Consider the following 71,024-nt stretch of genomic DNA (forward strand, 5'->3'; position numbering starts at 1 on the left):
TGTCTCCAAACACACTTGGCCAATAAAGAATTCTGTTCTGTTCTGTTCTATTCTATTCTATTCTATTCTATTCTATTCTATTCTACTCTATTTTATTCTATTCTATAACTGAGATTGAAAGAACAGAAATAATTAACTTGACATATGAACATGAAAATGAGTATACTGATGATCTCATTAGAAGCAATTTTATCTTGCTATATCAGCACAAAGCCAGTTAGGTGACCCTTGGTCAGTCACTCTCTCTCAGTCATAGGTAGAGGTAAAGATAAAGGTTTCCCCTGTCCGGTCATGTCAAACTCTAGGGGATAGTGTTCATTTCCGTTTCTTAGCTGAGGGAGCCAGTATTGTCTGAATAGCAATACCACTTAGACTTATATACCACTTCACAGTGCTTTACAGCCCACTCTAAGTGTTTTACAGAGTAAGCATATGGCCCCCAACAATCTGGGCCCTCATTTTACTTGGATGGAAGGCTGAGTCAATCTTGAGCCTGTGAGGATCGAACCCCTGGCAGTCAGCAGAATTAGCTTCCAATACTGCATTCTAACCACTGCACCTCTTATGGTTTGAAACGTCCACGTTCATGTGGCCAGCATCACTATATGCTGAGGTACACAGAACACTGTTAACTTCCCACCAAAGTGGTACCTATTTATCTACTTACATTTGCATGCTTTCAAACTGCTAGGTGAGCAGGAGCTGGGGCAAATAATGGGAGCTCACCCCGTCACATGATGCTTGGGTCTCAAACCCAGGCTGTCAACTTTCCAGGCTCGAACCCAGGCTGACAAATTCAGTGTCTTTTAACCCCTGAGTCATTGTACCTGTCATTTCTAGGAAGTAGAAAACGGTAAGCTATGTTTAAAAAAAAAGAAAGAAAGAAACTGAAGGACTTGTCCAGGCAGTCATCAGAAGTCAACACTGATGCCAGGGGTGGTATTCATTTACCATCGCTACCAGTTTGCAAATGTGAGCGTGCACCTCCTCCATGCATGCACAGAGCCTTATGTGCATGCACAGAGGGTCAAAAATGGGACATGATGACGTTCGGGCAGGTGGGTGGAGCCTCCTGCCGCTGGCGCTACCGGATTGCACAATCCGGATAGAAACAGCTGAATTTCATCATTGACTGACGCCAAAGCAGATACATACAAACCAGGATCAACCCAGATTTGATCATTTCACATTACTCATTTGCTCAATAGGTTTTGCTAAGAGTTAAAGAGTTTGCCATTTTTCTTTGCACACAGGTACAGCCGCGTTCTTTGTGTAATGAATTCTGTCAAAAAGGTTACAGCAGAACCAAAAAGGAAGGGGAACCATTTTGTTGTTATGATTGCCTTCCATGCCCAAGTGGAAAAGTTTCAAACCAAATGGGTAAGGTACAATGCCCACTCAGCCTTAATTTATTGATGATAGTGTTGGAATTAGAATCCTTTATGTAAAAATCAGGTTGAATTGAAATAGGTCTGTGCTGCCCCATTGTGATGCAAGCTCTTGCCTTTCTTATGTTCTGGCAATGTCACTCCATGCATACAATGGGTTAGTTTGCATCCCATCAATCCATTGTTCCTTTCATCACTTGCTGTCCTTGGTGGATTCCTCTGGGGCCAAGTATTTGACCAAATCTTTAACCCACATTAAAGACATGTGAAAACTGAGATTCATATTTTTCATTAATATGGAAAGTGTTTTTAGTTGCAAAGTCATGTCCAACCCATCGTGACCCCATGGACAATGTTTCTCCAGGCCTTCCTGTCCTCTACCATCTCCCAGAATCCATTTAAGCTCACACTGACTGCTTCAGTGACTCCATCCAGCCACCTCTTTCTCTGCTGTCCCCTTCTTCTTTTGCCCTCAATCTTTCCCAGAATTAGGTTCTTCTCCAGTGAGTCCTTCCTTCTCATTAGGTGGCCAAATTATTTGAATTTCATCTTCAGGATCTGGCCTTCTAAAGAGCAGTCAGGGTTGATCTCCTGTAAGACTGACCAGTTTGATCGCCTGCAGTCCAAGGGACTCGCAGGAGTCTTCTCCAGCACCAGAGTTCAAAGGCCTCAATTCTTTGGCTCTCAGCCTTCCTTAGGGTCCAACTTTCACAACCATACATTGCAACTAGGAAAACCATAGCCTTGACTATATGCACTTTTGTTGGCATGGTGATGCTTTTTAGTATGCTGTCTAACTTTGCCATAGCTTTCCTTCCCAGGAGTAAGCGTCTTTTAATTTCTTGGCTGATATCCCCATCTGTGGTGATCTTGGAGTCCAGGAAAATAAAATCTGCCACCACCTCCATTTCTTCCCCATTTATTTGCCAAGAATTGAGAGGGCCGGGAGCCATGATCTTAGTAATATGGAAAGTAGTTGACCTTTATTCCCAAAAGAATTTTATAAAATACACAACTTATGAAGTGCAAAAGGAAGACAACATGGTTAAGCTTCAGAAGTTCCAACCAATGTTAAGCCTGGACTTGTTTAGCATGTTGTGTGAATGAAATCATTAGGTCTTTCTCTGATCTGACTTTGTGAAGGCAAGGTATAATTTTCTCTGGGTGAGGAGTCTTTGTTGCTGAGTTTCAAGAAAAGAAAAACCTGTCACAGCTAGTCCCTAAACCCAGAAATGCTTGGAATGCACAGTCCACAAACGAAGTACTGATGAAGCAAAAAATCCCAATTTATGGCCAAGAAAATTGGCTGGATAGTTCTGAATATTTCCTCTTCCTGTGCACCATGTTATTTTTTGTATGTAGGGCAGGCGGATTACTGATGTTCATCTTAATTCATCTCTCCAGAGCATCAAATAGAAAGGAGAAGCTAAATATAGAATAAAGACATCTATTATGTGGAAATGAAACTGTGTTTCAGCTCTCCATGTTCTACAAAAAATCATTGTTTGGCCTGAAATGGATGCACATCTCTAAGTAACAATGTTTGATGTTTCTGAAATGTTTGTAAAGTTGTTCAAAACTCAGATGTAGTCAAGGATCTGGATTGATCAGTTTCCACTTTCTATCACGTGAAGAAGTGGACTGGTTAAGATGATGGACAAGGAAGAGAGAAATCAGGTTCAGGTTTACCATGAAAATTCAATGTTGACTTTGGCCCTGCCCTTTCTCTCAATTCATTATATCCCACAAAATTTGTTTTTTTGTATTGAAAGCACGCCAACAGAGGGCTAGGTGTGTGGCCTAGAGCTTCTGAATGAAAGCTGGGATATAAAAGTAATGAATTAATAGCAAATAAAAAATAAATGAGTGATAAATTCTGGATTACGACTCTTGAAAACACCATTGTTTGGGGATCATGTACTTTTATTTGGCACTAGTACAAAACTCTTTTCATCTTAATTCTAAAGACCAACTTCTAAATAGACTTGGTTTTTTCTTTTCAGATATGGACTTTTGTTACCAGTGTCCAGAGGATCACTATCCCAGCAAAGCCCAGGATCAGTGCATTCCAAAAGAGACCAGCTTCCTATCTTTCCAAGAGCCTTTGGGAATCACCTTGGCCACTGTTGCTCTTTTATTTTCCTCCATCACATCTCTGGTCCTCACGGTTTTCATTCATAACAAGGATACTCCCATTGTCAAGGCCAACAACCGGGGTCTCAGCTACGCCCTCCTGGTCTCCCTCCTGCTTTCCTTTCTTTGCCCTTTGCTTTTCATTGGGCGGCCCCAGAGGGTGACCTGTCTTCTTCGCCAAACTGCTTTTGGAATCATCTTCTCTGTGGCAGTTTCTTGTGTGGTGGCCAAAACCCTCACTGTGGTTTTAGCTTTCATGGCCACCAGGCCAGGTTCTAAGATGAGGTCATGGGTAGGGAACAGGCTAGCCATCTTTATCGTGTTTTCCTGCTCCTTCATTCAAACCACTTTTTGTACAATGTGGTTGGTGAACTCTGCTCCTTTTCCAGATCTTGACATGCATTCCCTACCTACAGAAATTGTCCTGGAGTGCAACGAAGGCTCCCCTGCCATGTTCTACAGTGTCCTGGGTTTCATTGGCCTCTTGGCCATGATCAGCTTTACAGTGGCTTTCCTTGGCAGGAACCTTCCAGACAGTTTCAATGAAGCTAAATTTATCACCCTCAGCATGCTTCTCTTTTGCAGTGTCTGGATCTCTTTTGTTCCAGCCTACCAAAGCACCAAAGGGAAATACACGGTGGCTGTCGAGATCTTCTCCATTTTAGCCTCAAGTGCTGGATTACTGACCCTCATTTTCTCTCCCAAAGTTTACATCATCTTGATAAGACCTGAGCTGAATAACAGACAACAACTCATGAGAAAAAAACCCTCATAAAGTGAGATATAGGAATTAGTCACATTACAGCATACACCCCAGAATTTAGATTAGTGAAAAAGCCAACGTGTGGTTTCAAGGAATAACAACTGTCTTGAGCTTTTAGTAAAACAGAACGATTGAGTATAAATGTAACAATAAAAAAAATAATAAAATGGGTATTCCTCCGGGTTCAATATGTCCTTAAACAATATTAATTCTATGGATGCCCAGGTAGCCCTTTATGGCTACCTGGGCATCAAACGCAGGGGTGAAATGCTCCCGGTTCAGACCAGAATCACCCAAACTGGTAGAGATGGTGGCAGGTGGTTCAGAGAACCAGTAGCAAAAATCCCTGCCTCCCCCCACCCCATGCCCAGTTGAGTCACATGATCAGTTATAGAAAAAAATGCTTTTAAAAGTTTTTTTAAAAAGTCTGTGATGATCGCACGGCTCAGCTGGGATCGTCAGAGCCTTTTAAAAGCATTTTTTCTACAATCTTTTTGGCCAAAGAGGTTGTAGAAAAAATGCTTTTAAAAGTTAAAAAAAAAAAGTTGGCCATGCCCACCCAGTCACATTACCACCCCCCCACCAAGCCACACCCACAGAGCCAGTAGTAACAAATTTTACATTTCACCACTGATCAAACATTAATGTCAAACATCATGGTGATGTTTGTTTTAACTTTTTTTTATTATATTGAAGTTTGATTACGGTTTACTAAGGGCAAAATAGAATGAAAATAAAAATTAAACCATGAAAAGAGGAAGAGTGCATGATGGACAAGAAAGAAAAAGGGAGACAAATGTTGATTGATTTCCAACTTTTCTTGACACAATAAAATATCAATGCAATTGTGACTTCATGTTTTTACACTACCTATATTTATTGCAAGCCAATTCTATAACTACACAATTATTAAATCTTCAAACTAAATTCCAAACTTCTTTTTTTTCTACTTCAAGCCTAAAAACCAGAAGCAATATCCCAACCAAAACAAGACCACATAAAATCTTTGTTTAAAACAACTTACCCTGACATTTTTAAAAGGTCCCTTTTTTTCTCCCCCCTCCCCATTGTAGGAAGTGAGATATATTTCTATTTACACTAATTGATCTTTGTAAAGTATCATTTTTTATTTTTTATTTTTTTAAATTTGATTTATATGCCACCCTTCTCCGGAGACTCAGAGCTTACAATGCGTTAAGCAATAGCCTTCATCCTTTTGTATATTTATACAAAGTCAGCTTATTGCCCCCACAAACTGGGTCCTCATTTCACCTACCTTAGAAAGGATGGAAGGCTGAGTCAACCTTGAGCCTTGGAGAGATTCGAACCTGCAGAAATTGCAGGCAGCTGTATTAATAACAGGGTGCATTAAACCATTGTACTACCAAGGCTCCATTTTATCATGATTCATGTTAATTAAAAATCAATTTATTGTTTCAAATTCCTTAACTCTAAAGGGAAAATCCTCTTGTATTGCTTTTTAAATCTGCAAACACTTCATTAAAACTTTCATCTATATAACTAAAAATCAATTAATTCTAATGCATCTTTTTAATATTAATTAAATATTTAATTATCTTTTTTAGATCTAATTAAATTATCCTTTTAATAGGCATACATTCAGATTTGCTTCCAATTATATTTTGCAAACTTGAGAAATAGAAAGAAAGAAAGAAAGAAAGAAAGAAAGAAAGAAAGAAAGAAAGAAAGAAAGAAAGAAAGGATATGTAAAAGTATAAAAAATAGGAAATAGATACGAATGTGAGAAATATATTGTATATATAGTAATTAAAATGTCGGGGACAAGTAGTAAATCGGAATAATATAAAGAGAAAGAAGGGGAAATTGTGAATAACAAAGATCACCATGCAATAGCTATAAAGAGAGCGCATTTATAAATGTTGTATGTCTTGTATTGTTATATTGTGTTATAAAAATAATAAAAAAAAATTTAAAAAAAAAGAAAGAAAGAATCCAACCGATTTTCATACCCACTTTATACACACACAGAACGCATTAGCACTTTCTTTTAATTACATATGTTTCCTTTAAGACCACTGCTCTATAGAGGATATCATGGGGTGATTCTGGGACCCTCCATAACCCAGGAAAGTTATAGCTAATTTAGGGAACTCAGTTCTCTTGTTTGTATACTAATACACTTTCAGAGAGCCCCTTTCTTCTTTATGAGTTACTCTTTTACACAGGGGTGGGCTTCAGATCCTTTAGCAATGGGTTCAGTGCCCCGTTGCTGGGTGGGTGTGGCCATGGTGGGCATAGCCTAGTTATCCGCCTTCACCAAAGCAGGGGGTGCGTTTTTCACCCTCCCCAGGCTCCAGAGGCTTTCCTTGAGCCTCCAGGAGGGCAAACACTGTTCCAAGGCTCCAGAGGCTCTCTGGAGGCCAGAAACAGGCCCTAACCTCTGGTAGGCCCGTTTTCTGCCCTCCGAGACCCTCCGTGTGGCTCCTGCACTTACCTGGAATGATGAACGGGCTGTGTGGAGACTCCTGGAAGGGGTGGGACAGGGTGGGAGGGGTGTGGCAGGGTGGGTGTGGCCAGAGGTTCACTGAACCCCAGTGATCCTTGGCTACAGGATCGCCCAAACCCTGCCGAATCCCCAGGAGCCCACCCCTGCTTTTACATCTTTGAAACATTAGGCATCAAGAGCATGGCATGGCAACTTTCTTAAATGTTAAAGTTAATGTTAATGTTAATTTTATTTATATACCGCCCTTCTCCCGAAGGATTCGGGGTGGTGTACAGCCAATTTAAAAACATAAATATACAGACATCATCATTAAAAAGTAATTAAAATCAATTAAACAGTTTCGGCCAAAATTTAAAACCCCAAGTTAAAACTCCAATTTAAAAACCACTTAAATAGACAGCCCCACCTATCAGAACAGTAGGATCTTAAGGGCACAGCGAAAAACCCGGAGGTCAGAGATTGTACGTATTTCCGGGGGCAGTTTGTTCCAAAGGACAGCAACTCCCACTGAGAAGGCTCTCCTCCTGGGTGTCACCAGCTGGCATAATTTGGCCGACGGCACCCTGAGAAGTCCCTCTCTGTGGGAGCGGACTGGTTGGTGGGAGGCTATCGGTGGCAGAAGGCGGTCCCGTAAATACCCTGGTCCTATGCCATGGAGCACTTTAAAGGTGGTAACCAACACTTTGAATTGCACCCAGAAGACCACTGGGAGCCAGTGCAGCTCGCGCAGGGGGGGTGTTACATGGGCACAACCAGTTGCGCTCATAACCACCCATGCGGCTGCATTCTGGATCAGTTGGAGCCTCCGAGTGCTCTTCAAGGGGAGCCCCATGTAGAGAGCATTATAGTAGTCCAGCCGGGAGGTGACAAGGGTGTGAGTGACCGTGCGTAGGGCATCCCGGTCTAGAAAGGGTTGCAACTGGCGGATCAGGCGAACCTGATAAAAGACCTCCTTGGCCACGGCCATCATGTGCTCTTCTAAAGACAGCCGTGCATCCAGGAGGACACCCAGATTGTGAGCCCTCTCTGTGGGGGGCAAAAATTCACCCCCAATAGTCAGCGATGATACCAGCTGACTGTACCGGGACGCCGAAAACTACAGCAACTCGGTCTTGGAAGGGTTGAGTCTGAGCCTGTTTCTCCCCATCCAGACACGCACGGCCTCCAGGCAGCAGGACATCACATCAAGGGCATCATTGGGGTGGTCTGGGGTGGAGATGTACAACTGAGTGTCATCAGCGTACTGGTGGACTCTCACCCCAAAACCACGGATAATCTCACCCAGCGGCTTCACATAAATGTTGAACAGAAGGGGTGAGAGGACCGACCCCTGCAGCACCCCCCAAGCAAGGTGCCTCGAGGTCGACCTCTGCCTCCCTGCCAACACAAACTGCGAACAGTCGGAGAGGAAGGAGGAGAACCACCGTAACATGGTGCCTCCTATTCCTAACCCCCCCAACCTCTGCAGCATGATACCATGGTCGATGGTATCAAAAGCCCGCTGAGAGGTCTAATAGGACCAGGACAGAGGAACAACCCCTGTCCCTAGCCCTCCAGAGATCATCAACCAACGTGACCAATGCCGTTTCCGTGCTGTACCCCTGCCTGAAGCCCGACTGGTATGGGTCTAGATAGACAGCTTCGTCCAGGTACTGGATTAAATAACTTTAATCACCCAAACTGAGTCTTAACCCTACGTAATTTTTGAGATAACCAAGGTCAGTAAGGGTCAACAGCTGAGGTATTCTGGCCAAATGACATGTTCACACTGTTCTAGCTAGGTGATGGAGACTTCACATCTTTTTTACATGTCTTTGCCCTGAAACCTGGGGATTTTTTTTCACTAATTAATTTAAATGTCCTTCCCTCTGTCTGAACTTTTGAACCTGGTGCTCCTAAGCCTTTTTTAAAAAAATTAAATTAGCATTTGAGGAAGAGAAGAAACTTGTAAGGAAGACTGATCTCTGATCTTTCAAAAGGAGTGGGAAATCACCCAGAAGAAGGAAATTTAAGAGGTTGGGAAAATATAAAAAGTTATGAATTATAGGGAACACATATAGAAGAAAGAAGTTAATCTAGACGGGCCCATTGAAAAGGCAACAGACTAAACTTTTCTGGACATCTTTTCTAAGTGACAAAATTTGATTGATTTAGAGGAACAGCTGGAGAAGATTAAGAAACCAGTTATTCAAAGAGAGGCTGAAATTTGGGGGAGGAAAGTGGGGAGAAAAGAAGAAACTTCAAAAGACTAGAGAGAATTTGGAAGATTTTCCTCCCTATTCTGCTATGTGTCCTGTTGGCTGGTTTACCTTTAATTTTGGTTCAAGGTAGGTAGATTTTTGCAAATTTAAATCACAAGTCTACCTGTTATGTAAAAAAATAAATAAATACCCCAGCTGTACCAAAGAGGTGGCATATACTCAGTGGTGGCATTCAGCCGGTTCTATCCGGTCCAGGTGGGAGGCTCCACCCACTCACCACATCCCATTTTTGACACACTGCGCATGCTCAGAGGTGGCACGTGCTCATATTTGTGAACCGGTAGTGAAGGTAAGTGAATACCGTCCCTGGCTATGCTCATATTTGGATGAAGTCTGAAATTATTGCACAGATTACAGCTTTAAAAAGGGGAAAACATTAGTAACATTTGGGGGTGAAGATGAAAGATTTTGATTGATTTTCACATCAGTGAAGATTCAGTCCTTAGCTCAGACCATTTTTCCTGGTCCCTAAATTCAAACTCCTCTGGAAGAATGGAAAGAATTTCAAATAAAGGAAATCCAGTGGTGAGGGGAAACAAATAATAGTTGAGATAGTGTCAATTGAAGGCCTATGTCTTCTTTTGTGTGTTTGTGTAGACGGCAAGCACAGAAATGGTTGCAGTATCACATTGACTTTTTGGACCTTGGAGACAGTGGGAGGGAGAATGAAAAGGAGGGAGGGAGAGAATGCCTCTCTTGATAACTTATTCATGAGAAAGAGGAATAGCTCGCTGAAATATGCAATTAAGTTGTTTTCTTCCACGATATTGCAAAGAACTTGCAATTTTGCAAAGGCAATAATCTCTCCTGTATCAACATGACAAGGGTAACTTCTATTTCACTTCCCAAAGGACAACCAATACATCTTGGCAACAAAGAACCGAGATCAAAGTATGTTACAAAATGATATTTTGCGATTCAAGAAAGATACCCAGTGCAGACTGGTTGGGGACCTTCCTCTGATCATTCCTAGTGCAAAAAAACAAAAAACAAAAAACAGTGTTAGATGGCACTGAAGTCAACCAGAACTCCTGAAGGACATTTTAGACCAGAACTGATGTCCAGAAGTAGTTGTCTCCACCTGATGCCATTCTTTGGATTCTATCTGATATTTCTGTTACTACCTGAGACTGTGTACAATGTCCCAGTTGGTACATGTAAGATCTGTTCCCCTCTGCCAATACATCACCAGTATTATCAGCCAGGGGACCTCATTATTGCTGGCATTATTTCTCAAGCCTACATATTTTCTGACCCTGTGACTTTCAATCAGCATCCATCTCGCAACCTCCTGGATGAGATTGGGTAAGCCCAGGTTCTGGTTAATTGTACATTTTTCCATAAGAAGTTTTCTTACAATACATTGCAATTTTTATTTTAAGCAGGCAAGAGAGGAAGATTGGGAACACGAGCTAACATAACTGCCAGGGACTATTTACCTTATTCATAGCTAAAGGTAAAGGTTCCCCTTGCACATATGTGCTAGTCGTTCCTGACTCTAGGGGGTGGTGCTCATCTCCATTTCAAAGCCAAAAAGCCAGCGCTGTCTGAAGACGTCTCCATGATCAGCGTGACTAAATGCCAAAGGCGGACAGAACACTCTTACCTTCCCACCAAAGGTGGTCCCTATTTTTCTACTTGCATTTTTTACATGCTTTCGAACTGCTAGGTTGGCAGAAGCTGGGACAAGTAACAGGAGTTCACCCTGTTACACAGCACTAGGGATTCAAACCACTGAACTGCCAACCTTTCTACTGACAAGCTCAGTGTCTTAGCCACTGAGTCACCACGTTCCTCACTTTATTCATACTAATTCTAACCTTATTTGTACTAATAGTCTATTTAGCTGCTATTTTCATGACTGTAAATAAACATTCCTGTTGCGATATTCAGCCCCCATCCACTCCACATAATGTTTCACAATACCAAGTGCCAGATATGTCTCACATCAAAATCTTCTGTCTCCTAGATTCAGGATGTTGGCTATTTAAAAGCTTTCTTAAAAGAAATACATAAGATAGTACACATATATCATATGGAAGTCTACCATCAGTTTTGGTAATCCTTCCTGTGAATATGAGTGAGTTTCATAAACAAATAGGTATTTTAAGATATCTCTGATTGTATAACCTTGGATGTTTGCCTTGGATGAATCCTATTTACTCCTATCAACAACTGCACTCATTCCACATGTAAACCAAACTGCAGATTTGTGACTCAGATTTATCAACATATCTTGGCCTTTGTGTTTGCCATCATGGAGATCAATGGAAATCCTCAAATATTATCCAATGTCTCCCTGGGCTTCCACATCTATAACAGCCAATTTGGTGCAAGTTGGACTTATCTCGCCTCACTGGAGCTTCTCTCCACATGGAGCAACTTCTTCCCTAATTACAAGTGTGATAGTAAAGATGACACTATCACAGTCATTGGGGGACCTAATTCAGATGTGAATGTCTTTATGGCAACTCTTCTGAGCTTTTACAAGGTACCACAGGTGAGATGTTCGCATAACGCTTAGTGCCTGAAAAAAATAAAAGTGTGTCATTTCAGCCTTGATAAAGTTTGTTTATTTGTTTTTAAATTTTCTATTGTTTACATTTATTAGTGCTTAATAAAGATTGTGTTATCTGGATATTTAATTTGCTTAACAATAGAGATTACTTTCTTAATCTCCACCTCTTTTTTCCAACCATTGGTAAAATAAATTGACAATATTCTGTGTCTTCTTTCTGTTTAATTTTCAATGTTAAGTCTATCCATTTCTGCACAATCTATTATCTTCCCTTTTTTAAAAGGTTTTTTATTTAATAAACATTAAAAACATTGGACACAGTGTGACCATTATGGTCTTAACATATCCATACATATTCTTTCCATAACAACAAATATAATTGCTATTTAACAAATTGCTACTTTGTTCTTATATACATATCCCTTGTCTTCATTTACTATCTATTTACTATTTGTTTACTATTTACATTTATTAATACTAGCCAGTATTAATTCTACAAACCTTAAATCTTTTTTGTTCCAACTCCTTTTCTCCTTTCCAACCAATAATACACTTTATTCCAGATTTTATAGTATTCTGTCTCTTTCTTTCTTTCTTTCTTTCTTTCTTTCTTTCTTTCTTTCTTTCTTTCTTTCTTTTTTTTTTTTTGAGTTCTAGTGTCAGCCTGTCCATTTCTGCACACGTCAAAATCTTCCTTCAAGGGGGATTTCTTCCTTTTTCCAGTATTGTGCATACACCAACCTTGTTGCTGTTATCACATGAAGCATTAAGTATATTGATTCTTTGCTATGATTCCCTTTTATGATTCCTAGTAGTAATAATTCTGGTTTTAGGTCTACGTTTTAGTATCTTCCTAATTATCTCTTCATCTTGCAGTGTTTCTTCATTTCTCCAATATTGCATGAATATAATCCTCGCTGCTGTTAAAACATGCAGTATTAAATATATACTTTGCTTATCAAGTTTTTCTGGTATTATGTCTAATAAAAACAGTTCAGGTTTAAAATCTATATGTTTCCCTATCATCATTTCTATCCACCTATGTATTTTTGCCCGGTTTCTTTCTTTCTTTCTTTCTTTCTTTCTTTCTTTCTTTCTTTCTTTCTTTCTTTCTTTCTTTCTTTTTTTCTTTCTTTTTTGCTTTTATACAAGTCCACCACATTTGATGATATATGCCCGTTTTTTTGGTTACATTTCCAACATTTGCTAGACATATTTTTAAACATTTTAGCTAACCCAGCAGGTGGTAAGTACCATCTATAAATCTATAAATGTGATAAAGTTTGTTGTGTGGATAAACAATGGATCAATGGATAATTTGGAACAGAATGTAAAAAATACTAGCAGCTAAAAAGTGATACCTGTTATGTTTTTCATATGTTTCCCAATTCATCCTACCTACTTAGTTTCCCCCCCCCTTTTCTTTATAGCTTGGATATAGTTCTTCTCCTTTGATTAATGACCCATCCCAGCAAGCCTTCTTGCAATGGATGTTCCCTAGTAGGAACCAACAGTATGTGGGGATACTTCAGCTGCTTTTGCTTTTCAAGTGGACCTGGATTGGTGTCATTTTTATGGACGATGACAATAGCCTCTGGTTTGTACAGAACGAACTTCCCAAGTTTTCCCAGGGAGGCATCTGCTTTGATTTCATAGAACAATTTCCACCATTATATTTGAAAACTGGCATCCATGAAATGATAGAATACTGGCTGCTTGTATACCGACTGATCATTAATAGCCTGGCCAGTGTTGTGTTCATACATGGTGAATTTCACATTATAATCTTTTTGAGGATGTTTCCCAGAATTTCAGAATTTGAAGACATACCAATGGAGAGAGGCAAAGTCTGGGTGATGACTGCACAGATGGAGTTCGCTTCAGTTTCTTTTCAACGATCTTGGGATCTAGATATCCTTCACGGTTCCTTAGCTTTTGCAACTCAGTCAAAAGAGGTGGTGGGTTTCCAAAATTTCCTTCGGATGAGAAACCCTAATGTGGAAACCAGAGATGGTTTTATTAAGGAGTTTTGGAAACAGGCATTTGATTGTTCCTTCCCAACAAACTTGGAGGACAATGCTTGGAATCACTGCAGTGGGGAGGAAAAGCTAGAGGTTCTTCCTAGGTCTGTCTTTGACATGAGCATAACTCCCCATAGCTACAATGTCTACAATGCGGTTTATGCTGTGGCCTATGCTTTGCAGTCCATGATGACATTAAAGTTCAAACGCAGATCTATGTCAGAGGAAGGACAAAATAATCCAGTGCTGTGGCAGGTAATATTGTGAATACGTAAAACACAAGAAAGGTTGCCCTATCTTCCTCCTCAAAGCTGATTCCCAATTAAGTTTAGAGTTTTCTAGATTTTTCTAGACTCATTGGTGAAGAGCCTAATGCTGGGAATGATTGAGGGCAAAAGAAGAATGGGACAGCAGAGAATGAGGTGGCTGGATGGAGTCACTGAAGCAATCATTGTGGGCTTAAATGGGCTCTGGGGGATGGTAGAAGACAGGAAGGCCTGGAGGAATGTTGTCCATGGGGTCACGATGGGTCGGACACAACTTCGCAATTAACATCAACAACAAGATTTTAAAACTGGCATAGATGGCTTCCTGCATTGCTAATTTGCTCTTCTTGGTTTTTTTTTTTTTTAAACAACTTTGGTCAATTTAAGGAGTTTGACTTTGTTGTGAACAATTGAAATCCATGGCAATCTTCAGCGTTTTGTGACCTAGTCACCACAAAGAGACTGTTGGAGGAAATAAAGATTTAAAGATCAATAATAGATCATGATAATGAATGTCTTTTTATACTTTTACTCTGCTTACTCTCCAGTTTATGAGACTGTTGTGTTAATCTCAGATTATCCCCTTTTACGTTCCTAGGCATATAACTTGTAAATTCTCAGCCTCTTAAATTGCAGATAAACAGTGATAAGATTTCCTTGCCCCTATAGTATATTTCCACTAAATAAACGTTCTTTCTGTTGTGCAAATCAGTAGTGGGTTCCACTCACCTTTGCTGCAACTGTGAGCATACATGTACAGGCGCTCACTTCGCTTGCATGCGGCACTTCTGCACATGTGCATAACCTTCTGTGGTAGAACAAAGTGTCCACCGTGATGGTGGACACTTTGTTCGCAGAGTGTCCGTGATGATGTCCGGGCAGGTGGGCAGGTGGAGCCTCCCGCCACCTCCACTACCAGTTCAACTGAACCGGGACAAACCGGTAGAAATCCACCACTGGTGCAGAAGCTCTTTGACTCTACTCCTGGACGATATAGCTGGCTAAAGGTCCTAGGCTTTTATTACCATGTATTTAATTATACTGTACTCATCATTGATCAGGGTAGAGTCTAGCTTTGAGAAATGTTCTTCAGTTTCCAATCTTGGCTACGTATTAATTTTATTAGTTAACTGTCTATGTAACCAGATTCAGAGGCATAGCTTTTTCCTATTTAAACACAATTAGAGGAAAGACCATAGGAAATTAATTTAATTTTATGGGAAGGCTAACTGGGTTATAGGGACTCCCAACTAGGGGGAAAGAAAATATTTTGGTCTTCAGTGGTATAGACTGCATCTGAGGATGTCCATGATTTGACTCTATTCTACTTATATTTTTCATCATATTATAAGTACATTATTATTGCCAGACCAGGTCAATTGTGGTTTTGAATTGTGATTAGTGTCAAGTGTCAAATATCCCTCGACACTACGTTACCACATCAGCATGGAAGACCAGGAAGGGGGGGGAATCCCTCCAGATGACCCATAACGAAATCCAGAGACAGAGCACGGTGGAAGGGAGGTGTTGCGATTAGGACTGTATGCCCGGTTGATAGCATGTGATGGACGGAACACAAAGAAGAGGGGGTGGGATACACGAAGAAGGAAAGGAGGGGGGTTGTGTAGCAGATTGTAAATGAAGCTGAGGATGATGTCAGAGATCTGCGCCCAAAGACAGGAGAACCAAGCAGCAGATTTGATTCCAGCAGCTGTTGCAGATTATCTGATGATAATTAAACACTCCCACTCCCTATAAAACTGTGCGGGAGGAGAGCACAAGCGTCTCCGTCTTTGTTTCTGATTAACCAGTTCAGTGCCTACTGTAAGTCGCTGTGTAGCTATCATTAAACCGGGTTTTGGCTCCACTTACTCGTGCATGTGTGTGTGTGCTGCATCACCCAGCAAAGCACTGGCATTTCCAGAGGGGCTGAGAATTAGTTTACATAGACATTGCTAATTTTGGCTTCTCAAATATCTTTTAACTTATTATGGTAGTTGAATGGTTTTGGTATAACTATATCGCTTATATTTTTTGTTCCACTATGACATTAGTTCCACCACTATCTACGGAAAGTCTCATTTAACAACAGTGTTGGGGAAATGATTTCCTTCGATCACAATGGGAATTTGGAAGCAGGATTTGATATTATCAACTGGGTCACATTCCCAAATCTAAGCCTACATCGAGTCAAAGTGGGAAAGTTTGATTTCAGAGCTCACAAAGAACAAGCATTCAGGGTTTATGTTGATACCATTAGGTGGCCAAGGAAATTTAACCAGGTATTTTCCTTATAAAGTTGGGGTCCATCTCTTTGGTCCTGGATGCAAGTAATGAAAGTAGCTATATAGCCATATTAAGGCAATTAGTTGAACTCACTTCTAAGTTTTTACATGTCCCAGATGGTATCCAGCCATAGCAGGGTGATTTGAAGAGAGAGAGAGAGTGAGAGAGAGCGATGATAGAGATAGAGATGATAGAGATAGATAGCTAGATAGAGATAAATAGACATTAGATAGAGATAGAGATAGATAGAGATAATAGACAGACAGATAGACAGATAAATAGAGATAGATAGAGATAGTGACAGCGATACAGCAATATAGCGATATAGAGATGAGATAGAGATGAGATAGAGATAGAGATAGTTAGATATTAGATATAGATGTGTGTGTGAGAGAGAGAGAGAGAGAGAAGTATTAGATAGATATAGAGATATAGATATAGATGAGATAGATAGGTAGGTAGACAGACAGAGAGAGAGAGATAGAGAGAGATATAGTGATATAGCGATATAGCGATCGAGATTGAGATCGATCGATCAATCGATAGATGATATATAGTTATAGTTGATATAGATAGATATAGATATAGATATAGATATAGATATAGATATAGATATAGGTATAGATAGATATAGATATTCATTTAGTTATCTGCAAGATTGCAGTAATGGCTTTTGAGTGACATGGAAAGAATAAATGTATCGATTTGGAGACTTACACTGTGTACATGCCTTTATCAAACTACTGCATGATTCCAATCGTTTAATAAGAACCAATATTATGTGGCTCTCCCAACTCAACATTTAGGCATTCTATTTTGTCTGCTTCTCTTTGTGCCTAGGCTCAGCCTCTGTCTTTGTGCAATGAACCCTGCCATAAAGGTCACAGCAAAACCAAGAAGGAAGGGGAGCCATTTTGTTGTTACAATTGCCTTCCATGCCCAAGAGGAAAAGTTTCAAACCAGATGGGTAAGGATATCATGGATTGAGTTTGAATTTGGAAGTAGGTGGAGGCATTTATAAATCTTCACATAAAAATCAAGTTGGGTAGAAATGGGTCCTTTTCTTTGTGCAGATGCCAGAAGCATCTTCAAGATTCAGTGCATTGCTCAGTCAGATAGTTAAAGAAGTAGAGTTTCTATTGCAAAGGTACATTGTGGTTTTCATAAATTACTTCATCCCTTTGGGTGCCTTTTTGGATAGAGACTTGATCCTATTGCTTATCCAGCTCTCAGATAGAAATCTGAAAACAAAGATCCATGTTTCCAATATTATGGGAAATAATTTGACTTTTTTTCTTGCTGTAGAATGGCATAAACTACACACACAAATACATACATTATAATGAAAACAAAGCTAGGATTTTCTACTAAAGTCTGACTTCGTATTTATGTATAAAATCCTTTATCTTTTCCATACAAATTTTCATAACTTTTATTCTTGCCATATAAATCCATATTTATACATTAGATCCTTCCTGCTCACCATGATATCTTTTACACATACGGTAATTGGAAGGAGTGTTATCCTTTTCTCTAAATCAACAAATAGAAAGGAAAGAGTTCAGTATTTGAAACAAAATACATGTCAAATGTGTCTGTTTTGAAAAATAAAATAAATGGAATTGTGTTTGGTGTCCTCAGCTTCCATCTAGGATCGGTATTCTATGGAATAGATTTGTGTGTCTAAGGAATAAATTGTGAACTTTTTCCCAAATGTTTCAAACTGTAGTGGTAGCTGAAAAAAATGAAATTTTACCAGCTTCTGCAGTGATGAACTAACAGTGATATACAGGTTTTAGTCTTGCTTAATTTATAAGACATCATAGCCACTTTGACCTGTTATGGTTTGTTGACTGCCAGCGGAGATGGCAGTTGAGTCAGATGAGTAAGAGGAGATGGAGGGGTGCCTGAGTTACCAGAGGAGCCAGCTGAAGGCTCTGAGGAGCAGGAGGTCTCAGAGCCAGATGCAGAGCAGAGGCCATCAACTCACGCTCAGATGGAGAGAGAGCTGTTTTAGGGTCCTGAGTTGAGCAAGGGGGAGGAACACCTGTCCCAGATGCGCGTTTGTGCAGAGAAGTGCGGAGATGGGAGCAATGCAGGACTGCTATCCAGGAAAAGGAGGAGACATTAACAATGGTTGGGATATAAGGAGGAGGGGTGTGGGAGGTGAGGCTGTCGGAGACATCCGTTCATGATCCAGAAGAGTTTCCTTTGGCGGATTCCTTGCCAGGATTTCCTTGCCTCTAACCTGGTTGGCCAGGACTCTGTGTTGGGATTGAAATGTTAATTGAAACTCCCTGTGGGGAACTCAGAGACTGCTATGGCTTGTGAATCACCTACGGACACCCAAGTTGTCCCTTTTGCTTTAGCTGCTCTTGCCTTCTGGCAGCTCTGCTCATGCGTGCACTAGAAACAGGCTCCTCCTGTTCCTCTGCCTCTCTACTGTCTGACTCTGGGGGCTCCGGAGTCCACACATCACTCCCAGATGGCCCTGGCCCCATCTCTGCCTCCAATGCAGAGCCCTCATCTGGGCCTTCCCCAGACTCCAGGAGCAGCCCATGTTCCTCCTCAGCCTCTTCACTGTCTGACTCTGCTGCCAGCTCCGCAGGCTGCTGGCGGACCACAACAGAAAGCAGGACAACAGAGGGCTAGATGTGTTGCCTAGAGCTTCTGAAGGGTGCATATAAACTGAATGCATGAACAACAAACCAATTGATGTTAAGTCCTGCAATATAGTTAATGAAAACACAGTTACTTCAGAATCAGGCATTTGTTGTGCCTGAGGTCTTATGTTTATCTTAATTCTGTACACCATCTTCTAAATAAGGAAAGTTGTATTTTTTTTCTTTTCTTTTCAGACATGGATTCTTGTTACCAGTGTCCAGAAGATAGTTATCCCACCACAGTCCAGGATCAGTGCATTCCAAAAGATATCAGCTTCCTATCTTCTCATGAGCCTTTGGGGATAACCTTGGCCATTGTTGCTCTTTTATTTTCCTCCATTACAGCTCTGGTCCTCACAGTCTTCATTCGGCACAAGGACACTCCCATTGTCAAGGCCAACAACCGAGGCCTCAGCTACACCCTCCTGGCCTCCCTTTTGCTTTGCTTTCTCTGTCCTTTGCTTTTCATTGGTCGGCCTCAGAGGGCAACCTGTCTCCTTCGCCAAACTGCTTTTGGTATCATCTTCTCTCTGGCAGTTTCTTGTGTGGTGGCCAAAACACTCACTGTGGTCCTAGCTTTCATGGCCAACAGGCCAGGTTCTCAGATGAGGTCATGGGTTGGAAAAAGGCTGGCACTTTTTATAGTGCTTTCCTGCTCTTTCATTCAAGCCACTCTCTGTACTGTTTGGCTTGTGAGCTCTGCTCCCTTCCCAGATATTGACATGCACTCTCTGCCTACAGAAATGGTCCTGGAGTGCAATGAAGGCTCCACTGCCATGTTTTATTGCATCCTGGGTTTCATTGGCTTCTTGGCCATGATCAGCTTTACAGTGGCTTTCCTTGGCAGGAATCTCCCAGACAGTTTTAACGAAGCCAAATTTATCACCCTCAGCATGCTGCTTTTTTGCAGTGTCTGGATCTCTTTTGTTCCAGCCTACCAGAGCACCAAAGGGAAATACATGGTGGCTGTGGAGATCTTCTCCATTTTAGCCTCAGGTGCTGGATTATTGGTTCTCATTTTCTCCCCCAAAGTTTACATCATCTTGATAAGACCTGAGTTGAATAATCGGCAACAAGTCATGCGAAAAACCCTCATAAAGTGAGTTATAGCAATCAGTTTTCTATACACAGTGGGATTTAGATTTGTGACCAAACTCTGCAGTTATAACCAATGACAAGTGACTTAAGTGCTCATTAAAAAAAAAGTCTGGGCATCAGTGTATTCATAAAATATTTAATGTTGTCTTTCTCCCCATTCCATCGTGCCTCTGCTGTAGTACTCATTAATAATTGTAAGATATGAACCATCTTGTTCCCTGAAGCTGTAACATTTCATGAGTCACAATATGTAAACATTGCAGTTCCTAAACAAAATAACTTCCAAACAAAATTTTGAGGATTGTAAACAGGAACAATTATTAAATTATATGTGTTTGTGGTCAACCAAGGGTAACAGCTCCATTTGAGAGGATTAGTCTCTTCAGTGATGGGTGCAGAAGTCCAAGACAACCAAAGTATAAATGAAACTCAAGCCTGCTCAAATTGTGAAGTTGTCTGACAGCTGTTAGTTGAAAAACTCTCTTCTGGCTGCAGAAATCTAAACCTTGATGTCCTAGGCCTTCTAATTGCCTTCCTCTGCAGACCTGGGGATTTTTCAAATTAGGATATGAAGGAGAGAGAGATTGCAATCAAAACTTTCATGGAGGAAAATTGAGGAACTGAATAGTTGCTATATATTGCGGGGTGTTACTGAGTGAAATAAATGATTTGGGTGCTAGGAGCTATCTAAATTTCTAGCAACTCCAGGAAACAATGGAGGATGGGGGAGCTGGTGTGCTGTGGTCCATGGGGTCGCAAAGAGTCAGACATGACTTAGCAACTGAACAAGAAAGTTCTAAATATGTTCCCAACCACCCCTGTGTGATTACTAGCTATCTTGTATTAGATGAAATAAACCACCCATTCTTGGCCATCAATCTGCAGATTGCATCTGCAATCTGCAATCTACAGGTAAGGGTAGGCCCTTAGCTGAGTCCACTTTTTCTGGTTCCTATCTTCAATCTCCTTGGGAAGAAAATGGAGATAATTATTGGTATATCATTTTTTACCAAGTTGATTTCTGAACTGGGATCTGGGAAACAGCAGACAGTTGCATGAAATTAGGTTCTTTATTCTTTCCTGAAGAGCGGTAACAGCAAACTATTAAGTGGGTGACTGTGTAGTCCCTACTAGTGTGGCTGCAAAATCAATATTCTGACTCAGCTCCAGTCCTACAGATACCATTGATGTGTTTCTCTCTCTCTCTCTCCTCCCCCCCCTGCTCTCTCTCTCTCTGTGTAGATATATACAGTATATAGATAATAGGAGGGAGGGAGAGAGACATAGACATAGTGGTAGACATAGACATGAAAGAGAGATATATGCAGATGATATAGGTAGATAGGGATGTAGATATAGATTATAGAGATAGATAATATAGAGATAGATAAATAAAGAGAGAGAGATAGAGAGATAGAGATAGACTGATAAATAGAGATAGAAAGAAAGAGAAAGAGAAAGAGAGAAAGAGATGAGAGAGAGGGAGGGAGAGGGAGAGGGAAATAGAGTTATATGCTTTGCAACTCCCAGTGATTCTGAGTGCTCTACAACAAGAAGAAAACACAAAACAAAACAAAAATAGCAAAATATGGTAGAGATAACAAACCCAGATGGGAACAAATCATGATCCAAATAGATGTCATTGTTTGATTGAAAGAACTCTAACTGGCTGGGCAGTTACTATGGGTAATCCCTCAACTAACCAGGACCTATGCCATTTCTATAGGTAGAAACCAGCACCTCAAATCACGTCCTGAAGCAAACTGACAGCTAGTGCAACTCATGAGGCATTCTGAGGGATGTTCATCACTGCCTACACTGCTGCATTCCGGACCAGTTAAAGCTTCCTGATTATCTTCAGGGGCAGTCCCAAATACAGCACATGGCAGTAGTCAAGCTTGGCCTCCTGCACCCCCCTGGGAGCAAAAATGGGACCTAGGAAGCCTCCCTGCACTTACCTGGGAGCCAAAATGGGGCGTGTGGGGACTCCTGGAAAGGGCGGGGCAGGAAGGGTCAGGGCAAGCCAGCAATTTAACTACTAGTTCGCCTAAACCAGCCTGAACCGGCTGAATCCCACTACTGGTTTAGGATGCATTGCATGGGAATGTGATGACAATCTGACTGTAACATCTGTACCATTGTTTGCTTGATCTGACACAGCACCTTCCTCCTCTACTGGTCCATGTTGTTACTACTAAGCTTGGTGGAAAAGAAGAACTCCAATGTTGGATATACATTCTCTTTATGTTTCAAAAACAATGCCCATGTGAATAGTAGTTTCTGAGAATGGGATATTTGTATGGAGCTAGTTTAGTTTTATTTGGTTGTAGATAAATGTATTTATCATTCAAACTTACAGCAGTCTTTGTCATCATCCAGAAGAACAAAAACAAAACACAAGGTTGTCAGGAACACAGGAATATCAAGAGGCAAACTAAGCAGTATATAGCAATAGCACTTAGACTTATATACCACTTCACAGTGTTTACAGCCCTCTCTAAGTGGTTTACAGAGTCAGCCTATTGCCCCCCAAAATCTGGCTCCTCATTTTACCCACCTCAGAAGAATGGAAGGCTGAGTCTGGTGAGATTCGATCTGCCAAACTGCTGGCAGCCTGTGATCAGCAGAAATAGCTTGCAATACTGCACTCTAACCACTGCACCACCATGGCTCATGTATATATTATAGAACATAATATTATTCAGGCTGGTTTAGGCGAATAATATAGGGTTGCCAGTGCCACTGCTGCGAGGTGAGTCAGTAATCAGACATCCCCCCAAAATAAGACCTGATGCCTTTTTTGGTGGCAAATATATATATATATAAAACTAGGTCTTATTTTCAGGGAAATGTGGAAAAGTATCCCTGGCATACATGATACAATATATGAAAATCTTTTCTACAGAGAAATTGTCCTTTTCTTTTTTCAGACATGGATTCCTGCACTCCATGTCCAAAAGATCATTATCCAAACAAAGGCCAGGATCACTGCATCCCCAAAGATGTCAGTTTGGGGATCAGCCTGACAACTCTTGCTGTCTTCTTTTCTTGCACAACGGCTTTAGTGCTTTGGATCTTCCTTAAGTACAAGGAAACTCCCATTGTCAAAGCCAACAATCGGAACCTCACTTATATCCTGATCATTTCCCTCCTGCTCTCTTTTCTTTGCCCTTTGCTTTTCATTGGTCAGCCAGAGCAGGTGAGGTGCCTGCTTCGCCAAACAACTTTTGGTGTTATCTTTTCAGTGGCAGTTTCTTGCATTTTGGCCAAAACTCTTGTTGTAGTTCTAGCCTTTATGGCCACCAGGCCAGGCTCTAGGGTCAGGAAGTGGGTGGGGAAACCACTGGCCCAGTCCATTGTCTTCTCTTGTTCTCTTACTCAAGTCACCATTTGTACAATATGGCTGGCAACTTTTCCTCCATTCCCTGATGTTGACATGCACTCCCTGGCTGAAGAGGTTGTATTGGAATGCAATGAGGGCTCAACTATCATGTTCTACTGCATCCTGGGTTTCATGGGCTTCTTGGCCATGATTAGCTTCACTATGGCTTTCCTAGGAAGAAAGTTACCAGATAATTTCAATGAAGCCAAGTTCATCACCTTCAGCATGATGGTCTTCTGCAGCGTCTGGCTCTCCTTTGTTCCAACCTACCTCAGCACCAAGGGGAAGCATGTGGTAGCTGTGGAGGTCTTCTCCATCTTGGCTTCTAGTGCTGGTTTACTAGGCTGCATTTTCCCTCCCAAATGTTATATCATTTTGATCAGGCCTGAGCTGAATGACAGGCAGTACCTGATGAGAAGGAAATAATGGACTGAAATCTGTATAATCTTAGCCCAGTTAAATTAAACTTTAGCTGTTAATCTCGTTGTATTGTTTTGAGCGGTCACAAATGCATTGTTATTTTAAGATTCAGTGCAAGCCTACACTTTCTTATTTAGTTAATTTATATAGTTGCTTTTAATAGATTGATTTCTAAGGATTTCCTAAATTTTGGCAGTGGCTTCTGGATTTCCACTGAGAAGCTGTTGCACAGGCTTGGTGGTATTGCTGAGAAGTCAGAAATTCTTCTTCTCCTTCAGATCTCACATGTGGAGCAGGGATGGTATTCACTTACTTTCCCTACCAGTTCGCAAATGTGTGTGCACGCACATGCTTGCTTCGCTTGCACAGGCCCCATCCACACATGTGCCCGGCCTTCCATACAAGCGCTTTGCTGGTGCGCATGCCTTCCACACATGCGCCCAGCCTCAAAAACATGCCTACGTAGGATGGCATAGAGCAGGGGTGGGTGGGTGGGTGGGCCAACCCACCCACAATTTCCGCTACCGGTTCGGCTGAATCATTCCAAATCAGCTGAATGCCACTTATGATGTGGAGGAAATGTCAGCATTCCATTCTGGGGTACACAAACTGGAGTAATAACCATTTTTGGCTTAAAAAAACACTAAGAAGAGCATGTTTAATACTTGAATGTTGTAGTCTAGTCTGGGAGATAAAATTGGAAAAATGAATTGATCTTGTAAGCTGTAAAGAGGAAGTTGGTCAATTCATTTTGCCATTTTTTTTTCAATTGGTAGAAATCTAGTCTACCATAATTTCTCTATTCCTGATATTCCTGAACCTCAAATATTCCCACACTTTCACAGACATACTTATATACATTTAAAGTCCTTTTTGTTTTGTTTTGTTTTGTTTCAAGATGGATCTTTGCCTTTAGGGATTTAAGATAATTTTTTCCAGGGAATATGTCTGTTCAAATCCACAAAACCATTTATGATAATGTGATCCAATTCTTGATAGGTCAGTTGAATTCCATTCTTGGTAAGAGCTGCCAAACATCTGCCTAGATTTCTTTGTAAAGAAATTTTACAAAGAAATTATAAAGAAATTTTTTCTTTGAGTAACTGACTCAGTTGGCAATCAGAGATTTTCTATTGTTGGAATCCAAGGTCCTACTGCATAAAATGCTTCTTATATAAAGAAAATTTGTATAAAATGTTCCAGAGATGGCACTTGGCACCAGTGAGATTGGCCAAAATGTTCCCAAATCTATCACCTAATTGTTGGAGATATGGTTACAAATTAGGCACATATTACTATATGTAGTGGATGTGCCCCAAGATAAAAAAAAAATTGGTGTAAAATTAAAAATTAAAATTAAAAATTGGCTGAAGGAAATTACCAAATTAAAAATGGAATTTAAACCAGAACTCTATTTATTAGGAATAATTACCCCAAAAATAGACAAATCTTTACAATATCTAATACTTCATATATTAACGGCAGCAAGGATTACTGGAAACAAAATAATGAACCAGGAGAGGAAACAGTAATTCGGAAAATTCTACAATGTGCAGAAATGGATAAGATGACGCTGAAAATTAAGGAGAGTGAAGAGTCGGAATATTATAGAGTAAATATGGAATAAACTATATGATTGGTTAGAAAAAAGAAATCAAAATAACAATTCGGAATGTTAATTTAACCGGGTTAAAACTAGGAAGTGTAAATTGCTGAACAGTGCCAACTGGATAATGATGGTTTTGTAAATAGATACTAATGTAAATGTAAGTACGTAGATGAAAGATTGAATAAGAATAGAGAATACATATCCATGTCGATACAGTAAGCTCTAAAATAATATATGATGTAATGTTATGTTTGTTACGTGGTTTTAATGTATTTTTGTTTTTTGTTGTATTTTTCTTTACTTTGTTTTTAAAACTTAAAAACTCAATATTTTTTTTTTTAAAGTGCTTCTTGTGCTCAGAGGTGGGTTTCACATAATTTTACTACCAGTTTGCTGTGCACCAAAAATGTGAGTGTGCTCGCTTTGCTCATGCGTGCGTCTTCCGTGCATGTGCCAGGCCTTCCACGCATGCTCTATGCTCATGCGCGTGACTTGTATGCATGTGCACGGCTTGGAAAATATGGCTAAATAGGACGGCATACCACCAGAGCAGGTGGGAAGGCCCACCGGCAGGTTGCCACTACCGGTTCATTCGGTTAAATACCACCATTGCTTGTGCTATTACAGATTTCATTTTAAATGCTAATGATCATTTCTCAACATCACATTACTCCACTTCTTAATAAATGCTTAATCACTTCCCGACAGAGAAGATGGACTTAGATTATTACCTAGCTCCTTCATCAATTCATCCAGCTAGCTACAGGAATATGGCCTATATTTAGTTGTAAATATACAAAATAGCCCATACTGTTGAGTTTATGTTTAATTATGTTGAGTAACAGTTCCTTGATCAATAAGGCATAACTTCTATCGTGTTCTACTCAAGAGGATTGAAAATGGACATCCATATTTGAGACAGATGTAATCATGATGGGGTTGATTTCTCTCTTCTTTCTAAGTATTCTCTCAATTCCTAGGATCCAAATTCAAATTTGTGATAACTGTGGATATATTCCACAAACTTGCAAAAGCTGATGCAAGCATTAAATGTATAGACAAGATGATAGTACTTTAATGAAAGACTTTGACAGTTCAAATAAATACAATTCATTAATGAATAAAACAAACCTGTCAAAACCTTCCTCCCTTGCTTGCTTATTTATTTATTCTCATCTATTTAACATGATTTTGCTATCCTAATCATGCTGTCAGGGTCCAGACTGATGCCCTAAATAAATCATGAGCCTCACAACAGGCTTCAAAAGAAACCCAGTTATTTATTAGGAGCTTCATGTTGGCACGGACCAAATGAAGCCAACTCCGACCTCACTTAATTTACATCCCAGATCTGACCCTGTTCCCCCCCCTTCCCCCCAAGGTGTGTCATCAGTCATATTCACCAACAAAGCAATTTTGCAGGTTGTAGAGATCACTCCCCTCCAGTCACTGTGGGTTCCCGTGAGGATGATCTCAGCATATCAGTTGGAATGTGCCTTGTTTTGACGGAGATACCAGCTCCTTAATGCAGCTGGGAAGTTCGTTTTCCAATCCCCTTTGCCTATGGCAACTCGAGAGCAGGCCAGGGATGCTTTGCAAGTTGACACACAACATCTCGGTAGCTTATTTATTTATTTATTTATCATGTTTAGAAACCACCCCACAGTGGGAAAGCTTTATATATTTAAACATAATAGCTTTTTTATTTAATATTTAGAAGTGTCTCTTCCTCTCACAGCCTGCTTTTTTTTGGGCCATTTTCAGGCTGGTTTTCAGGCCTATTTTGGCTGGGAAAACAGCCTGAAAATGTCCCAAAAATGTCCTGAAAACAGCCTGAAAAATGGACTGGTTTGGGGCATTTTTAGGCTGTTTTCAGTCTGTTTTTCGGGATGTTTTCAAGGCTGTTCTTCTGGCCAAAATCGGCCTGAAATCGGCCTGAAAAAAGGCCTGAAATTGGCCTGAAAATTAGCCTGAAAACAGTGCCAAAAATGGCCTGAAAACGGCTAAAAAATGGGCACAGGAAGGGCCAGCTGGTAGTCTGAATTGCTGGTTCTCCAAACTGCGCAGAATCGGAACAGTTTGGGTGAACCAGTTCAAACAGGCAGTAGCCAGTTGTATCTCACTCATATTAAGTTTGACTGACTGTTGCAATCTTTTATCTCCTATCACTGCCCCTCAAATATTTGAACACTGCTATCATGTCATTCCTAATCCTTCCTTTTACTACACTAAATACCTAATTCCTATAACCATTCTTCATATGTTTTAATCTCCAGCCCCCTAATCATCTTTATTTATTTTCTCTGCACTCTTTCCAGAGTCTCAACATCTTTTTTAGATTGTGGTGACTGAAACTGATTTCAGTATTCAAAATGTAGTCTTACCAAGGCATTATAAAGCAGTACTAACCCTTCACATGATCTTGATTCTCTCCCTCTTTTTGTTGCCTTCCAGGATATTCACAATCCCTCTTAATGTTTTCTCAGTTTCTAATCTTTTCAGGAAACCAATGCCAAGGGGGTGCATTTTTCTGCTAAAGTTAGAAAGAACTCAGGGAAGTTAACCCTTAAATAATCAAGGGAGAAATTGAAACATGCTTGTTTTGTGTTCAGCCTTTCTTTTCAGCAAGATTTGTAGCTCCAGAATTAAAGTTGATTCCTGTTCACTAATAAGTGCTCATATATATAAGGTACTTATTTCCCTCTCCCTTATATAAACAGCAATTGAAAAATAGTCAGATTTTCTACATCTTCAGCTCCACAGATACATGTACGTTCATTGTATGGGATAGAATGGAATCTCCCAAATCTAACCATTGTATCAAGCTGTTCGAATCTTGCTCAATCTAACCATTGTATCAAGTTGTTCGAATCTTGCTCAAGTAAATGTCTTCCTGAGATGTTTTGACAATTGTGGATTTGTCCATATGGAAGGTGCGTTTATATTTGCTCAGCCATTTCAGGCTACCAGCCTTACTAAGTGTGGCTATGTCATTTTGAGCTTCTATGTCCGATTCTAATATGTCCTAACCAGAGGTGGGTTTCAGCAGGTTCTGACTAGTTCTGGAGAACCGGTAAATACCACCTCTTACTGGCTCCACTCCCTTCTATTCTCTGCCTCCCGAGTCCCAGCTGATTGGGAGGAAATGGGGATTTTACAGTAACCTTCCCCTGGAGTGGGGAGAGAATAGAGATTTTACAGTATCCTTCCCCTGGAGTGGGGTGGGAATGAAGATTTTACAGTATCCTTCCCCTGCCACAGCCACCAAGCCACAGCCACCAAGCCACGCCACACCCACCAAGCCGGTAGTAAAAAAAATTTGAAACCCACCACTGGTCCTAACTTGAACACATGGGGGTTGGCTAATACATTTGATAAGTAAATAAACTTGTGTGCAAAATCACCAGCTGAAAGCATTTTTATTTGATAAGCAGTAGGCATAAACTGTAAACAAACCCATTCATGATTTTCTTTGAAACTTCATCATTTCAACATTTTGACCACAGCCTTATGAACATCCTTGTTCCGCAAGGTATAAATGATGGGGTTAAGCAAGGGAGTGACCACAACATATAAGACTGCAATATTTTTGTCCCGATCAGAAATTGTGCTTGATTGGGGGAGAATGTATATGGAGATAATGGTGCCGTAGAACAAAGTGACCACAATCAGGTGAGAGCCGCAGGTGGAGAAAGCCTTACGCCACCCTGCGGCTGAGTGCATTCGAAAAACTGAATACAGGATGAAAGCATAGGAACATAAGATAACCGAAAAGGGGACCAGAACAATAAATGTTGCTAGACCATTTAGTACGGCTTTGGTGCGTTTGATATCACCACATGCAAGATCTAGCAGAAATTGCAGCTCACAGACAAAGTGGTTAATGCGATTGGGACCACAGAATGGGTGACGGGAGATACAAACAACATTAACTATTGAGAAGAGACAACCTATAATCCAACAGGAGCTGGCAAGCAGGTATTGCTGCTTGCTGTCCATAGCAGAGGCATATCTCAAGGGATTGCAAATGGCCAAGTAGCGATCATAAGCCATGACCCCTAATAGCAAACATTCAGTACTACCCATACACAAAGCACTGCATCCTTGTAACATGCAACGTGTTATGGATATTACTCCGTTTCCTGCCATGAGATGAGCTAATAACTGGGGTGAACTGCTAGTGACATACAAAATCTCCATGCCTGCAAGATGGCTAAGAAAGAAGTACATAGGAGTGTGCAGTTGGGCGTCAATCCATACCAATACAATGATCAAGAGGTTACCCAAAACTGTCAGCAAGTAAATGATCAAGAAGATCACAAAGAGCAGGACCTGTTCCTTTCGGTGATGGGTGAGTCCTGAGAGGATGAACCATGTTTCAGTGGTGGCATTTTCAGGTTCCATCTTGGCATACTGCCTAGAAAATTGAAACACAGAAGCACACTGAGAAAGAAAGAGAGAGACAGAGACAGAGACAGAGACAGAGACAGAGACAGAGACAAAGACAAAGACAAAGACAAAGACAAAGACAAAGACAAAGACAAAGACAAAGACAAAGACAGAGAGAGAACTACAGTGTATCCAATACAATAAAATCTCAGCTCATTCATTCTTAATCTCTAATACATCATCGTGAAAATACTGGTCAAATATTTGTTAGCAGAATGTATATGCCTAACTGTTGGGTGAAAAGTTCTTCTTCCTTGGGGAAACTTTATCATCCACATCATCTTCATTCACACTTTCCTGAGAATACAGAAACATGTTCCCTCCACATCCTTATCCATCAATTTGGAATAGAATAGAATGGAATACCATAGCATAGCATAGCATAGCATAGCATAGCATAGCATAGCATAGCATAGCATAGCATAGCATAGCATAGCATAGCATAGGAATAGGAATAGGAATAGGAATAGGAATAGGAATAGGAATAGGAATAGGAATAGGAATAGAATTCTTTATTGGCCAACTGTGATTGGACACACAAGGAATTTGTCTTTGGTGCATATGCTCTCAGGGTACATAAAAAGACAAGATACATTTGTCAAGAATCATAAGGTGCAACACTTAATGATAGTCATAGGGTACAAATAAGCAATCATGAAACAATCAATATCAATATCAATCGTAAGGATACAAGCAACAAAGTTACAATCATGCAGTCATAAGTGGGAGGAGATGGGTGATAGGAATGATGAGAAGACTAATAATAATAGTAATGCAGCCTTGGTGAATAGTTTGATAGTGTTGAGGAAATTATTTGTTTAGCAGAGTAAGGAAAAAACTGTTTAGCGTTTAGGAAAAAACTGTTCTTGTGTCTAGTTGTGTGCAGTGCTCTATAGCGTCATTTTGAGGGTAGGAGTTGAAACAATTTATGTCCAGGATGCAAGAGATCTATAAATATTTTCACAGCCCTCTTTACAACTCTCAGAAACTTTTCAGAATTGACTCACATTATAAAATTAAGTTGAATTTTAATTTTTGCTGCATTTTAAGATGAATATGATCTGGAAAAGCAGATATATTGATATAAATAAAAAAAGAAGACTAGGTAGAGCCATAGGCCTCCCTATAATGATGTATGGATGTGAGAGTTGGATGCTAAGAAAATCTGATCAAAGAAGAATTAATGCTTGAACTATGGTGCTGGTGTAAATTATTGCATATACCATGGATGGTCAGAGCAACCAAGAGAGAGGTGTTGAATCATATAAAACCAGTCACTTCACTAGAAGCCAAAATTACAAGGCTGTGTCTGATTTATTTTGGCCACATCATGCATGCAAATTCATTGGATACGTCAATGGTGCTAGGAATGGTTAGTGGAATGAGAAGAAGGGACAAGCAAAGTATCACAAAACTCATAACAAAAAAGAACGTCAAACACCTGAAATAAGTTGTGCTTAACAAGGTAGAGCACTTGTCTATAAAGCCACCAATAGTTGGACATGACTGAATGGGTTAAAACAAAATTTATTTGTTTCCCACCTTTATTATTTTTACAAATAACTCAAGGCGGTGGATATAGCCATCCCATCTTGGTCTCATCTTTGGACCTGGTTTCATATACAGTAGATCTCCCAACTAAGTATTAGCCTGATCTGGCCCTTTTTAGCTTTTTGAGCTCTTACAAGGTGATTGGCCATTTAGCTGATCCTTCATTCATAAAAGAAATTTTGGGCTTAGACAACTTAGAGATATGACACCTTCAGTCTGATCTAAGTATAGTACACAAAATTATCTGCTACAACGCCCTACCTGTCAATGACTACTTCAGCTTCAACCACAATAATACATGAGCACACAATAGATACAAACTTATGGTAAACTGCTCCAAACTCAATTGCAGATCAAAAGACTTCAGCAACAGAGTGGTCAATGCCTGGAATGCGCTACCTGACTCTGTGGTTTCATCCCCAAACCCCCATGACTTTAACCTTAGGCTGTCTACTGTTGACCTCACCCCAGTCCTAAGAGGTCTGTAAAGGGGGCATGCATAAGCGCACCAACGTGCCTACCGTCCCTGTCCTAGTTCCCATTTATTCGTATCCATTTCCTATATTCATAATTATATTTATCCTTATATCTGTTATTTTATACATGTTTGACAAATAAATAAATAAATAAATAAATAAATAAATAAATAAATAAATAATAAAGTAATAAAATAGAAAATTTACCTCTGTGCTTTCCTCAGGCATTCATCATCAGTCAGCAAGTTCTGCTTCTTTCTACTAGTTTCAGATAAGGTGCTAAGTTCTAAGCAGATGTTAGTTCGATTTCCAGGGCATGATGCTGAAATATAGTGATTTATACTGAGATCCATAAACCCTAAAAATGCTACCTGAGCTAACACAATGAGCTTGACTGAGAAATTAAATAAACAACCTAGAAAAAGGCAGTGGCAAAACACATCCAAAGTGAAAACTGCATTACATTAGTAGGCACTGAGCATAATTTGAAGGCGACTCTACTTTTATGAAGCTTTTATACCTCAATTACCTTGCCATCTGTTGATAAATGAAATTTTAAATCTTTCTGTGGTGAGGAGCAAAGCACTACATGAATCCACCTAGAAACTATTTAGTGTTTGAGGGGAAGGGAACAGCAGATTGGCCTCTTCTTTTACATGTGCAGAAGATTTTGCAAGATCATAGGTAGATGAAGATAATTCGATGAGAATTGGTCTACTCCCTTTGGAATTCTTCTGTACATCATTATCTCTGTTTTTCTCCTTCCTTAAAACTAAGGGGCATCTGTGAGACTAGACTCAAAAGATAATTAACATGATTAAATTGTTTTAATAACTCCAGATTTAGACCTGGTTTCTCTGCCCGAGCAGGAGAAGGCCTAACACTTGCCCTTTTTCTTTAAACTGTGAAGTTGTCTCCAAAAATATCACTCCAAGTTGGTTTCATGAAGAACAATGGCCATTATCTACTTCAATCCTGTTTCTCTTCATGAGAAAATAGTTCCCTTGTCATGAGAAATGCTGGCTTTTCCAACTTCATTTTAAATTAAATTATCTGAGAAAGCTGCAGTGAAACTAAAGCAATCAGCTGCCATAACCTTCCATAACCTTGGCAATCAGCTGCCATAACCTTGAACCTTTATTCAACAAAGACTTCAGCAAAGGTTAAGACTCAAGAAAAAGCCAGAAAAAAAATTCTAGAGCAAACTTCTCTTAATTGGGTGTTCTGCAGCTGTATTTTCTGTCAAAGTTATTACAGGGATTTTGCTGAGTTTTACTGTATTGCTTATTTTATTTGATGTTCATGTTGCCTCTTGCTTTTTCATGATTTTATGCATTAGTATCTTTTGTGTGGAGAGTGGACAGTAAACAAATAAGCAAACAAAAGGATCTTCTGTGTACTGAATGAACTATCAATACCCTAAACAAACAAAGAAATAAACATTTCTGTGAGCTGCATGTTCATCAGATGGATGGAGTGTTTAAACTTGGGGTGGGGTTTAAATAAGTATTGTTCTGCTCCTAGTTTCAATCGCCCACATGTGCACACATAGTTGCTATGGTAATTAGTGATTTCTGCAAGGTTACAATGATAAGGGCAGGCAAGGAATGCAAGCCAAACCAGAGTCTCTGAAGAGAGCTTGCCTAAATGTTTGTCTTTAATAAGAATAAACAGAATAATAGTCAAAAATCCAGTCCAAGGTTCTGAGAGCCAGGTCAGGATTACCATCCAGTCTAGAAATCAGAACACCACAAGCAGAGTCCAAACATCACATAAGATCCAGAGATCAGACAGTTGCTTTCAACAAGAGATCAGGGCTTCCTCTTAAATCAGACTGTAGCCAGTGGTCACTGTGATTCTTGGCTTTGGCGTTCCTAAGGCTGCCATTCCACAGGTACTGCTGAAGTAGCTTCTATACAGTCAGAATCATCATCTGATTTCTAAGTCATGACAGGATGAGGTGGGGAAGGAAAATAAAGTAGTTATATAGATCCAAGTTACAGGTGATAAATATAAGAGTACCTTATCAATTCACAACTTCAAGTGTTAAGCTTCATTATGCTTGATGAGATAGCCTGAAACCTTTTTATATTTGTGTAGGGGAGTTTGTGAAATTTCTTGTTCTATTAATGTCTTGGTTCCCCCCCCCCCATGAACATGTTGAGGTATGTAATAGAGTTTCCTGGGAAGTTAAAATGCTGTGACCTTGGCCTTGTTTAGAGTCCTTTGTGCATAATTTATCCCTATGTAAAATTCTGAGTTAAATACTCCTGATTTTAGTATATAAGTTGGTATGTCTACATCAATATCACCCTACCTAATATATTGTTATCATCATCAGTCTCGGTCCCATTGGAATATAAGCCTACCAGAATAGAATAGAGTGGAGTGGAGGGGAGGGGAGTGGAGGGGAGTGGAGGGGAGGGGAGGGGAATGGAATGGAATGGAATAGAATAGAATAGAATAGAATAGAATAGAATAGAATAGAATAGAATAGAATAGAATAGAATAGAATAACAGAGTTGGAAAGGACCTTGAGGGTCTTCTAGTCCACCTCCCTTCTGAGGCAGGAAACCCGACACCACTTCAGACAAATGGTTATCCAACATCTTCTTAAAAACTTCCAGTGTTGGAGCATTCACAACTTCTGGAGGCAAGTTATTCCACTGATTAATTGTTCTAACTGTCAGGAAATTTCTCCTTAGTTCTAAATTGCTTCTTTCCTTGATTAGTTTCCACCCATTGCTTCTTGTCCTGCCCTCAGGTGATTTGGAGAAAAGCTTGACTCCCTCTTATTTGTGGTAACCCCTGAGATATTGGAATACTGCTATCATGTCTCCCCTAGTCCTTATTTTCGTCAAACTAGACATACCCAATTCAGCAACCATTCTTTATATGTTTTAGCCTCCAGTCCCCTAATCATCTTTGTTGCTCATCTATGCACTCTTTCTAGAGTCTTTACATCTTTTTTACATTGTGGCGTCAAAAACTGGACGCAGTATTCCAAGTGGGGTCTTACCAAGGCATTATAAAGTGGTACTAACATGTCACGTGATCTTGATTCTATCCCTCTGTTTATGCAGCCTAGAACTGTGTTGGCTTTTTTGGCAGCTGCTGCACACTGCTGGCTCATATTTAAATGATTGTCCACTAGAACTCCAAGATCTCTCTCACAGTTACTACTATTGAGTGAGATACCACATCAGTGGTGGATTGCCTCCAGTTTGGACTGGTTCACAAGAACTGGTAGTAAAACTGGTGGGAGGTCCTGCCCACCATCCTGGATGTCATCATCGGCGATCTGCGCATGTGCAGAAGCTTCTACGGATACGTAGAAGCAAGGCACATGCACGAACGAAGTGAGCGTGCATGCGATCCCATTGCGAACCGGTAGCAAAGGTAAGTAGAACCGACCCCTGTACCACATATACTGTACTGTGCAATATTGTGTACATAATATGAATGTTGTGAGATTTCTTTTTATGTATAATAGAATTAGAGGGCAGTGATTCAAGGACATAGCTGTTTAATCAATAGGTTTATACAAGAACTAAGGAAGCAATTAAAGGAAACAGAAGAAGGCATCCAGCAACAAGCTTCATAGACTTAGTTACAGTGGCAATGGAATTGCTATTAGAAGAACCAGGACCAGTTAGGAAGAAATCATCATGGAGATGATCCATCTATGTCAGGGGTCAGCAATCCATGGCTCTGGAGCCTCATGTGGCTCTTTCATCCCTCTGCTGCGGCTCCTTGTCGCCGGTCAGCTCCACAATTGATAGGGCTTTTGGTTAGGACAGGTAGAGGAAAAAGGATGCCACACTATGAGGAGACTCTATGGTGGGGGAACTGGACTTCTGGTTGGCAGAGAAAAAAGGACACCATGCTATGAGGAGACTCTATGGTGGGGGAACCGGACTTCCGGTCAGAATTGAACTGGGGGCTTCTGGTTAGGACCTTTGTGGCTCTTTGAGTGTTTAAGATTGCCGACCTCTGATCTATGTGTTCATACAAATGGGAAAAAAAAATTATTCAACTATTCATTAATCTCCCTATTCTACTCAACATTGTCCATTAATTTTCCTGGCTAAAAAATCACAAGTGGCTAAGAAATCACAAGCATGGAAATTCTTTCAGTATTTCTATCAATTCTAATGTAACTATTTTTTATGTTTTAACATTGTCATCTTCATCTTTGGTTTAAAGCTGACACAACTTTAATCATCCTGCAACAATAACAACAACAACAAATAAAGCTACTTTCTACATTTCAAGCCTTCTACTTAAAAATCATCTACTTTTGTGTTCTTAGTTAAAGAAAATCCCAATGGGATGAGTTAGTATTCTGAAGAATTGAAAAGAAAATTAAAGAAATCCCTGTAGATTAGATTCAGAGTCTTTATTATACTTGGAGCTTCAGTCAGATAATGACTTAAAGAAAGAAGAAAATATAGTACACTTTACACTTTTAAGCATTGACTGAGAATGAACAAGCAGTTAAATGATGCAGGTTTGATTGAGCTATCTGCCATATATTGTAATTTTTGAACACTCTGGCAGAAATTATATCCAAGTAATTTAGCAAAATAAATATATTGACATTAGACATCTTTTGCATGGTTAAGATTGGTAGAGACTCCAGTTCAAGAATGGGATATAGAGAAGATTTTCTGGAGAGCTATTATTGACATAAGGAAATATTTGTCTATCCTAAACTATAAAGACAGGACTAAATGTTTTATCTTTCTAACTGCAAAGCTAACAGTAGAAGGAAGGATCACCATTTATTTGCAGGTGCTTATTTTGGCTGGCAATATTACAGTAGATCTACCCTGTTCCTCCTTAAGATCAAAATTGTTACTATATCAAAGGTATTCAAATTTCAATTAAGGGTCTCATTTGGCAAGAATTTTAAATTCTTCTTCTCCTCCTCCTCCTTCTCCTCCTCCTCCTCCTTCTACTTCTCCTTCTCTTTTTTCTTCCTCTTTCAAAATGATTTAATTTCAAATTCTACCTTGAGATAAACCTAAGTTTAAACAACGTTTGGCTTTCACTGTTTTCAATTGCAAGGGAAAGAACAGTTTTTGATGGAGTTGATGAAGATCATTGATGAAGATGTTGAAGGGTACTGGGCCTAAAACAGAGCCTTGGGGTACTCCACTGCATACTTCCCTCCATGTAAATGCAGTTCCATTGAGGACTACATGCTGAGTATGGTTGGTCAGCCAGTTATGAATCCATGTGGTGGTTATGCTGTCTAACCCACATTTTTTTATTTTATCTAGTAGTAGGTTATGGTCTACTTTCTCAAATGCCTTACTTAAGTCCAAGTAAATTATATCAACAGCATTTCTCTGGTCCACTATTTTGTCACTTTGTCAAAGAATGCAATAAAATTAGTCTGGCATGATCTGTTTTTGACAAATCCATGTTGGCTTTTGGTTATTATTTTGTTTGCTTCTAAGTGTTCACTGATTCATTGACTGATTATCTTTTCCAGAAACTTCCTTGGTATTGAGGTCAGGCTGATGGGTCTTTAGTTTCCTGGATCTATTTTTTTCCCCTTTTTTGAAGATGGGAACTACATCAGCTCTTTTCCAGTCCTCTGGCAGTTCCCCTGTGCTCCAGGATCTTTGAAAGATATAGTTCAGTGGTTCTGAGATCTCGTCTGCCAGTTTCTTCAGAAACTTGGGGTGTAGTTCATCTGGTCCTGGTGATTTGAACTCATCTAGGGTAGACAGGTGCTCTCTTACCATTTTCTTCCCTATTTTCTTTCCCTATTGTGTTCGTAATCTGTTTTTGTTATGCTGTTTTTGATTGGTTGGACTGTTGTTTTTTCCCTTTATGTAAAGACAGATACAAAAAATGAGTTAAGTAGTTCTGCTTTCTCCCTGTTGCTTGTCACCTTCTTGCCACTTTAGCCCAGCAATGGACCAATCGTTTCCTTGACTTTTTTCTTGTTTTTAACATGTTGGAAGAAGCTTTTTTTTGTTGTTGTTATTTTTTACTTTTGCCACAAGCCTTTGTTCATTGTGAGCCTTAGCTTTCCTCACTTCATCTTTGCAGGGTCAGGCTATTTGCTGATATATGCCCTTCTTTCCACTTTTTATACTTGTCCTTTTTGTTTTTCAATTTGAATACTTCCATATGTTCCTTCTGACTGGAAATTATAAAAGTTATAATAGAATACATCTGTATTTAATCTAACCAACATATTTCTTCTTCTTTTTTTAAAGAGTGCTACTTGTCCAGATAATGCTTGATATTGATCAAGGGGAATATATTTTGTTCAGATGTTTCAGGATTTTTTTTAAAAAAAAGCAAATAAAGAAAACAGCACACAAATCAGTTCTCTAAAAAAAAGTGATTCCATTCTATCTGTCTAATCCTTTTCTCATAACTATTTTCTTCCATTCAATCTAATGCTCTGCTTTAACTAATAGCAAAGCCAGGAATTCTTATACTGTACTTAAGAAAGGCTGAGTGCCAAAGAATTGAGGCCTTTAACTATGGTGCTGGAGAAGACTATTGCAAGTCCCTTGGACTGCAAGGCAATCATACCGGTCAGTCCTAGAGGAGATTAACCCTGACTGCTTTTTAGAAGGCCAGGTTCTGAAGATGAAACTCAAATACTTTGGCCACCTAATGAGAAGGAAGGACTCACTGGAGAAGAGCCTAATGCTGGGAAAGATTGAAGGCTAAAAAAGAAGAATGGGATGACAGAGAATGAGGTGGCTGGATGGAATCACTGAAGCAGTCAGTGTGAGCTTAAATGGACTCCAGAGGATGATAGAGGACAGGAAGGCCTGGAGGAACATTGTCCATGGGGTCGCGATAGGTCAGACACGACTTCACAGCTAACAACAACAACTGTATCTCTGGCTATATAGTGTCCTTAGCACTTTATGGGTGAATTTTAACTGATGTTCATTTTAGATAGGCTTTGATTCCACAAATAGTCCTGTGGGATGTGAGAGCTGTCATCCAAGAAATGTCAAGAGTACTGGGAAAGGAAGATTGAGAGTGATATAATATGAGAAAAATCTCACTAACTATTGGTTGTTGTTTTTTTTCCAGGCAGAAGTTAATAATGGAGGCTGAAAATGTCACTGTGGTCTCAAAATTTGTCTTAGTAGGACTCACTAATGACCGTAAGACCCAGATTTTGCTTTTTGTGGTCATCCTCATTTTCTATCTATGTACTCTTGTGGGAAACTTTGTGATCATTGTACTGGTGCAAGTTGACTCCAGGCTTCACACACCTATGTACTTCTTCTTGACTCACCTTTCAGGCCTGGAGATCTGTTATGTCTCCAGCACTGTGCCCCAGATGTTGGCTCACCTCTTCTCTGGAAATGGAACCATTTCTTTTATACGTTGTACAACTCAGATGTATATTGCTTTGTCCTTAGGTAGCACTGAAGGACTTCTTTTGGGGGTCATGGCCTACGATCGCTATCTGGCCATCTGTCATCCTTTCATTTACATGGTTGCCATGGACAAGTGGCGCCAATTGCAACTCACCACAGCTTCATGGCTTGGTGGCTTTCTCCTCTCTGTTATGAATGTGGGCTGTACACTACGCCTCCCCTTCTGTGGCCCCAACCGTGTCAACCATTTCTTCTGTGAGCTGCCAGTGGTGTTAAAACTTGCATGTGCTGATACCTATGTGACTGAGAACATAATTTTTGGAGCAGCGGTTCTGATCCTATTGATTCCTCTTTCAGTTATCCTGACTTCCTATGGGCTCATTCTATCAACTGTATTGCAGATGCAGTCAGCTGCTGGCCGAAGCAAAGCCTTTTCCACTTGTGCTTCCCATTTGGCGGTGGTCACCCTGTTCTATGGGACGGTCATATCTATGTATATGAGACCTCGGTCGAGCACAACTCCAGACAGTGACAAGAAAATTGCTGTCTTTTACATTGTAGTCACACCTCTGCTCAACCCTGTTATCTATACCCTGAGAAACAAGGATGTTCAGGGGGCATTGGCCAAGATGCTAAATACAAAACACTAAAAGAAAAATACAAGCACTGGTATCTACTTAGGTTCTCCTTGGTTTAAAGCAATGATGGTGAACCTTTTCGGCACCGAGTGCCCAAACTGGAATGCACATGCATGTGCGTGCGCTGGAGCACCGGAAACCCGAAAATTAGATGGCTGCTGCGCATGCATGTGCTGCCCAGCTGGTCTTCGGGATTCCAGCACATGCATGCACGCTGTCCAGCTGGTCTTTGCACATACCAGAGCACCAGAAACCCAAAGACCAGCTGGCTGGCATGCCCCTGCCTGTTTTTGAGCTGTTTTGGCCATTTTGGGGGCCGTTTTCAGGCTGTTTTCAGGCTGTTTTTTGGGCCATTTTCAGGCTGTTTTCCGCCACTCCAGAGTGCCAGAAACCAGAAGAGCAGTTGGTGATGGCGCATGTGCCCACAGAGAGGGCTCTGCGTGGCACTTCTTGCATGTGTTCCATAGGTTTTCCATTATGGGTTTAGAGGTTACCTTGTTGCATACTGAATTGATCATCATGTTTTGGAGAGACAGAAGAGAACAAAGGTTTGCACAATATTGACATTCCCTCAGCAAATCTATTTCTCAGCTTTATGTTCATTATGGGGAAGCCATCTGATAGGTCCAACGTCATCATTTTTGGAAAAAATGAACAAAGAGGCTGACAATATTATGTATTAGTATTGGTAAAGTGATACTGTTCCATTTCCTCTCCACAGTTCTTATTCACTTTTATAAGAGAATATTTGTTTTTTAAAAAAATTGTCTTAAATGTGTCAAACATTATAGAAAAGTTAGAATGGAATGGAATGGAATGGAATGGAATGGAATGGAATGGAATGGAATGGAATAGAATAGAATAGAATAGAATAGAATAGAATAGAATAGAATAGAATAGAATAGAATAGAATAGAATAGAATAGAATAGAATAGAATAGAATTCTTTATTGACCAAGTGTGATTGGACACACAAGGAATTTGTCTTTGGTGCATATGCTCTCAGTGTACATAAAAAGACAAGATAGATTCATCGAGAATCATAAGGTACAGCACTTAATGATAGCCATAGGGTACAAATATAGTCATAGGGTAGAAAAATTTTGTCAGTAGAGTATAGCACCCTTGCATTTATTTAGTTTTAAGGTGGCTAAGAAGTGTGTAAGAATGTCCTCCAAATTAAAATCTGAAATGGATATTATGAGAAAACCACTCTCAAGACTTGTGTAAATTATTTATAAAGAGAAATAATATCCTTGAGAAAACATTGGATCAATCGTTGTTCTCCTTAATTTTGACTTGTGTCTTATGATTTCTCAGTCCCTGTTGATGTTCAATCGGCATTTGAATCAGATCCTCTCTCCACCTTCAGTTGAAACCAATTGTAATTCTCCTTTCAGAATATGCCATTCAGTAATATAGGGAATTGTTATTTAAATCAGAACGACATATCTACAGCAATCAAAACACACTCCCCATCCCTTTTGTATCAGAAGCACCATTTAAGAAACCCACTGATAGTGTTATTGTTTTGGTAACACTAAAAGGCCGGCCGTCTGGCCACAGATTTGCCACCAGAGCATGGCACTCGGCTAGCAACCCACCACAACACAGCATTGTCTTGGATGGATGTTGGCTGCAGCCATCCTTTTTCAGGGAAGCAGGTGAGAGGCTAAAGCAGAGCAGGAAGTCAGGTGACTAAATAGCCCTGCCAGGTGTTTCTCTACCTGGAAGGTGCCCCTAGGTATAGATCCCGGCTTCTCATGGTCGTTTTTTGCAATCGTGGCTCAGAGTGCCTGATGAAATTCAGGGGGCCCTTTTAGCAAATTTGCATGACTTGTGAAAAGGGCCCATTACTACTCCAGAGCGGGTTAAGCTCAGTTTTGAAAAGTGCTCCTCCCCCCAAAATTCTGGGTTTCAGTGCTTCGCTATATAGATGGGGTGCAAGCTTTTATGTCAACTTACAGGTAACAGGTTTGAGACAAGTCTCAAAACACGTCTCATTTTTACAATCTTGGTGGTGTTCCTTGTTGGATGCTGTTCCTGTTATTCAAATAAAGCTGGTGCAGAAAGGAAAGGAAAGGAAAGGAAAGGAAAGGAAAGGAAAGGAAAGGAAAGGAAAGGAAAGGAAAGGAAAGGAAAGGAAAGGAAAGGAAGAGGGAGGAGGGGAGGGGAGGGGAGGAGGGGAGGGGAGGGGAGGGAAGGAAGGAAGGAAGGAAGAAAAGAAAGAAAAAGAAAGAAAGAAAGAAAGAAAGAAAGAAAGAAAGAAAGAAAGAAAGAAAGAAGACTTCCCTCTCTCCATCCCAATTCTTCATCGCCAATCTTTGAAAAGGCTTTTCCTATACAGCATCCGTGGAGTTTTATATAATGTACAACACACAAACGGTGTCTTAATAAAACTGTTATACATCCTTTTAAAAAAAAGAAAAAAAGAAACCCACTGAACCAATGTTTAAAATTGTTCTTCAGAGGACTTGGTTTACAAACAAACATCTCCCCAAACAGGTTAGATGCCTCACATTCTTTCTTAAAATGTGGTACCCAAAATTTGACACTTGCTTATTACCTATATACAGTTCATACATTTGGGTTTTTTTCCCCTAGATCTTATCCGCACTTCTTCAGTTTTGTTACATACGAATGGAAAACAAAGAAGAAAGTAAAGTAAAGTTTCACTCCTGGTTAATTAGATCAATCTTTATTTCTTTGGTCTTAGCTTCCCTAACACATTCAGGCTCTGCTTTATCATAGATCAGGGATCTGCAACCTTAAACACTCAAGGAGCCATTTGGACCCATTTCCCACAGAAAAGAAAACACTGGGAGCCACAAAACCCTTCCTGTGCCTGATGATTTCTTGAGCGTCCACAAAATTAGCATATGTAGTTGAATTAAATGTTCTGTTTTCTTTTGAAACTTTTCTTTTCTTGGATCTATCCATGGTTGGCCTATGCCAGCAGGTGTTGCACATCGGTGGTTGTGACACATATTTTGAGTGATAGGGAGCCACAGATGAGGGATGAAAGAGCTACATGCGGCTCCAGAGCCACAGGTTGCTGACCCCTGTCATAGATCAAGTTATAGTAGTCTTCTTATCTGGTTCACTTCTCTTCAATCATTGTGTGTGTTTCCATAGCAATCACCCATCCAGTTTCATAACCTATTACGGGCTACATAAGGGTTTTGAGGGCAGATTAATTTAGCCTCTTAGATGAAACTGTCCGTGAAGCTTTCTGGGTATCAACATCTTAGTATGTAGGACAATTGATTTTGAAGACCTCCAAACCCATAAGACAAAGCGATGAAGACACAATTTTCCCACCAGTATCAACAGCATTGAAGAAGGAGATGGCTACTGTCCCCAGGAAGTTCCATTATTGCAGATTTATCTGATTGCAGGGAAATGGGGGAGGCTGAAGTTCCTTTAGCAACTCCAGATTTAGGCCTAAATCTAGAGTTGCTAAAGGAAGCAGACTCATTAAGCTTCCATCATTTATTCTAAATTAGTCTCCCAGGTTCCCACAAGGTTTACAGAAGGAGCAAACACTTATAATGATCTACAGAAAATGACTCAAGGGAGTTAAGCAATTAGACATCATCAAATCCACGCACAAATAATTTTATAAATCTTATAATAACAAAGAAGGAAGCCAGTGTGCTTCTCCTTTCCCCTTAGGCACTGAATCAAGGTAAAGAGTCTGCATTATTATTAATCTTCTCATCATTCCTATCACCCATCTCCCCCCACTTATGACTGTATGACTATAACCTTGTTGCTGGTAACCTTACGATTTATATTGACTGTTTCCTAAAATGATTTTATTGGCCAAGTGTGATTGGACAAGCGTGTCCAATCACACTTGGCCAATAAAGAATTCTATTCTATTCTATTCTATTCTATTCTATTCTATTCTATTCTATTCTATTCTATTCTATTCTATTCTATTCTATTCTATTCTACTCTGTTCTATTCTATTCAAGTTGAATTTAGTTTAGAAAGCAACCAGAACCCTTTAGAACCCTGTAGCCTGGATCTTCTTCCCCAGGATGTTCTTTAACTTCTCAGGCCCATTTTAAGAAGTTACTAAGAACCTATTTCCAGCAGTATTTTTGAGGACAGATGATGAAATTTGGGATGAGTCTGGCCAAATACTTCATTAAAAGTCAGGATCGTTGAGTGGGAATTGAACTCAACCAAAACTCAACCGAGTTTTGGCACAACTCTTCAGGAGTGACAAACTCCTTGAGAAGCACAGAGGTAGAATTTATTTTGTTATTTTTATTACTTTATGGATGAAGGACCAGGTAAATGCCATATAACCTTAGCTGGTCTCCAAAAGTGAAAAAAAAATTCAGATCAGATAGAAATCAAGTGGGAAATCAGTAGGCCATCCTACAGTTATAGACTGGACTGGGAAATTGATGAAACATTTCAGAAGAAGACAATGGCAAATTATTCCAGATGGTAGGAACTAGTCAGTCATATCACTCCTTACTTTCCTCCTTTCAATTCTATGTTTTTCTTTCTTGATGCAACTTATCTATATACCTCCTACAACAATTAGGTAGAAATTCTAGCTTGTGAAATGCTTTATCTTTGGGATAAATCATAGGCAAAATTGTTGAGCTCTCCCAAGATACAATTGTGGTCAAAATTGTAGAAAACTTTTGAGAAAAGTGTATTTTTGAGATTTGATGGCTAATAACATCACTTTTTTGGGGGGGGAGTTTCAAGATAATTATATTCCATTGCTGGAATGGCCTGGGAATAGCCCAGACCTTAACCCAATTGAAAATCTATGGAGCCGACTAAAGAAACTTGTTAGTCAGAAGCCACCCAGCAATAAAACCCAGTTAATAGAAGCAATCATTCAATCTTGGTTTCACATTATAACAGCTGCAGAACTAAAAGACTTGGTTCACTCCACGGGAAGACGTTGTAAGGCCGTAATACATGCAAAAGGTTACCCAACTAAGTATTAACTAACGTGATAATTTTCGTATATCTCATTTTTTTCTATGGTGATAACTTTTGTATATCTCATTTTTTCTATGTGTTTCACTTTTCTTCTTTATACTATGACTGCTATTCTAATAGCAAATCCTTCATAAAAGTTATTGCATTAGATTCTTGATTATCTTTCCATTGATATATAATTTTATGGTACTACTCTCCAAAAAAGTAGTGTCATTAGCTAGTTTTAGAAAATAAACTTTTCCCAAAAGGTTTCCACAATTTTGGCCACTACTATAGTAGTCAATGCATTGTTTGCCAAAAGCAATGCACTGCTCTAACATGTACAGAGGGTTTCTAATATCATTTGGTATTACCGAAAACATACAGTCCTGCTGCTAACAAACTATGATCCTGATAGAAGAGAATATTTGTAGTTTAAGGTTGCATTGTGGGGTCCTTGGTGCTCTGTGAGCTTTGTGGTTCTCTTGCAAATGTTTCATTACCATATTAGATAACATTATGATGTTTGGAAATGAAACTACCAAGCTCAGAGAGCACTAAGGACCCCACAAACCCATGATCAGTAATGGCCACTGACATGCACTGAAAATGGAGGAACTTGGAGCTTAGATTATACTATAAAAAGGTAAAGGTTCCCCTCGCACGTATGTGCTAGTCGTTCCCAACTCTAGGGGGTGGTGCTCATCTCTGATTCAAAGCTGAAGAGCCAGCACTGTCCAAAGACATCTCTGTGGTCATGTGGCTGGCATGATTAAATGCCAAAGGTGCACGGAACGCTGTTACCTTCCCAACAAAGGTGGTTCCTATTTTTCAACTTGCATTTTTTACGTGCTTTCGAACTGCTAGGTTGGCAGAAGCTGGGACAAGTAACGGGAGCTTATCCCGTTATGTGGCACTAGGGATTCAAACCGCTGAACTGCTGACCTTTTGATCGACAAGCTCAGCATCTTAGCCACTGAGCCACCACGTCCCTCTAGATTATACTATAATGCTCTGGAAAAAAAAGGTTTCCCTCCCTCTTCTTCTTCCTGTTTCTGATTTTTCTTTCTTTCTTTTATCTCAGCACCCATCAACATCTCCACTCTCCTCAGGATGCCAGAATGAGATATGAGAACTTCACCATGGGAAAAGGGTTTATCCTTTTGGGACTTACCCATCAGCGAAATGAACAGATTTTGCTCTTCGTGACCTTCCTCATAATCTACTTGCTTACAGTATTGGGTAACCTATTGATCATCATACTGGTACGTTTTGATGCTCAACTACACACACCCATGTACTACTTCCTCAGCCATCTTGCTGGTACAGAGATTGTGTATGTCACTACTACTTTGCCTCAGACACTAGCCCATCTCTTGACTGGGAATGGAGTGCTTTCCTCGATACGTTGCATGTTACAAGGAGGCAGTGCGCTGAGCATGGGCAGTACTGAATGCCTGCTCTTGGGAGTCATGGCTTACGATCGCTACTTGGCCATCTGCAACCCCTTGAAATATGCTTCCGCCATGGACAAGAAGCTCCAACACCTGCTTGCCAGCTCCTGCTGGATCATAGGTTGCCTCTTCTCAATGGTCAATGCTGTTTGCATCTTCCGTCATTCTTTCTGTGGCCGTAATTCCATTAATCACTTCACTTGTGAGTTGCAATTCGTCCTGAAGCTGGCATGTGGCGATATAAAACGCACTGAAGCCATTCTCAATGGTTTGTCGGCATTTATTGTTCTGGTTCCCTTTTCCATTATTTTATGTTCCTATAGTTGCATCCTATATTCCATTTGTCAAATGCGGTCAGCTGCAGGTTGGCAGAAAGCTGTCTCCACCTGTGGTTCCCACCTTGTTGTGGTCACCTTGTTCTATGGTACCATCATCTCTATATACATAATCCCTCAATCAAATTTGTATCCTGACCGGGAGAAAAAAATTGCAGTCTTTTACATTGTGGTGACTCCGCTGCTTAACCCTATCATCTATACCCTGCGGAACAAGGATGTCCATAAGGCTATGAGTAAAGTGTTGAAAAGACACAGCTTTGAGAAAAAGCCATGAATATCCTTCTCTTTCTAAATTTGTCTGTTTTAACTAAAGTCTGCAATATGATCTTAATATTGCACCAAACATTTCCATTGTGGGGAGGTTCTTAATTGTCTGGAATGACATTTAAATCTGGATCTTCAAATGTTGCTTGGGAAAAAAGCCTCAGGAAAGCCTACAGGTAAACTTACAACTACAGACTTACAACTGTTTGTAATGGTTGTCATGAGCCATGATTGTGCAGTGGTTAGAATGCAGTAAAGGAGATTATGGAAAAAATGGAAAATACCATACAAGGGATGATGAGTTCAGACCAGGGGTGAAATCCAGCAGGTTCTGACAGGTTCTGGAGATCCGGTTGCATAAATTTTGAGTAGTTTGGACAACCAGCAAATACCAGCTCTGGATGGCCCCAGAGTGGGGTGGGAATTTTGCAATATCCTTCCCCCAGGAGTGGGATGGGAATGGAGATTTTGCAATATCCCTCCCCAAGGAGTGGGGAGGGAATGTAGATTTTGCAGTATCCTTCCCCTGCCATGCCCACCAAGTCACGCCCACCAAACCATGCCCACAGAACCTACATATCCTAAGTCCTTGCAAAGGAGTCATATAGATGGACAAAATGCTAAATCGAGCCTAAACATCTGGCTGACAGTGCAGCCAACTATAGAATACTGCTACAATTGTTTTAAGTAATACAATATTGTTTATAAATATTTGATCAAAAATTTCAATAAAAATATATTGTCTGTAAATGTAACAATGCAAAGCCACCTATGAGAATTCCAATAAAAACTCTTGAAGCACGCTTCTATATTTCTTCAGAAATTTAACACCAGTTTTATTCTGGAAAAGGAAAAAGGGGGGACAAAGAAGAATTCAAGATTTAAACAAACCTGATCACATACTGTGTGTGTGTGTGTGTGTGTGTGTGTGTGTGTATATATATATATATATATATATATAATATTTTGCTGACAAAGAAATAAAGGGAGACTAGTATAGATCTATTTCAAGCTTTTTAGCTCTCTTCAGCCAGCCATACCCTTACTTGGATTTGAACTTGGGCTGCCTGCATGTTAGGCAGTTGTATTAACCACTCAGCCACAAATTCTCCTCCTGTCATCAGCTTGAGCCAGGGGAAAGATTAAGTGTTTTTCTATTGAGACACCTGATCTGCCCCAACATGTGGGAGGGGGCATTCTGCTCCCTTTTGCCTTTCAGCTCCAATCCAGGAGCCCTCAAGCAGTCGCCAAGTGTTTACTGAGGTGTCTCAGTAAACACTTCACACACACACACACACACACACACACACACACACATATATACATATATATATAGAGAGAGAGAGAGGGAGGGAGGGAGGGAGTCTGTCACATGAACCTGGGACACTGCAACCCATCATAAATATGAACCAGCATCTGAATTTTGATCATGTAACCATGGGGATGCAATGGTTGTAAGTGTGAAAAATGTTCATAACTCACTAAATGGGTCTTTCTAAACTTAAGAAGCATTTTTTTCCCCTGAACATGGCTGTGGCAGACCATTACAACGCAATATGGTTGGAGTAGGAAGAATAAGACAACAGTATATGATACTGGAACTTGTAATCCTTTTGAAAAATGTTCTACACTCCATTGAGCCTGCTTAAATGGGAATGTGGAGATGGAAGTGCAGGTTGAATTTATTCAGTGTATTCCAATGTTTAATGCAGTGACTTGAAACCAGAACATATCAGAGGTGGGTTTCAGCAGGTTCCGACCAGTTCTGGAGAACCGGTAGCAGACATTTTGAGTAGTTCTGAGAACTGGTAGTAAAAATTCTGACTGGCCCCACTCCCATCTATTCTTTGCTTCCCGAGTCCCAGCTGATCGGGAGGAAATGGGGATTTTGCAGTAACCTTCCCCTAGACTGGGGTCGGAGTACAGATTTTACAGTATCCTTCTCCTGCCATGCCCACCAAGCCATGCCACACCCAACTTCCCATTTACATTGACATATTCATGCCTCAGATTTTGGCAGACACATATGGTCAGGGGTGGGCTTCAAAAATTTTAGCAAAGGGTTCTCTGCCCAGTTGCTGGGTGGGCATAGCCATGGTGGGCATGGTCTAGTCGGCCCCCTGCACCATGGTGGGGGGTGTTTTTGCCCTCCCCGGGCTCCGGAGGCTTTCTTGAGCCTCTGGGAAGACGAAAATGGCCTCCCTAGGCTCCAGAAACCTCTGGAGACTGGAAACTGGCCCATTTCCGGCCTTCCCAAACTTCCGGTAGGCCTGTTTTTCACCCTCCCTGAACCTCTGCGTGTGCCCTGCACTTATCTGCATCCAAAACAGACTGCGTGGGGTCTCCTGGGAGGGGTGGGGTGGGATGGGCGGGGCCAGCCAGGAGTGGGATTTGGGGGTTCTCCGAACTGCACAAAATCTTAGCTAGAAGTTCTCCCAAACCCCTGTGAATCCCCAGCAGATCATGCCTGTGTATGGTATGTAGTGGATTAACCGGTGTATCAGTGAAACAGGAATGACATGGCTGGATTTTAAAAATGCTTTTCAATCATTATGTCTCATTTCAAAAAAATATAGAATTAGATCTACATTATCTAGGCTTCATTCATCTAAATAGTCAAAAGATGATGGAAAAAGAGGTTCAGATATCTGTTTGGATACGTTCAAGTTACAGCGCATAATTGGTAGTTCTATATAAACGCAATATTTCCAGGTGATAATTCATGGCTAAAAGCCAGCAAGCAAAGAAATGGATAAACTGGAAATAGCTTGGAATTCAATACACTCTAGAATGTTCTACATCTTCAGTTCTGGAATTACCAGATTGCTGAACTAACATTCTGCAATCAGTCCTAGAACAGTGGAAGAAATAGGTTGAAAGGTTTTATTCTAAAATGGGTTCTACCACTTTGTTGAGATTGAGTCATTACCAAAAGAATTTCCTCAACAACAGAAGGATCTTAGAAGCTGATTTAATGCATTGTCCCAATTAATTATCCAGTATTGCTTTCATCAACTTCCCTTTTAGGTTTCAGGAAGTTATTCAAAACCTTTATCAAAATGAAAGTTATTCAAAACCCTTAATTCCCATAAGAATTTTAGGTGGGAACTAATGGCCAACTGCATAAAGGACATACATCGAAAAGGTGATCATTGTGAGTCCTTAAATTTCCTTAGAGGTAAACTTTGCAAAATTCTCAAATTCTGAGGTAAATCAGCCCAATTCTGGAGAGCAGCAAACTTCATCAAATTTCAATTTTCTAGGTAGTCACTCACATACTTATGAGGTTTAAAGAACGAGAAAAATATTTATAATGACCTACTGAAGAGGACCAAGGGGAGCAGAGCAATTTCCATTTAGTGGGTCCCTTTCTGAGACCATTTTCATCTTATAATATAGAAGGGAGCTAGCATGCTTCCCAATTCTCTTCAGTCCCTGAATAGGTCCCAGTCCACTTCATAAAAGTGAAGTATATTTCAAGTTAAGTTCATCTCCAGCAGATTTAACTGATACAGTTTCTTAGCAGTAAAATAGAAAAGTATTTTTTTTTCTTCGTGTCTCTTTTTCCAGACTACTTCTTTGACTTTCCACTCCAGATACAGCTCCAATTCTTTTAGGACATCAGGAAGATTTTTGGCTATGTACATGAGAGTTTCTGATGACCGTACCCAAAGGTTTCCCTATATTTCAGCAACATTCCCTGGGAATTGTACTAGCAGTTGCCCCAGCTCTTATCCCTCTGTCTCAAAAGAAGCAGATCTCCCTGATAGCTGATGAAGTCCTGGGAGAAACACAGAGGTAGGTTTCTATTGTATTATTTTGATCAGTTTAAATCAGAAAAGTAAAACAAAAATCAACAATAAATAAGTTTGGGGGAGAAGGAAGTAAAAAAAAGTAATAAAGAAATAGTTTCCAATTTCCTTAACACAGTTATAAATACTTATTTATTTTACCCTCAATGAAGTTACACCGTATTTTCGGTCTTTCCAACAATCTACCCTTTCTAATCATTTAATCAATATTTCATCATTTTTCTAGCAAAAAGTCAATAAAGGGTTTCCTTGTTTCAATTGACTTATGTATGAGAACAAGGGAGAATTTAACAAAGAGAAACAAATAACCATCTTAATTAAAAACAATTGTTCAACAAATTTTAAGAATTGTGAAATGATTTGTTATGGGTTATCAGTTTGTATGTATCTATATTATTGGTAACTTTGAATGAATCAGATCCTAGTTGTATTCTTTCCCAAAGGAGAAAAAACTTCTTACAAAGATATTTAATGACATATATTTCTTCTGTGGAGGATATACATAATGGAAACTAGTGTGTCTTTTTGTCTGATCTTTACTGTCTTTTCCTCTGATCTTTGTCACTCTTGCTGAACATGGTATATAGCCCTGGTAGATATATTAGGCAGAAATTCCTGATTCTGTCAGATTCTGTAGGATCCTTGGTATGGAGTTTGCTGGTTTTCTTGCAGACATTTCATTACCAAACGAGGTAGCATCATCAGTTCTAGTCTGCAAGAATACCAGCAAGCACAGAGAGCACCAAAACTCCACAGTTCAACCCTAAGATATAAATGATTTTTGATTCCATTAATGCATTGTATTCTGTTTTCTGTTTGGACGATAAATCAGCTATGAATCATTGCAACAATTGGGTTTTGTTATGACCATCTCAGGATAGGAATTGATTTATTATCTGGGAAATGCAGCATATTCTGATAATCTGTTGACAATATTTTTGGTACTGTTCTGTGTTAATACAGTAGTATTGCCAGACAATCCAGATAGATGCAATGGAAATCAAAGCTGACTTTGTATTATAGTGGATTGGATGTTCAGGTATCTCTTCCTCTTTCCTCTTCCCTATCAGTGTTTTGTGATTAAAGTCATTGTCCATCAATATCTGCAGGAACTGGGTATGTCTAGTTTAATGAAAAGAAGGACTAGAGGAGACATGATAGCAGTGTTCCAATATCTCAGGGGCTGCCCCAAAGAAGAGAGAGTCAAGCTATTCTCCAAAGCACCTGAGGGTAGGACAAGAAGCAATGGGTGGAAACTAATCAAGGAGAGAAGCAACCTAGAACTAAGGGGAAATTTCCTGACAGAACAATTAATCAGTGGAACAACTTGCCTCCAGAAATTGTGAATGCTCCAACACTGGAAGTTTATAAGAAGATGTTGGATAATCATTTGTCTGAAGTGGTGTAAGGTTTCCTGCCTAAGCAGGGAGTTGGACTAGAAGACCTCCAAGGTCCTTTCCAACTCTGTTATTCTAAATTCTAAATCTCTGCTCTGTAGGCAAGATGCCAAGATGGGCGCTGAGAACTTCACTTCAGAAACAAGATTCATCCTCTTGGGACTCACCTCTCATCGAAAAGAACAAATTCTGGTCTTTGCAGTCTTCCTAACAATCTACCTGCTCACAATTTTGGGTAACCTGCTAATCATCCTATTGGTACACACCGATGCTCAACTGCACACACCTATGTACTTCTTTCTCAGCCATCTTGCAGGGCTGGATATTGTGTATGTCACTACCACTTTGCCTCAGACTTTAGCCCATCTCCTGGCTGGAAAAGGTATGCTTTCCTTGACATGTTGCATTTTACAGGGAGGCAGTGCTCTGAGCTTGGGTAGTACTGAATGTTTGCTATTGGGTGTCATGGCTTATGATCGCTACTTGGCCATCTGCAACCCCTTGAGATATGCCTCTTCCATGGACAGAAAGCACCAACATCTGCTTGCCATCTCCTGCTGGATCATAGGTGGCCTTTTCTCCACGGTCAATGTTGTTTTCATCCTTCATCATTCCTTCTGTGGTCCCAATCACATTAACCACTTTTTCTGTGAGCTGCGTTTTTTGCTAGATCTTGCATGTGATGATATCAAAGTCACCAAAGCCATTTTCAATAGTCTCTCAGCATTTATTGTTCTGGTTCCCTTTTGGGTGATCTTGTGCTCCTATAGTTGCATCCTGTATTCGATTTGTCAAATGCGGTCAGCTGCAAGGTGGCAGAAAGCTTTCTCCACCTGTGGTTCCCACCTGGTTTTGGTCACCTTGTTCTATGGTACCATCATGTTTATATATATAATCCCCCAATCAAGCTCATCTCCTGATAGGAACAAAAACGTTGCGGTTATGTACCTTGTGGTCACTCCCCTGCTTAACCCCATCATTTACACTTTGAGGAATAAGGATGTCCACAGGGCTGTGATCAAGGTGTTGAAAAGAAGGAACTTTGAAGAAAAACCATGAAGATTCTTATCCTGTGGAATTCATAACTTTTGACTCAAAACCTCTTCCTTAAAGTCACTATCAATATGTCACTAGAATGATCCAGCTGTTCATTTGTGAGAAGTTTGTGAAACATCAGATTATCAATTGACTGGGATACAATTTAACTCTGTTTCCTCTAACTTTGTTCAAAGGAAGTCTTGGGAGAAAAAGTAGAAAAATCTCAATCTCCCTTAATTATTGAAAAACTGTTGCAGAAAAAGTACTGCAGAACCCTGCATGCTGGCTGTTTTCTGAAGGGGCAAAAAAAAAAAAAAAGATGGGAGGGGGACTTTATTAGGAAAAAATGTCAAGCAAATTTTCTTAGTTTGGTTTGACACTCAAAATAAAATAACATAGTGGTGCAAGGAATGTAGCTTTCTCAGCAGCCAGTGCAACTTAACGCAAATAATATGGTGTGAAACATTATAGCACAATGTGGTATCAGCAATAGTAGTAAAATATTTCTCCTTTTATACAATTGAACAGAAAAAAATATTGTCTGGGAGAGATAAACCTGGGAAATGCTGTATAGCAATTGCAATAGAAACTGTTGAAGCATACATCTAAAATTCTCCAGAAATCCAATATCAGTTTAGCTCTGGAAGTAAAGAAAAAGATAATGAGGAAATAGATGAGGAAGATTTATATCCAAATCCAACCACACAATGTACTGAACAATAATGTAAAAGGGACAATCGCCCTATTTGGCTCAGAAAACATATTTTTGCAGTTAAACCCACTGCATGCCCAAAATTTAAATTTTTAATTGGGATCATCTAAAACTCAAACAGAAGGGACACGGTGGCTCAGTGGCTAAGATGTTGAACTTGTCGATCAAAAGGTCAGCAGTTCAGCGGTTGAAATCCCTAGTGCTGCGTAACAGAGTGAGCTCCCGTTACTTGTCCCAGTTTCTGCCAACCTTACAATTCAAAAGCATGTAAAAAATGCAAGTAGAAACATAGGAACCACCTTTGGTGGGAAGGTAACAGCGTTCCATGTGCCTTTGGTGTTTAGTTATGCCAGCCACATGACCACGGAAACGTCTTCAAATAGTGCTGGCTCTTCAGCTTTGAAACAGAGATGAGCACCACCCCCTAGAGTCGGGAACGACTAGTACATACCTGTATGTGTGAGGGAACCTTTACCTTTACCTTAAAACTCAAACATTTAGTTCTCAAAGGTCACCTAGATGTTAACTCATCTCTCTTTCTTCACAGAATGAATGTTTTTTTTTCTGCCTAACTGATATCCATAATCAGGGATCTCCCCAAATTTAAGGAAGGTTTTTGCTGACCAAGAATGGAGCAGAACATTGCAAGACAATATGACTGGAGCAGGCAGGCTGGCATGTTAAGGGAAAGGGATGGGAAACTGGAGCCCTAACTTCTTCTATCTGTACTACATCAAGTCTGCTGAAATAGGAACATTGAGATGGAAGGACACTTTGAACTTTTCTTGCCCACTGTTAAAAGCAAGGAAGCCAAAATATATTTCACAGTGACAATCCAGTTTGTGTTAATCGATTTATAACCAAGGAGAGTCCATCACCTTCTGGAGTAGAAATTGATATCCATCAAAGTCTAACAGGCAGGAGAAGTCTTTGGAGGTTGGAAAGACACTGCTGTGTTTCCATGGCTTTTCTTTTGCCAAGGAAAACTATTCTATTCATGATTTCCAAAACTTTGATTATGCCCCAGTTCTCAATTCATAGCCTACAGAAGTCTATCTTAAGGTGACTTTTTATAAGCATGATGCAGACTTCCTTCATCCTAACTTTATCATTATCTGGCAAGCATTCCTTTGACTGACTAATGTAATATATATTGCTCCATTGGTGAATGTGATTGATGACACACCCTGGGGGGAGGGAGGAAACAGGGTCATGATTAGGGCTGTGAATTACATGGGGTCAGAGTTGGGTTGCTGTCAGTGTTCCAATGGATGTCCTAATTAAATCATGAGCCTCGAGCCAATCTTCAAAAGAAATCCAGTTATTTATTAGGAGTGCCATGTCGGCACCTACGCAAATAAAGCCAACTCTGACCCCACGTAATTTACGGCCCTAATCATGACTCTGTTTTCCCCCTCCCGCAGGGTGTGTCATCAATCACATTCACCAACGGAATAATTTCGTGGGTTGTAAAGACCACTCCCCTCCATCTGCTCTCAGTAACCCTGGGAGAGAGCCTTGAGAAAGATATGTCTAGAATGTGCTCCTGTCTGTGGCTGCTGTGTTGCTTTGTCAGTTTCCTATCCCCCTTTGCCTATGGCAACTCGAGAGCAGGCCAGGGATGCTTTGTGAGTTGACACATACATGGTTAGAAAAAATGTTAAAACTATATATAATTATAAGACCAAAATATTTCTGTTAGGTATAGTACCAGAAAAGTATAATAAGGGGAATTTGTATTTCATATTACATGTTTTGATGGCAGCAAGAATTGTATTTGCACAAGTATTGGAAAAATGAGGAAACGCCAAGAGAAGAAGATGTAATTTTTAAAAAAATTAGATTGCACAGAAATTGATAGATTGTCATTAAAGATAAAAGAGAAGGAAGATTCAAAATACTTTCAAATATGAGATTCGTTTTCTAAATGGCTGGATAATAGAAGTAGAAATTAGGAACTGGGAAAGCATTAATATGTAAGCAATTGACCCAGACAATAAACTATTCATAAAGCACTTATGTAGATTAAATGAAAATGTATAAATAAACTATTAAAAAAAGAATATTAATTGGCAACTATTTTCCAACTGCAAAAGGGACACAAATAGAAAAAGTATGTGCAGTGCGCACCACACACCAAATGCGAGGTGCAGGCGCACCAGGGGTGAAATGCTCCTGGTTCAGACCGGATCACCTGATCCAGTAGCGATGGAGGCAGGTGGTTCGGAGAACTGCTAGCAAAAATCCCTGCCACACCCCCACACCCCCATGGCCAGCTGCACAATCATCAGAGGCTTTTTAAAAAACTTTTAAAAGCATTTTTTCTACAACCTCTTCGGCCGAAAAAATGCTTTTAAAAGTAAAAAAAAAGCCTCTGATGATCGTGTGGCTCAGCTGGGATCGTCAAAGGCTTTTAAAAGCATTTTTTCTACAATTTCTTCAGAGTGAAGAGGTTGCTAAAAAATGCTTTCAAAAGGCTCTGACGATCCCAGCTGAGTTGCCTAATCGGGAGAGGCATTTAAAAGAAAAAAAGCCTTTTTTTTCTTTTAAATGCCTCTGATGATCCAAGCTGAGTTGCCTGATCAGCAGAGGCTTTTTTTCTTTTAAATGCCTCTGACGATCCAAGCTCTTTGCCGAAGAGGTTGTAGAAAAAATGGTTTTAAAAGTAAAAAAAAAAAAATTGGCCACACCCACCCAGTCACATTAGCCCCCACCACCACCAAGCCACGTCCACAGAACCGGTATTAACAAATTTTAGATTTCACCACTGGGGCACACGCACACACAGTGCACACCAAAAGGAGGCTTGGGAAGGTAAGTAGAACAGCACGTGGGTGGGGGTGATCAGCTGTGGTGCACAATTGTCAGAGCCTTTTTTTTTAACCTTTTAAATGCATTTTTTACTACCTATTCACCTGAGTGGGTAGTAAAAAAATGTATTTAAAAGGTAAAAAAAGAGGCTCCAATGATCGCGCGTCGCTCAGCTGATCATCGGAACTTTTTTTTTTTTTTACTTTTTAGGCCATTTTTTACTAATGGTTCGGGCGAATAGGTAGTAAAAAATGCTTTAAAAAAGTAAAGCAAAAGGCTCCGATGATCGCGCACCACAGCTGTGATCGTCAGAGCCTTTTTTACCTTTTAAAAGCATTTTTTTACTACCGGCAAATAGGTAGTAAAAAAAAATGCTTTAAAAAAGTTAAAAAGGGGGGGGGGTCTGATGATCGTGTGCCACAGCCGTGATTGTTGGAAATTTTTTTTTACTTTTTTAAAGCATTTTTTACTACCTATTTGCCCAAACCATTAATAAAAAAAAATGCCTAAAAAGTAAAAAAAAAAAAAAAAAGTTCTGATGATCAGCTGAGCGACACACGATCGTCAGAACTTATTTCATTTACTTTTTAAAGCATTTTTAACTATCGGTTCCAGAGAACTGGTAGTATAAAATGCTTAAAAAGTTTTTTTTTAAAAGTTCTAACAATCGCGCATCGCTCAGCTGATCGTCAAAACTTTTTTTTTTTACATTTTTTACTACTGGTTCGGGCGAACTGGACCGAACCGGTAGCATTTCATCCCTGCTATGTGTCCTCCATGGCCTTTTCTTAAGGCTAATCTTTGGAAAGTTCTCACGTTCTGGGAAAAGGCAGCAGTTAAAGGTTTCTTCTGCCTAGTTTCAGTAAAAACCTGTGTTCCTCCATGGAGCAAGGTCTGCCACATTTCAAACTTCAATTCATTATGAGGTCTAAAGAAGGAGCATAATGTTTATAATGATCTACTGAAGAGGACCAAGGGGAGTGGAGCAATTTCCATTAAGTGGCTCTCTAGCTGATAAAATCTTCCCTTATATTAAAGAAGGAAGATAACATGTTCCCACTTCTCTTCAGGTCCTGAATAATTGCTTCATAAAGATATAGTATGTTTCAAATTGAATTCATCTTCTCTGGACTTAATTGACATAGTTTTATTGGCAATCAAAGAGAATTTTCTTTCTTTCTCTCTCTTTTTCCAGTATGTTTCTTTGACTTCCAAGTCCAGCTATGGCCTCATTTCTATTAGGTTACCAGGAATCTACATCTCATGTACAGCAGCCAAAAAGCTTCCAAAAAGCAAGACCTGGAGTAGCTGTTCAGTTGTACAATTCCCAGTGAATGATGTGAATGGTAAAGGTAAAGGCTCTTGTCCTGCCCTCAGTTCCTTTGGAGAATAGATTGACTCCCACTTCTTTGTGGCAGCCTCTGAGATATTGGAACACTGCTATCATGTCTCCCCTAGTCCTTCTTTTCATTAAACTAGACATATCCAGTTGTCTATGTGTGGTTCCCCTTGCACATATGTGCTAGTCATTCCAGATTCTTGGGGGTGGTGCTCATCTCTGTTTCAAAGCCGAAGAGCCAGCCCTGTCTGAAGATGTCTCCGTAGTCATGTGGCCGGCATGACTAAATGCAAAGGCGCACAGAACCTTGTTACCTTCCCACCAAAGGTGGTCCCTATTTTTCTACTTGCATTTTTTACATGCTTCGAACTGCTAGGTTAGCAGAAGCTGGGACAAGTAACGGGAGGTCACCCCGTTATGCGGCACTAGGGATTCAAACTGCTGAACTGCCAACCTTTGATCAACAAGCTCAGCATCTTAGCCACTGACCCACCGCGTCCCTTACTGAATGATGCCTAAACATAGTCAAATCATATCATTTCAGAACCCCTTGAGATATTGTGACCATAATTCACTCATAATAGTAGGGTCAATTGAATAGATCTTAGAATCTATGATCCTTATAGGGTCATAAGACAATCTAAGAAACCCATAAGTAAAAGTTTAGTTAGTGTATAAGATAAAGGAACAGTTCAAAAGATTTTGAGAACTTTGAAATGATTGGTTTATAGGTCTCTATGTTATTGGTAACTTTGAATGAAGAGGATACTAATTGCTCAAAGGCAAATGACTTTTATGAAACTGCACTAGGACATATATTCATTCTGTGGAGGTTTCAGGTAAAGGAAGCCAATGTCCCATATTACTTCTTACTGTCCTTCCATCTGATGTTTGTCACTCTTGCTAAAAATGGTCTCTAGCCTTCCCACAGGTAGTAGGAAGAAATTCCAGATTCTACTAATGCATTGATTTCTGTTTGGAGGATAAATCGTGTATGAATCATTCCAACATTCAAGTTTAATAACAACAATCCAAGATAGGAGTTGAATCATTGTTTGGTTAATGCACCACATAGTGATAATCTATTGGCAATGTCTTTGGTAGTGTTCTGTAGTAATCAAAAGATACAGTAGTGTTGAAGAATCCAGGTACACAGATGCATTGCAAATCAAGGATCTCTAAGCTGACATTGCATTATAATGGACTGGATAAGATTTCTCTCCCTCCTGTCTTAGTGTTTTGCAATTAAAGTTATTGTCCATCAATATCTCTGCTCTGTAGGCAAGATGCCAAGATGGGCGCTGAGAACTTCACTTCGGAAAAAGGGTTCATCCTCTTGGGATTCACCTCTCAGAGAAAAGAACAAATGCTGCTCTTTGTGGTCTTCCTAACAATCTACTTGCTCACAATTTTGGGTAACCTGCTCATTATCCTATTGGTACACACAGATGCCCAACTGCACATACCCATGTACTTCTTTCTCAGCCATCTTGCAGGGCTGGATATTGTGTATGTCACTGGAACTTTGCCTCAGACTTTAGCCCATCTCTTGGTTGGAAACGGAGTGCTTTCCTTGACACGTTGCATACTGCAGGGTTCCATTGGATTGTGCCTGGGCAGCATTGAATGTTTATTATTGGGTGTCATGGCGTATGATCGCTATTTGGCCATCTGCAACCCTTTGAGATATGTCTCTGCCATGGACAGAAAGCATTGCCATTTGCTTGCCACCTCCTGCTGGATCATAGGTGGCCTGTTCTCCATGGTCAACGTTGTTTGCATCTTTCGCCATTCCTTCTGTGGTCCCTATTACATTAACCATTTTGTCTGTGAGCTGCAATTTTTGTTAGATCTTGCATGTGATGATATAAAACTAACCAAAGTCATTCTTAATGGTCTATCAGCATTTATAGTTCTGATCCCCTTTTTGGTTATCTTGTGTTCCTATATTTGCATCCTGCATTCAGTTTTTCGAATGCAGTCAGTTGCAGGACGTTATAAGGTTTTCTCCACCTGTGGCTCCCACCTTGCTGTGGTCACCTTGTTCTATGGTACCATCATCTCTATATACATAATCCCTCAATCAAGCTCATTTTCTGATAGGAACAAAAACATTACAGTTGTGTATCTTGTGGTCACTCCCCTGCTTAACCCCATCATTTACACTTTGCGGAATAAGGATGTCCACAGAGCTGTGATCAAGGTGTGGAAAAGAAGGAACTTGGAAGAAAAACCACGAAGACTCTCATCTTGTTGAAATTCATCTCTTTTGACTTAACAGTTATTATTTAAAGTCAATATCGATATTTTACTAAAATAATTCAGCTGTTTATTTGTGAGAAGTTTCTGAAACATCATACATGATTATCAGTTGACTGGAATGCAATTTAACTCTGATTCCTCTAACTTTGTTCTTTTTTTATTATTATTATTATTTTTAAAATCAGTTTATTACAATCTTAGACCAGAGACCATAAGAAATAAAAACATTCAGTAAATATACAATTAAAAATTCTAGTGAGGTAAAGGTAAAGGTTCCCCACACACATATGTGCTAGTCGGTTCCCAACTCTAGGGGGCGGTGCTCATTTCCATTTCAAAGCTGAAGAGCCAACGCTGTCAGAAGACATTTCCGTGGTCTTGTGGCCAGCATGACTAAACGCCAAAGGCACACGGAATGCTGTTGCCTTCCCACCAAAGGTGGTCCCTATTTTTCTACTTGCATTTTTTACGTGCTTTCAAACTGCTAGGTTGGGACAAGTAATGGGAGCTCATCCTGTTACATGGCACTAGGGATTCGAACCGTTGAACTGCCGAACTTTCAATTGACAAGCTCAGTGTCTTAGCCACTGAGCCACCACATTGCTTGTAAAATTCTAGTAAAAAATAATAAATAACAACTAAATCTATAATAAAATCCATTCTGTCAATTATACATGGTCTAACTACATAAAAATTACAATCCATAAACTGTGTAGCCTGTTGTAGGTTAAAACGCTAAAAGGGAAAGGACTAAGGGTTTGCCACATTTGTTATGTAACATAACTATGGTGGAGAAGACATGTGTTTGAGACAAATTCCCAGTGCTGCTGCGCAGAATCTGGTCACTTTGTACAAAGAAAGGCTTGGAATAATAAGCTAAGAAATCTCAATCTCTTTTAATTATGAAAAGCTGCTGCAGCAAAGATATTGCAGAATCTTTCATATTCTGATAGGGTAAGAAAAGTGGGATAATATTAAGAGACATCTTCAGGCAAATGTTATTAATTTGGTTGAAACTCACAATAAAATTATTTATTTATTTATTTATTTATTTATTTATTTATTTGTTCAGTTTGTCAAAAATATACGAGATAACAGGTATACGTATAAACATGGACATGAGCACATGAAATGGGTACAAATAATAGGGACAGTAGGACAGGGATGGTAGGCACGCTGGTGCACTATGCACGCCCCCTTTATGGACCTCTTAGGAATGGGGTGAGGTCCACGGGAGACAGTTTAAGGTTGAAGCTATGGCTGTTTGAGGCAATAACAACAGAGTCAGGTATAGGCATTAACCACCCTGAAGTCGTATTTTCTGCAATCGAGTTCAGAGCGGTTTACATTGAGTTTGTATCTATTGTGGGCAATAATGTATTATTGCAGTTGAAGCTGAAGTAGTCATTGACAGGTAGGACATTGTAGCAGAAACTTTTGTGTACTATGCTTAGGTCAGACTGTAGGCGGCGTACTTCCAGGTTGTCCAAGCCCAAAATTTCAAGCCTCATTGCATAAGGTATTCTATTGTGAGCAAAGGAGTGGAGCATTACTTTTCCATAATTGTATAAACTAGCCATTTCTATAACAACAAATGAATCAAATCAATAAAACCCAAAATCAACATTTCATTTTTTTCCCACCTCAAGCAGAAAGTCCAGAAGTGGTTTCCAAGTAGCAACAAAAGTACTTATATTCTTTTCTTTGATCAAAATGGTCAATTTAAACATTTCTGCCAACTCCATCAGCTTCTATAGCCATTCGTCTATGGTGGAAATCAAAATATCCTTCCATTTTTGTGCTTATAGTAGTCCTGCTGCCGTCAATATATATAAGATAAAAGTTCCAATTTTTCCCCAAGTCTTTTTCCATTAAATCCAAAAGAAAAGTTTCCAGTTTCATCTTTATTTTCACTTTAAGACTATTCTGTATTAAAATATGAATCCTACTCCAATATTCAACCACACATTTAACAATGCTGTCCTGAACTATAATATAAAAGGCACACTCACACAATTTTGCTGTGTATGCTCATAGACAAATACATCTGCAGTTAAAACCTTTGTATGCTCAAAATGTAAGATTTAAATTGGGACCATCTAAAACTCAAGCAGTTGGTTCCTAAAAGCCCAATTGTTATCTCGTCTCATCTCCTTCACTGAAGGAGATTTTAGAATTCATTTTCTAAATCTTCTGCTTCCTGACATTCTCAATTAGGGATCTTCCCAAATTTATGGAAAGATTTTGCTGTCCAGTATCGGAGGCAGAACATTGCAAGACAATATGGCTGGAGCAGGGAGGCTGGCATGTTAAGGGATGTGAAATCAGAGCACTAACTTCTTCTATCAGCATCTGTGTACTTCATCGAGTCTGCTGAAATGGGAACATTGAGATGGAAGGCAACTTTGAACTTTTCCTGTCCACTGTTAAAAACAAGGAAGCCAAAGTATATTTCATAGTAGCAACCCAGGTTGTGTTAATCAATCTATAACAAAGTGGAGTCCACTTTGTTTCTGGAGCAGAAATTGATTTTCCTCCAATTCAAACAGTCTTTAGAGGTTGGAAAGATGCTGCTATGTTTCCATGGCTTATTCTATCCTATTCGTAATTTCCAAAGAGCTTAACCTTTATCCCTTTTTTATACATAGCCCGTAGAAGTCTATATTTAGGTGGCATTCTTTAATATGTATTATACAGACTTCTTTCATCCTAACTTGATCGGTAGCTGGGAAGGAGTCCTTTGACTGACATAATGTGTATGCAAGAAAACAAAATAATGTTATGTTGTATATTGTAAATATTTGTATTATAAACTGCCCACAGCTACCTTATGCTTAGATGGGTAGTCAAGAAATTTAATAAAACAAATAAATAAAATAAACATTTTTTCTTTATGATTGTGTTTTAATAGTTAAAAATAAATTTATTTAATTTCTTATTTTTCTTTCTTTATTTTTTTTTAAATATTTGATTTTGACTAAATGCTGGACAAAGACCACTATATTTTAAAATGATATTTATTTCATATAAAGGGAAACTTATTAAAGGAATCTAACAAGTCCAGCAACATTTGTACATGCTGTGGTAAACTTATAAAATATTGGCCTATTATGTTTTGCAAAAAGGATCATTAATTCCCAAATTAAATCAAAGGTAACTTTTCTGGTACATCCCATAAAATAATTTCTCTTTCTTTGTTTCAGATTACAGGAGTTTTGGCTAAGAAGCAACTGATATATATATGTGTGTGTGTACACACACACACACACACACACACATACACACACACACACACACACACACACACACACACACACATATATATATATATATATATATATATATATATATATATATATGTCTTTGGTTATTCGGGTTTTCTCCCACGTAAAATTGGAATGTGTGATCGCAGCTGTTTCTTCCTTTTAACTGCCAGTGGGGGTGTGAACTGATTGGGTGGGAGCTTGGCTGTGTTCTGATTGGGTGGAGATGTGTTCTGATTTGTTTGGGGCTTGCCTGTGCTCTGATTCGATGGGGGGTTGGCTGTGCTCTGATTGGCTGGGTGTGTGTTCTGTTTAGGTGGGGGCTTGGTTGTGCTTGGGTTAGTCTGAGTTGCAGGGGGATTTGAGCTGGTGAGCTGCGTTGCTGTTGTTTGGCTTCGCGTTCGTGGTCATGCCACATCTTCATGGTGGGTGTCAGTTTGCTTCATGTATGGATTGGAGGGGTTTAAAGTGGCTAATGATGCAGCTGTGGTCTGGCCTCTGGTTTGTGGTCGTGCCGCATCGGTGTGGTTTGGGTTTGCTTTTTGCGTGGATGGTGACATCGTGAGTGTGGGTTTGGTGTCATTCTTTTTGTTAGGGACTCATTTATCAATAAGGGCGGGTTTCCAAATGGCTGGTAGGAGGGAGGTATCATCTCGTTTATTCATGCTGTGTGGGCGTTTTTCTATCTCGATGGCTTCTCTGATTATTCTGTTGTTAAAGTGTTCAGTTTTGGCGATAGTTCTGGTCTTTTTAAAGTCAATTTCATGTCCTGTGGCTTTAAGATGTTGGACCAGGGAAGAAGTTGGTTCCTCTTTTCTGACTGAGTTCTTGTGTTCTTCAATGCGTGCACTTATTCTTCTGTTGGTTTGTCAGATGTATGTGGTGGGGCAGGCGGTGCATGGGATTTCATATACTCCTTGATTTTCTAACTCAATTTTGTCTTTGGGGTTTCTTAGGATGGTGGATATTTTTTGGTTTGTGCAGAATGCTGTCTTGATGTTGTGTTTGTGACAGCATTCTGTGTTGAGAGTCTTTAACATGATTGTGTGGCAATAAAGTTTCTATTTGAGACTCTTCACTAATGGCTGTGGTTGGTTTCACCTGACAATCATGGATATATTTTTTTCTGAGAGAAATCTCATGAAAATTGAAAAAATCATCTTAATGTGACTGAATGTTTAGTAAGAGACATATATTTTCCCTCCTATTTAGTCAGCATTATCAGGACAATCATTCTAAATCATCATATTTGATTTAGGTAAATATAATATCAGAAGCCATTTGTCCATATCTGTATTCCCCTCTTAATTAGTGTTGTTAATTTTGAATTTCAAAAACTTTTCATCATCCATATTTACTTGGAAACCATCTCATAGCAACCCCAAAGATTTAACACAAATTGATTAGGTGAAGATTTATTTTCTTTAAACCCCATAACATTAATTAAGCGGTTCAAAGAAAGAACAAAACATTTATAATGATTTACTGAAAAGGATCAAGGGGAAATGAATAATTTCCATTAAGTGGGCCTCTAGTTGATAAAAGCTCCCCTTATATTAATGAAGAAAAATAACATGTTTCCACATGTTCAGGTACCTGAATAATTGCTTCATAAAGGTAAAGTATGTTTCAAGTTCAATTCTGCTCCTGTGGATTTAACTGACACCATATTGTTGCCAATCAAAGATGATATAGAATAGAATAGAATAACAGAGTTGGAAGGGACCTTAGAGGCCTTCTAGTCCAACCCCCTGCTTGGGCAGGAAACCCGACACCACTTCAGACAAATGGTTATCCAACGTCTTCTTAAAAACTTCCAGTGTTGGAGCATTCGCAACTTCTGCAGGCAAGCTGTTCCACTGATTGATTGTTCTAACTGTCAGGAAATTTCTCCTTAGTTCTAGGCTGCTTCTCTCCTTTATTAGTTTCTACCCATTACTTCTTGTTCTACCCTCAGGTGCTTTGAAGAATAGTTTGACTCCCTCTTCTTTTAGGCAGCCCCTGAGATATTGGAACACTGCTATCATGTCACCCCTAGTCTGTCTTTTCATTAAACTAGACATACCCAGTTCCTGCAACCGTTCTACATATGTTTTAGCTTGCAGTCCCCTAATCATCTTTGTTGCTCTTCTCTGCAGTCTTTCTAGTGCCTCCACATCTTTTTTACATCGTGGCGACCATCTCTCTCTCTCTCTCTCTCTCTCTCTCTCTCTCTCTCTCTCTCTCTCTCTCTCTCTCTCTCTCTCTCTCTCTCACCCTCCCTCCCTCCCTCCCTCCATCTCTCTCTCTCTCTTTCTTTTTCAAGATGTTTCTTTGACTTCACTGTCTGGCTATGGCACCATTTCTATTAGGTTACCAGGAAAATACATCTCATGTACAACAGCAAAAAGGTTCCAAAACCTAGGGGTAGCTGATAATTTCCAGTGAATGATGTCTATCTAAATATAAACAAATGTTATCATTTCAGATCCCCTTGAGATATTGTCACCATAATTCACACTTAATATTAGGGTCTATTGAATAGACCTTAGATATTATGATCCCTATACGGTCACAAGACAATCTAAATAGTGCATAAATAACAATCTACTTAGTTCATAATGTAAAATAACTGTTGAAAAGATGTTTGAAATTATTGTTATGGGTTAGAAGCTTATAAGTTTCTAAGTTATTGGTAACTTTGAATGAAGAGGACCCTGACTGCATTCTTTCCCAATGGACAAAGGACTTCTTACAAAGCTACTTAAGGACATACAGTATATTCATTATGTGGAGGTTACAAAGTATACACACAGTGTGTCATATCACCCCTTATTGTCCTTCCATCTGATGTTTGCCACTTTTACTAAAAATGATCTATAGCCCTCCTGCAGTTATTAGGCAGAAATTCCAGTTTTTCTTAGTGCATTGATTTCTCTCTGGATGATAAATTATATGTGAATCATACCAAAATTCAGGTTTCATAATGGCAATCCTGAGATACGAGTTGATTTGTTATCTGGGAAATGCAACACATTGTGGTCATTTGTTGACCATGTCTTTGGTCTTGTTCTGTACTAATCAAAAGATAGAATCCAGACAGATGCATTGGGAATCAAGATTTCTCAGCTGACTTTGTTTTTTATTTAATTTATTGTATTTCATCAAGCATGTATTTTATGACAGATACAAGTGTAAATATAATTATAAATACATGAAAAGGATATGAATAAAAGAAAATATTAGGACAGGGATGGTAGGCATGCTGGTGCACTTATGCACGCCCCTTACAGACCTCTTAGGAATCGGGTGAGGTCTACAGTAGACAGTCTAAGGTTAAAGTTTTGGGAATTTGTGTTATATTGGATGTACAGATTGTTCTTCTTCTTCCCTATCTGTGTTTTGCATTTAAACTTATTGTCCATCATTATCTCTGGTCTATAGGCAGAATGCCATGATGGGCACTGAGAACTTCACTTCAGAAACAGGATTCATCCTCTTGGGACTCACATCTAATCGAAATCAATGCATTGTGCTATTTGTGGTCTTCCTAATAATGTACTTGCTCACAGTTTTGGGTAACATGCTGATCATCATATTGGTACACATGGATGCTCAATTGCACACACCTATGTACTTCTTTCTCAGCCATCTGGCAAGCCTGGACATAGCTTATGTCACTTGCTCTTTGCCTCAGACTTTAGCCCACCTCTTGGCTGGAAATGGAGTGCTTTCCTTGACACGTTGCATGCTGCAGGGTTCCAGTGGATTGTTCACGGGCAGTACCGAATGTTTGCTGTTGGGTGTCATGGCTTATGATCGCTACTTGGCCATATGCAACCCTTTGAGATATGTCTCTGCCATGGATAGGAAGCACCAACATCTCCTTGCAACATCCTGCTGGATCATAGGTGGTGTCTTCTCCATGGTCAATGTTGTTTTCATCTTTCGTCATTCCTTCTGTGGTTCCTATTACATTAACCATTTTATGTGTGAGCTGCAATTTTTGCTAGACCTTGCATGTGGTGATGTAAAACTAACCAAAGCCATACTTAATGGTCTATCAGCATTTATGATACTGATCCCCTTTTCAGTTATCTTGTGTTCTTATAGTTGCATCCTGTATTCGGTTTTTCAAATGCAGTCAGTTGCGGGACGTTATAAGGTTTTCTCCACCTGTGGCTCCCACCTTGCTGTGGTCACCTTGTTCTATGGAACTGTCATCTCTATATACATAACCCCCCGTTCAAGCTCATCTCCTGATAAGAACAAAAAGATTGCAGTTCTGTATCTTGTGGTCACTCCCCTGCTTAACCCCATCATTTATACTTTGAGGAATAAGGATATCCACAGGGCTGTGATCAAAGTGTTGAAAAGAAGGAACTTTGAAGAAAAACCATGAAGATTCTTATCTTGTTGAATTAATCTCTTTTGACTCAAAGCCTATTCCTTGAAATCGTTATCAATGCTTCACTAGTATAATTCAGCTGTTTATTTCTGAAAAGTTTTCTGAAACATCAGACATGATTATCAATTGACTGGAATGCTATTTAACTCTGATGTCCCTACTTTCTTCAAAGAAAATCTTAGAACAAAAAACTAAGAAAGCTTTTAATTACTGAAAAGCTATTGCAGAAAAGCTACTACAGAATGTTTAGTACTTTGAAAGGGTAAGAAAATGGAACAATATTAAGAAAAATTTCCAGACAGATGTTCTTAATTTGGTTGAAACTCACAATAAAATGACATAGCAGTGCATATATTGTACCTTTTTCATCACTCAATGCAATCTAATGCTAATATAACAGTTTAAAATTGTAGGTCTACACTTTTTCAGCTATAATAATGTTGTATTATTAATTTATGCTACTTAACATATGATGAAAATGTTGTTTGTGAAAGATTATCCTGGGAAATTCTGAATGGGAGTTACAATAGGGGTTGTTGAAACCTATGTCTAAAATCAATAGCAGTTTAACTCTGGAAATGAAAAAAGATAATGACAAAGAAGTTGAGGAAGATTTATAACCAAATTCTCCCCCCCCCCCAAATTTTATAACAGTTTATTAGATTACAGAATAAAATATAAAAGCAAATAGGAGGACACAGTGTAAAGGGGAAGGAGAAACTGACTTCCAACTCCCTCTGTTGCAGTAGAATAAAGTATTACCATCGAACCTCAACTTTTTACTTTTCCGTAATTGTACAGTAGTGGCCAAAATTGTGGAAACCTTTTGGGAAAAGTGTATTTTCTAAAACTAGCTAATAACACCATTTTTTTTTTTTTTTGGAGTAGTACCATAAAATTTTATATCAATGGAAAGATCATTTAATCAAGAATCTAATGCAATAACTTTTATGAAGGATTTGCTATTAGAATAGCAGTTACAGTATAAAGAAGAAAAGTGAAACACTTAGAAAAAATGAGATATACGAAAATTGTCACGTTAGTTAATACATAGTTGGGAACCTTTAGCATGTATTACGGCCTTACAACGTCTTCCCATGGAGTGAACCAAGTCTTTTAGTTCTGCAGCTGTTTTAATGTGAAACCAAGATTGAATAATTGTTTCTATTAACTGGGTTTTACTGCTGGGTGGCTTCTGACTAACAAGTTTCTTTAGTCAGCTCCATAGATTTTCAATTGGAGCCCTGGTAGCGCAGCAGACTAAAGTGCTGTTATTAACATCAGCTGCCTGCAATTACTGCAAGTTCAAATCTCACCAGGCTCAAGGTTGACTCAGCCTTCCTTCCTTTCTAAGGTAGATAAAATGAGGACCCAGATTGTGGGGGCAATAAGCTGACTTTGTATAAAATATACAAAAGTATGAAGGCTATTGCTTAACGCTTTGTAAGCATCTCCAGAGAAGGGCGGCATATAAATCAAATAAAAAAAAAATGGGTTAAGGTCTGGGCTATTCCCAGGTCATTCCAGCAGTGGAATATGATTATCTTGAAACTCAAAAAAAAAAAAAAAGTGGTGTTATTAGCCATCAAACCTCAAAAATACAGTTTTCCCAAAACTTTTCCACAATTTTAGTCACTACTGTATAAACTAGCCATTTCTAGAACAAGAAATGAATCAAGTCAGTAAAACCCAAAATCAAAGTTTCATTTTTTTCCCACCTCAAGCAGAAAGTCCAGAAGCGGTTTCCATGTAACAACAAAAGTACTTCTATTCTTTTCTTGGATCAAAGCGGTCAATTTAACCATTTCTGCTAATCCATCAGCTTCTGTAGCCATTCGTCCATGGTGGAAATCAATATATATATATACATATACATATACATATACATATACATATACATATACATATACATATACATATACATATACATACATACATACATACATACATACATACATACATACATATATATATAAAAAATCAAAGTTCCACTTTTTTCCAAGTCTTTTTCCATTAAATCAAAAAAAAAAGTTTCTAGTTTCATCTTTATCTTTACTTTAAGAATATGCTGTATTAAAATATGAATCCTACTCCAATATTCAACCACACAAAAAATTAACAACACTGTCCTGAAATATAATATAAAAGATACACTCACACAATTTGCTGTGTCAGCTCGTAGACATATACCTCTGCAATTAAAACCTTTGTATGCCCAAAATGTAAGATATAAATTGGAACCATCTAAAACTCAAGCAGTTACAATAGTTCATAAAGGCCCACTCGTCTCATCTTCTTCACTGAAGGAGATTTTAGAATTCATCTTCTAAATCTTCTGCTTCCTGACATTCTCAATCAGGGATCTTCCCAAATTTATGGAAAGTTTTTGCTGTCCAGTATCAGAGGCAGAACATTGCAAGACAATATGGCTGGAGCAGGGAGGCTGGCATGTTAAGGGAAATGGATGGGAAATTGGAGGACTAACTTCTTCTATCAGCATCTCTGTACTTCATTGAGTCTGTTGAAATGTGAATTTTGAGATGGAAGGAGACTTTGAACTTTTCCTGTCCACTATTAAAAGCAAGAAATCCAAAGTATATTCCATAGCAGCAATCCAGTTTGTGTTAATCAATCTATAACAAAGAAGAATCCATTACTTTCTGGAGCAGGAATTGCTTTCCATCCAAGTCTAACAGGGAGGAGAAATCTTTGGAGGTTGGAAAGATGATGCTGTGTTTCTATGGCTTATTCTATCCTATTTGTAATTTCCAAAGAGCTTAAGCTTTGATGATGTCCCTTTTCTCAATCGATAGCCTGTAGAAATATATAATAAAGTGATTTATTTATTTATTTTGGTATGCATTATGCAGACTTCCTTCATCCTAACTTGAACAGTAGCTGGGATGGAGTCCTTTGACTGATATAATGTATATGCAAGAAAACAAAATAATGTTATGTTGTATATTGTAAATATTTGTATTGTAAACTGCCCAGTTACCTTAAGGCCTTAGGCTAAGATGTGTGGTCAAGAAATTTAATAAAATAAATAAATAAAATAAACATTTTTTATGATTGTGTTTTTATAGTTTAAAATATTTTTTTATTTCTTTTTTTTAAAAAATACTTGACTTTGACTAAATGCTGGACAAAGACCATGGTATTTTAAAATGATATTTATCTTATATAAACGCAAAGTTATTAAAAGAATCTAA

At 39.4% G+C, this 71,024-nt stretch overlaps 8 protein-coding genes across 9 annotated transcripts in view; 7 read left to right on the forward strand and 1 right to left on the reverse strand.

Moving 5' to 3' along the window:
• The window catches only part of LOC117662244 (vomeronasal type-2 receptor 26-like), a 10,662-nt gene extending 6,260 nt beyond the window's left edge, over positions 1 to 4,402 (forward strand). The window contains exons 6-7 of the mRNA XM_060690933.2: positions 1,254 to 1,380; positions 3,392 to 4,402. Coding sequence (XP_060546916.2) covers positions 1,254 to 1,380; positions 3,392 to 4,296 — 1,032 coding nt within the window. The 3' untranslated portion in view covers positions 4,297 to 4,402. The remainder of the gene's footprint in view (positions 1 to 1,253; positions 1,381 to 3,391) is intronic.
• A 6,888-nt stretch (positions 4,403 to 11,290) lies between these two features.
• On the forward strand, positions 11,291 to 19,890 carry LOC148113878 (vomeronasal type-2 receptor 26-like). Its single transcript, XM_087893507.1, has 5 exons — positions 11,291 to 11,533; positions 12,982 to 13,148; positions 13,710 to 13,827; positions 16,965 to 17,091; positions 18,983 to 19,890. Exons 1-5 carry the CDS (start codon positions 11,291 to 11,293, stop codon positions 19,888 to 19,890), a joined length of 1,563 nt encoding a protein of 520 aa, XP_087749633.1.
• An 8,814-nt stretch (positions 19,891 to 28,704) lies between these two features.
• On the reverse strand, positions 28,705 to 32,182 carry LOC117662245 (olfactory receptor 2C1-like). The gene is made up of 2 exons (XM_034411564.3): positions 31,980 to 32,182; positions 28,705 to 29,713 (listed from the first exon to the last, which is right to left on the reverse strand). The coding sequence occupies exons 1-2, from the start codon at positions 32,123 to 32,125 to the stop codon at positions 28,780 to 28,782; spliced, it is 1,080 nt and encodes a 359-aa protein (XP_034267455.2). The 5' UTR covers positions 32,126 to 32,182; the 3' UTR covers positions 28,705 to 28,779.
• Positions 32,183 to 38,856: 6,674 nt separating this feature from the next.
• On the forward strand, positions 38,857 to 39,792 carry LOC117662246 (olfactory receptor 2D3-like). Its single transcript, XM_034411565.2, has one exon. It carries the CDS (start codon positions 38,863 to 38,865, stop codon positions 39,790 to 39,792), a length of 930 nt encoding a protein of 309 aa, XP_034267456.2. The 5' UTR covers positions 38,857 to 38,862.
• A 6,064-nt stretch (positions 39,793 to 45,856) lies between these two features.
• LOC117662203 (olfactory receptor 2B8-like) lies at positions 45,857 to 46,801 on the forward strand. Its single transcript, XM_034411518.2, has one exon. The coding sequence runs from the start codon at positions 45,857 to 45,859 to the stop codon at positions 46,799 to 46,801; it is 945 nt and encodes a 314-aa protein (XP_034267409.1).
• Positions 46,802 to 49,941: 3,140 nt separating this feature from the next.
• On the forward strand, positions 49,942 to 53,205 carry LOC117662247 (olfactory receptor 5P50-like). 2 transcript variants are annotated; one of them, XM_034411567.3, is made up of 3 exons: positions 49,942 to 49,969; positions 50,483 to 50,589; positions 52,102 to 53,205. In XM_034411567.3, the coding sequence occupies exon 3, from the start codon at positions 52,115 to 52,117 to the stop codon at positions 53,057 to 53,059; it is 945 nt and encodes a 314-aa protein (XP_034267458.1). In that variant the 5' UTR covers positions 49,942 to 49,969; positions 50,483 to 50,589; positions 52,102 to 52,114; the 3' UTR covers positions 53,060 to 53,205. The 2 variants fall into 2 exon arrangements, with proteins under 2 accessions (XP_034267458.1, XP_087750597.1); XM_087894471.1 differs by lacking the exon at positions 49,942 to 49,969 and having other exon boundaries at positions 50,362 to 50,589.
• Positions 53,206 to 59,194: 5,989 nt separating this feature from the next.
• LOC117662204 (olfactory receptor 11G2-like) lies at positions 59,195 to 60,157 on the forward strand. The gene has a single exon (XM_034411519.2). The coding sequence runs from the start codon at positions 59,195 to 59,197 to the stop codon at positions 60,155 to 60,157; it is 963 nt and encodes a 320-aa protein (XP_034267410.2).
• Positions 60,158 to 66,861: 6,704 nt separating this feature from the next.
• On the forward strand, positions 66,862 to 67,806 carry LOC117662205 (olfactory receptor 2D2-like). Its single transcript, XM_034411521.2, has one exon. The coding sequence runs from the start codon at positions 66,862 to 66,864 to the stop codon at positions 67,804 to 67,806; it is 945 nt and encodes a 314-aa protein (XP_034267412.2).
• The last annotated feature ends 3,218 nt before the right edge of the window (positions 67,807 to 71,024 follow it).

This window comes from Pantherophis guttatus, chromosome 4 (assembly GCF_059756535.1).
Source record: "Pantherophis guttatus breed Tessera chromosome 4, ASM5975653v1, whole genome shotgun sequence".
Taxonomy (NCBI): domain Eukaryota; kingdom Metazoa; phylum Chordata; class Lepidosauria; order Squamata; family Colubridae; genus Pantherophis; species Pantherophis guttatus.

Coding starts and splice junctions, on each gene's coding strand:
- LOC148113878 (XM_087893507.1), top strand. CDS start 11,291: ATGGAGATCAATGGAAATCCTCAAATATTATCCAATGTCTCCCTGGGC. Junction 13,828..16,964: donor ATAATCCAGTGCTGTGGCAG/GTAATATTGTGA, acceptor CTTTGTGCCTAG/GCTCAGCCTCTGTCTTTGTG. Junction 17,092..18,982: donor AAAAGTTTCAAACCAGATGG/GTAAGGATATCA, acceptor TTTTCTTTTCAG/ACATGGATTCTTGTTACCAG.
- LOC117662245 (XM_034411564.3), bottom strand. CDS start 32,125: ATGGATCTCAGTATAAATCACTATATTTCAGCATCATGCCCTGGAAAT. Junction 29,714..31,979: donor TGCCTGAGGAAAGCACAGAG/GTAAATTTTCTA, acceptor TCAATTTTCTAG/GCAGTATGCCAAGATGGAAC.
- LOC117662246 (XM_034411565.2), top strand. CDS start 38,863: ATGGAGGCTGAAAATGTCACTGTGGTCTCAAAATTTGTCTTAGTAGGA.
- LOC117662203 (XM_034411518.2), top strand. CDS start 45,857: ATGAGATATGAGAACTTCACCATGGGAAAAGGGTTTATCCTTTTGGGA.
- LOC117662247 (XM_087894471.1), top strand. CDS start 50,450: ATGACCGTACCCAAAGGTTTCCCTATATTTCAGCAACATTCCCTGGGA. Junction 50,590..52,101: donor GTCCTGGGAGAAACACAGAG/GTAGGTTTCTAT, acceptor TCTGCTCTGTAG/GCAAGATGCCAAGATGGGCG.
- LOC117662204 (XM_034411519.2), top strand. CDS start 59,195: ATGGGCGCTGAGAACTTCACTTCGGAAAAAGGGTTCATCCTCTTGGGA.
- LOC117662205 (XM_034411521.2), top strand. CDS start 66,862: ATGGGCACTGAGAACTTCACTTCAGAAACAGGATTCATCCTCTTGGGA.